The following is a 71,291-nucleotide window of genomic DNA, read 5'->3' on the forward strand; positions in this document are numbered from 1 at the left end:
GGCGCCGCAAGGCGGAGGATTAGCCTAGCAAGCCGCGACGCCGGGCATACTGTGATATCTTTTAAGAGGCCTATTGTAAACCTTGAGGAACATCGACATCCCGGGGCTGGTGGAGGAAGATGGTTCCGGAAAGAGACTGAGAAGAACACTGGGTGGGAGTGGAAGCAGGCAAAGGTCCAGGGGCGCTAACGAAGTGCAGGCCCCGACTCGGGGTGCTCTGGAGGAGGGGCAGCATCAGGACAGATGGACTAAGAAGGCATTCGTTCATAGAGGAGTGACCAAGAAAAATGTTGCCAGGTGAACTGCCCAGACAAGTCAGGATGACCTAAAAGAACAGTATTCTGGAAGGCCGAGTAGGAATTTGGTAGTAAGAGGAAAGGAGAAATCGGGTCAAGCGTGAGGGCAGGAACGGGCAGAGCTGGAGTCACAGCCCATGACGACATGTTTGCAGAATGAGAAACAGTCTCAGGGTACAGGTCCCCGGGGTCTCAGGTGAAGGGGTGCAAGGTCAGAGGTCACGATACGATTCGGAGCAGGAGCCTGGATTTGTCTTGCTAAAGGTAGGGAGGGGCTCAGAGCTTTGCTGGATCCTGCTTTAGAGCCATGTCTCCAGTGGCCGTGCAGGACACAGAACTGAGGAGAGAGAGACGCAGGCTAGCGATTCTACCAGCTTCAGATGTTAACACGGGGCTGCATGGAAGAGGTTTACCCGGAGCTGGGAATCCCAGCTTGTGTCTTGGGGCTGGTGTTGGGCATCGGGGTAGAAGGCTCTAGGGCAGACAGAAGAAGAAAGTTTGGAGGTGCACAGTGGTCTGACTCCTCAGTCAGGGTGACCCTGAATTGACCTTGATCCTGATCGTTGCCACCCATGGAGGCACCTGCCTAACAAAGACCAAACAGCGCTGGCAGGTGGCATCGGACAATGAGAAGCTGCAATCGGACAGTAACAGCCACAAGTTCCTCCTCCAGGAGCTTGGAGGAGAAAAAGGGATGGCCGAGCCCTCTTCTTCTTGACCCCTTAGCCTGGCGCAGAGCTGGCCCCATGGACCCACGGCTGCGGCAGCACCATGGCTGGCTCTCAGGGTCTGTGGTCGCAAGGACAACCGCCGGCTCGGGACCTTTGCACGGAGATTGGAGCTCATGTCCTCCTTGACCGAGCCGCCCTAAGACGCTGCCCGAGTGTCGTTGCGGGTCCACCTCATTCTGGCTGCCCAAGAGCTTTCTTTCTCTACATCATCACTTCCTCCGCTCACTGATCACGCTTGGAGCCAGGCATTGCCCCGCTCGGGCCACTGGCTCCCCGTGCTACCTCCTGCCTTCTGAGCTTGCGGAATCACAGTGGACCAAGAGAGAGAGGACCAAGAGAGAGACGGGACAGCCACGGAGTGAGGCGGGGGCACTGCTGATTGACGGTTCCTGCTCACGGGGGGCAGGTGAGCTCGCCGTTTAATTACTTCCTAGTTTCACCCGTGAATGAATGCCTGTCCTTTCAGAACCCCCTGTGAAAAGCGACTTGAATCCTATCACCGGGGATGGGACCCCCGTCTCTCCTCACTTCCCACCCCTCCGTATCTGTGAGCACCTGGTGACAGGCGGCACGTGACGCCCTTCGGTCAGTTCTCAAGGGGACGAGGCTGTGGCGGCCCTATTTTGCAAACAGGAAATCAGACGGGCAGCGCTGACGGTCACGCCTCAATCTCCCGCTCCATGGAAGTAAGCGTACCTCTCAGAGTCACTGTCCACACGTTTGTCTCCTCCCTGTGCCGTGACCAATTAGCACGGGCGGCCGGCATCTTCCCGCTGTACCCCCGATGCTTTGGCTCTGATGCTGGTGCACACGCGGCTGAGTGAGCGGCTTACCGTCTGACGGGCGTCTTGCTCGACCTGGGTGTCCGGTAATGATTGTAATCGCTTTGCCAATTCTCTCTTGCACCGTTGTTTCCCTGTAATAACCCTTCCCTGGGAAGAAGGTAGCAGAAACATCCCCGCTCTTGCAAGAGTAGAAACCTGAAAGCGAAGTCTCACAGCCTCACCTCGGTTCCCAGGCTGCTGAGTGCCAGTCAAGAGGCCGAGTCCTGGAGGAGGCGCCGGTGTGCAGAGACCCTTCAAAGCGGCCATGGGGGGGGGGGCTTAACAAGAAGCTGATTTTGGTGCAAAAAGTTTGAAATGCCTGCCTGTGCATCACACAGGTGGCACCATGAATCGAGCCCCCTCCGTACCTCCCGGAAGGTTCTGGACAGAGAGGAAAGCTCAGAAAATGAACAGGGGGATGTGCACACCCCCTTCTCTGTGGCTTGGGATGTGTCTTTGGGCTCCAGCCCATGAGCCGAAGCTTCTGAGTGGGAACAGCGCTCTCCTTGGGTCTGAGAACGGGCTACGTCATCGCTAGGTTGTGGCTGTTTCTCCGCTGGCCCATGGTTTCTAGCTTGTTTATCATCTCTTTCCAGCCCAGCAAGAAAAAAAAAAAAAAAAAGGCTGCCAATCCCAAGCGGGAGGGAATCTGGGAGACGGCGGTACAGCGTTCCGTCCTGGCCACACCACCCACCAGGGAGCGAGCGGGTGGGAATTCGATGGTGAAAAATGCCAGTGTGGGTCATTGCCTTAGAGCTTTCTGGAACACAGCAAATCTCGTTCCCGGCAAAACGTCATCAGAATTTGCCAGGTCCTCTGATGCGGGAGACAAAATGTCCTTCCTAGAAGTCCCCCGTGCTCTGGGGTCTCTGCAGAGAAAGACGACTCGATGATGCGACATGGGAGCCCGCGTCACTTTCACTTCCCTGCCACGTGCATGAGCGACTGTTCCTAAACAGACCCGGAGCTGCGAAGCCCGGGCGGCGTTTCCTTACATCTCTATGAGAACTCGGTTCTAGAGCCGCTCGCCCTGGTCCCTCCCTGCCAGTCCTCAGCCACGCATCCTTGGACACCTTATCTGAGGCTGCCAAGCTCTGACTTCATTGTACAATGAGGCGCAGGCGGGAGCTATGCACCCCATTTTGTCAGGAGCGTTGTAGAAGTCACCCCGAGCTAAGCACTTCACCTTGAGCCTGGCACAGTGGGCGCTAGGGGTGATCCTAGCCCTTTGGCCACTTGCTTCTTTAAGCAGCTGTGTTGCCTCTGAGCTGCTCTACGCGCATGACCCCTCCTCCCGCGTCTTCACTTCCTTCCTGAGCCGTTTGAATACCACAAGAGAAGGACTTTCTCCCGGCATGGTTTTGTGCACCCATACACCTAGCAATGGTGCGGAAGGCGTCTCCAGCGCTGGGGCAGCGTCTTTGGCCCTGAACTTGGTGGGGGAGAGGCTTGGTGTCTTGAACCATTAGGTGTTCAAGTGCACAGCGAGAGGACTGAATGCCTTTCTTGTGATAATTGAAATCCTTTCAATTCATTTCCTTCGTGGTTGGACAGAAACACGTTTTCAGTAGCGAGCAAATCTTGCGGGACGCTACTGACCTGAGCAGTCATACAATGCGTGAAGTTAATGGACAAAAAATGATATTCATCTTCAGTTTATAATAGCATTTTCTTCCGCGGCTCCTAAACGTAGGGGCGGCGAGGGATGTGCCTAGAGCAACAAGTGCACCGCGGGCAGATGCGTGACCTTTGTTGTGGCTAACAATTACTGCATCTATGGTGAAATAAAATAAAAACCAACAGGAGTTTTGACAGTAAGATAATAAATTATAAATTATGGAAGTCTACGCCACCGAGGATCTTGTAAACAACAGGCCTGTCTCTTAGCAACAGAGCAGGGAGCGAGCTGGCTGTTGAGAGCGAGGGAGCGGACAGGATTGTTCTGCAGCGATTGCTGACTGCCGAGGACCCGGGTCTGCCCTGGTACACCTGCCGGAGCCCCTTCTCCGCCCACCCCTGCTTTCCCCGGTGGCCCACCCAGACCCTGGGCCAAAAGGCGTCCAGAGATGTAAGCGCCTCTTCCACACCCACTCAGGCAGCCGGCCCCACAGAAAGCACGAGAATAATATGGATCAAAAGAGTCAAAAAGTGGAGTGTGGCTGCCACGAGTGCGAGTGAGGGAATTGGAAGGGGGGAGGGGAAATCAATCCTTTTTTAGATGACGTTGTCTGAAATTGTAACTCTGAGTGTGTGGGGGCGGGCCTTCTGTTCCCTGCCCTCAACTCCCTGTGGCTTTTAAAATCTTACGTGGGGTAGTCATCATGGAGGAATTCAGACAAGACTTTGACAACGTGCCAGCATGGTTTATTTTAAAATGTTGTTCCCCAAAGCAGCAGAATACTAAGTCAGAGCAGACGTGGCTTGGAAGAGTGTCGAGGCTGTGGTCACAGAGACATCGGAGGGCAGGGGATGGGGCAGAAGGTTTGCAGACTTTAATTAACAAAGGCAGGGGGACAGAGGATTCCGTCTCCTGGAAGCACGTGCGTGTGTGTGTGTCCGTGTGTGCACACATGTTCCCCAGCGCAGGGCTTGTTCAGCATTGGGGCGGAGGGGGAGCTCTCCTAATTAATGAGCTGTTTACCTCCAGCACCTCCCCTCAGCGGCTTAGACAGTCACCTGCCCGCATGTTAGAAATGAGATCCAGTGAAGTCTCCGGGAGTGGAAGCTTCCTAGCAAAATCCTCGGATTCTCACCAGGGCGCGGCCTCTCTCGGTGTGCTAGCAGCAGCACGCTCTGTGCGATCCAAACCGCAGAGCCAGGGCCACGCACACCAACTGCGCGTATCAGGAACGTATCGGCCCCTCGTTGCATAAGGGCTGCCTGGCCCGCGTCTCCCCGTGGTGCTGACTTCATGCGTTTTATTGTTGTGTGATGAAGGCGGCTGGCTACACTAGGACCGCTTGTGACTTATTTGGCGTGTCACTTTAAACTTTTCAGATGTATAAATTTGCCGTTTGAAAGGAAAGGGGAAATTCTCTGCCGTTCCCCAGGGCCTCATTGCATTTTTTTTTCTGGGCTCCTCTGATATCAGACACAGAGGCTTGTGGCTTCCAAAGTGATCAGCTCCCATCCAGAGGTTTCCAAATATGTTTGTGTTGAGCAGCAATGTGCCGGGATGAAGTGGGACCCAGCAGTGCCCTGGGCTCTAGGGGAGTGGCTCTGGATTTGGAAGACCCCCGTCAAGGCCGGCTGGGCACGAGCCCCTTCCCAAATGCACTCCCCGTGCCCCAGCTGCACTGCAGCCAAGGCACGGGGACCCCAATTCTGCACATGAGTCTGGGAACCCCAGCAAGATCAGCTGACGGACTGCCCCGGCTGGACAGCAGAGCTCAGATCCCACCCCAGGACAGAGCCTTGGCCCCGGAGAATCTCCCCACAGGGCTCCATCTTGCTTTCCCACTCATTCTTCTTCGTGCAAAAGAAACCCATCGTCACGTCATCATCACAAGCAATCGGCAACTCCGCAGGTAGACAGCGGAAATGCAATGTCCCCCCCCCATGCCCTACCCCAGCCCCACGGATTTTATTCCCCCCACCCCAGGCATTTTCAGAGTGTTTTTTTTTGGGGGGGGGGTGAATGCTCGCTTTCTGCAGGAATATTTCTGTATAGAAGGAATACAGCCCTTCCTTCCTCTGTAACTGGTTTGCAGTCAGCGCATTTTGAGGAAATAAAAAGGAACCCGTGCCGTTGGTGTGTCTCGCTTTCCCTTTCGTTGCCAACATACTGAGGAGAGCGCCGAGCCCTCTGCACTTTCTCTCTGACCATGGACGGCGCACAGGTGCTCCTCAGAGTCACCCCAGAACCCACAAAAGCCCAGCTCTGGAGCCCTGACTTCCGACATACGCAGTGCTAATAAGTTCTGACCTTGGCAAAACAATTTCTCTCCTTCACCGGTTGGATCAGAAACGTGTCTGTCCCCAAGATTCCCCACGTAACGCGTGTGCACAGGGCAGGAGAAGCCCTGTGCGAGTGAGCTCAGATTCTGCGGCGAGAAGACGTGCCCAGACTAGGGAGTAGGCGTGGGGTACATAGCAGAAATGACGCCCGTATCCCACGTGGGAGGGCCTGGGTTCCTGTCCCAGCCCCACTTGCCATCCAGCTTCCTGCTACTGCACAGCCAGCGAGGCAGCCAACAACGGCTTCAGTGCTCGGGTCCCTGCCACGCATGTGGGAGACTGATGGAGCTCCTGGCTCCTGGCCTTGGTCTGGTCCAGCCCAGGCTGTTGTGGATAACTGGGGGAGTGAACATGTGGTTGAGAGACCTCTCTCTCTCTCTCTCTCTTTTTAAATAAAATAAATAAATAAGCAAAACTTTAGAAAGAGAGAAAAGAAAAGCTTAGACTCACAGTGCGACTCTGGGAACTGAGTGGAAAGGCGGCCTGAGGCCCGGCTGCTAAAGGGGAACTGAGCACGGCCTCTCCTCCAGGGACAGCGCAGGGACAGTGCAGTGACAGCCAGCACCGTGGCGCCGCTTCCCCACCTGGCACCTCGAAGCCCAAAGTGCCCGCTGCCTTGGCGCAGGCCGGGTCCTACCTGCACCTGGTACAAGTTGGGGATGGGGCCCAGGAAGCAAGCGAAGCTGAGCCGGCTTCCTCTCCTGCTTCCTCTGGGGTGGCCCGGCCAGGTCCTGCCCACCGCCTCGCCCTGCCCACGGCGTTTGAATGCAGCCCTCCGGCTCTCATCCCACAATGCAGCACGCCGCTGGCGGCCGTTCAACTGAAGACTAAACAGTTGGCTCCGTTTCAACCCGGCTGCCAGGATTTGGCAACCAGAGAGTTTTGGGGAAGCAGCAGGCTGCTAAACCCTTTCACATTTTTAATTAGATCCACACACCCATGTCTTTGAGCTATCATAAATATACAGATGACAGAGAGAGCATTATTCGAGGTTAAGGGGGAAAAAAAAGGAAGCAAACTCGATGGTGGTGGAACTCCCCTATTAAAATAACTCATCTATCACTTCGTGCGGGGGCCGAGGAGGGAGCGGGGGTCACGATATGTACTGCAGTTGCAGGACCGGGCCCTGGGACACACGGGTCCCCGGCCGCCTGGCTGTCGGCCTGGGCTTGGGGACCGTGACCAGAAGGGGGCATTCTTGGTAGGTGCTCAGGCTCCTGCAGCCAGAACGCACGGGTGCAGTGGCAGAGGAGCTGTGCTTAAAGCCACTGCCGCCTCCCTTGCTGGGTGACGGCCTCGCGTGGCCTCGGCACCCCGGCGCTTGCCCTGTCCCCTGACAGCCGCAGCAACTTGGCCGTGCACCGTGGATTCGCTGCTTGCGCCACCTCATCGCTGCACGTCCTGCGGCTGCTGCTTTTCCTACTCCTTGCGCTCAGCGTGCTCATGCTTCCCTCCGGGATGGCCTTCGCTGGCCCCAGCTCCAGCGGGGAGAGAGTCCACACGCAGAGTGGACTTGTCCTAGGCGCCAGCGCTGGCTCTGCCCTGGGGCTTTCGCCCCTTTGGCTGAGAGATGCTGAAGCAGTTCTGACTGGCTCTGAGTTTGAATCCAGCTTCAGGGCCAGGCTGCTAATAGCCAGCACCAACACCCAACAGCAGCGTACTGAGTGAAGTGTAGGGAAAAGTTGAACTAATAGATAAGCTTTTTTTTAAAAAAAAAAATATTTGTCTATTTGAGAGAGTTACAGAGAGAGGGAGAGACAGAGAGAGGTCTTCCATCTACTGGTTCATTCCCTAGATGGCTGCAACAGCCAAGGCTGGATCGGGCTGGGCCAGGCTGGGCCAGGAGCCAGGAGCTTCCTCTGGGTCTCCCATGTGGGTCAGGGACCCAAGCACTTGGCCCGTCTTCCACTGCCTTCCCAGGCCATCAGCAGGGAGCTGGATTGGAGGTGGAGCGGCCAGGACACAAACTGGCACCCAGATGGGATGCCAGCATCACAGGCAGCAACTTTACCCACTACACCACAATTAGCTTATTTTAAAGCCAAACACACACACACACACACACACAAATTATTTACTCATGGGAACTCTTAAAAGACCACTCACATGCCTGGATTTCAAAACCATTTTTACCAAAATAAACTTATCTTTTAATTCCATGTTTCCATGAACTTTCTTAGGGTCCCTTGGGTTTATTATTATTGGGAACACACGCGAGGGCCCACATGCCTTTTAGAGCAACAGCCAGGGGAGGACACCCCACCACCACCCACAACCTCGGCGTTGCTGCTGCTTGGAATCCCTCCGCCTCGCCCCGGCTCTCCTCCCTTCCTGGCAGAGCCCACCCGTCCTGCTCAGACCCTAACTCTACTCTGGTATCTCGCCGCAGCAGAGGAGGAGCCTGCGTGCCGGTGGGCAGGCCCTTCATATCAAAGACACGTTGAGGAAATGAAACACTTAAACGCCGGGTTGTCCCATCTGAGAGCACAAAGCTTATAAACAGAACCATCCCCAGCACCAGGCACGGGCTGCACCACGGCATCCGATGCACACGCTAACACACACGTGTGCGCGTGTCACTTGCTGACGGTGAGCACTTTGTACACTGTCCAGCTCCCCTGGAGAAACCAGTGTCCACTGTGGACCCACGGCAGCGCGGGGTCTTCCTGCCCTGCCTTCATTGCGCACTTTCCCCACGGCCCCTAAGCGTAGCCGGCGTCTCACTGGGGCGACTTTTCCTGCAGCCAGCACAGCCAGACAGGCTGAGACGACCGACCGGGCCGGTGAGTGGGGCCGGGGATCACGCTAGGCCAGCAAGGGCTCTCAGCCCGACACCCGGTTAGTGGAGCCGAAGACCATGTTAGGCCAGCGAGGGCTCTCAGCCAGACATGCAGTTAGTGGGTTAGTGGAGCCAGAGATCACACTAGGCCAGTGAGGGCTCTCAGCCCGACACGAGTGGGGGGCCTTGGCCTCCTTCCTGTTCCCCTCCCACTCCCTACACTCCCCCCTCTCCTGCCACAGGACATCCTCTTGCATTGGAGGAGAAAAACTATGCAAACTGCTCACACAGATGCACACACAATACACACACATGAGCAACAGACATGCATGAACACACACAATACACACATGTGAGCACATAGCACAAAGTGAACACATACATGTAAACACACAATACACACATGTGAACAGGACACGCGTGAACATACACAATGCATACACGGGAGCTCACAATATGTACACCTGAACATGCATGTGCACATGTGAACACACAATACACACGTGAACACAATGCACACATGTGAACAACACCCACATGAACACACACAATGCATGCATATGAGCTCACACAATTCACACACGTGAAGACATGTGACATGTGTGCACATGTGACCATGCAATGCATGCACACGAGCAGTACGCACATGAACACAAAATGCACACGCATGAACACGCACAATACCTGCATGTGAGCTCACACAATACACACACGTGGACATGCACACAGACGACGTGACAGGACTGGAGTGAGGGCTATCACACCTGGAAATAGAGGGAGAGGACAGCTGCACAGAGGCAGAAGACAAGCTGAGCTGGGCCCGGTGCGTGGCCGGCGCCTGCGCGGTCCGAGTCGGGCTCGGCGCGGGTGTGCTGCTCACTGTCGCTACTGTGCAAGAGGCCGCGTCAGGCTGACCCGCCGCCGTGACACCAGCCTCCTGTGCTCACGTACAGCTGGAGTCCAGGCGCTCCACTGCTGACCCGGCTTCCTGCTAAGGCAGCCGGAGAGACGGCAGATGGCGGCCCAAGTGCCTGGGCCCCACCACCCTTGTGAGAGAGAGATCAGGATGGAGTTGCCGGCCCCCGCTTCAGCCTGGCCCAGCCTGGCCTTTACAGCCATTTGGGGGGTGAACCGCTGGATGGAGGAGCTCTTTCTTGGTCTCTCCCCACCTCTCTATCACTCTGCCTTTCAAATAAATAAATAAATAAATAAATATGAATTTTAAAAAAAGAAGTAGCATCTAATTTCGTGCATGTCAAACAATGTCTAATCCGAGTGGCGCCCTTCCTGGAGCCCAGGGTGTCGTGGGGCTGGGGAGGCACCGCTGGGGCTGCCTGTGGTCACTCCTGCTGACCCACTGAGGGCCACAGGTGCACCACGCCCTGCCTCTGCCCGTGCATCAGTGCAGGCAGGTGAAGCAGGGGACTGCTTTGGCTTCTGGTGAGGGCTCCCTTCCTGGTATAGACAGTCACAGGCCTGGTTTCTCTTACAGAGACACTCACCCTGTAGGGCCAGGGCCTTCATAGCCTCGATGATCCTCCCTGACTTCCTCAGGAACCCTGTCTCCAAACACAGCCACACTGCGGGCTTAGACCTTGGAAGAGGAGAAACTTGGCGTCCATACAGGGCAGTTGTGAATCACAGCATGGGAGGCATCTCTCACTCTGCCAGCTAAGAGCCTGGTGCAAGCTTTGGGCACAGCACGTGACCTCAGCGATCCCTGTTTTCTATATGTGAACCACGGGGATTAAACGCCTTCCCTGGAGCGCGGAGGTGGGGCACCGCCAAGTGCCCGGCCCAGCACCGTGCTCAGAATACAGCAGCAGCCATGGCGGTTGTTGGTGTCGTTATTTATGATTTGATATCATTATTTATTGACACCACCCAGACGTTTCAGCACAGGGCTTTGCATCACAGACCTTCTCCGTGCCGTGTCTCCGGCCTCCGCACCAATGTCGCCAAGAGACACCGAAGTTCCGGAAAGTGCTGGAGTCTTGGGTAGCGTTTTCCATGGGCTCCAGAAGAAATAAAGGCGCCCACTCCCAGAGGAGCAACTGCAGGCGTCCACACTCACTTCGCTTTCGGAGCATTTGGGGCTAGCTGTTGACAGTCTCAGGTCTGAGACCCTCCGGCAGTCTTGTTTGAACCTCTCGCTGAAGGCAAAGCAGGAAAACCAGCCTGCAGTCGGGAGCCTGTAGAATCCAGGCTGGGACACAGAGCTGTTCAGGTGCAGAGCCATCCAGGGACACCTGCCGTCCCTCCTTCCCCGTGATGGCCACGCGGCGTGTGTAACAGACCGCTCCGGCTCGCACGCCTGCGCCACCGAGTGCTCGGTCCCCGGCTCACTGCGTCTGTGCTGAGCTACACTGGCGCAGCTGCATGGCTCTGCTGCAGGCCGGGCGTGGCTTTAGGCTGCACTTGGACTCACGTCCGTCCACTCGATGGCTTTGCGCCCATCCAGAGGCTTAAGGAGTGGCAGCCACCCCAGGCCCATGACAGCGCTAATCCAGGGAAGAATAAGCACAGCTGAGCCTCTGAGTGAACCACACCCTCTGACATCCTAGCGGCTAAGACAACAGCGTGGCCAAGCCCAACAGCAGGGTGGAGAAGTGAACTCTGGGCCTGGGACTAGATTAACTAACAACCTGGACTACCCTGCAAGAGGCAGCGCGTGGCTTGCAGCGCTGTCTTCCCCGGCCTTCCTGCAGAAGGGCCATAGCCACCGTACCCCCGTAGCAGCAGGCCCTGCACCCCTGTGGAGTCAAGATCCACCCAGACTGCTCAAGTGACGCCCCTGCTTGGCCAGTGCCCAGGCCTTACTGGCTGTAAGATGTTTCGACTGTCACTGTGGATGATCGGCATGCAACATGGCACTGAAAATGCTAACCTCCCAGGGCCTGTGGCCGCCAGCATGGGGGAAGCCCCCAACTTTCACGGCAGGACCCGAGGATGTGGCTACGGGCTACAAGGGGAAGGAGACAGGGTGATAGCTCTCATTTCCAACACTTCCTAATGACGTAACCTCCCTGAACACACAGGTTTTCGGCTCCTCCCAGCCATCAGGACGGCCTGGTGGAGTCGTGTAGGGTGGTGAGGATGGAGGGGCCCGAGACAAAGGAGTTAACTGCAGACCTGTTGCTTCCCACCGTGGTAGAAACCGCTGGACGGGGGCATTGGTGTCCTGAAGGCTGGCGGCTCTGCAGGGCAGAGAGGCGCTGGGGAGTGGCGGGAGAGACATCTCTGTCCAGTGCGTGGGCTGAGTGACTCTGCGCCTTGGAACCAAGCAGGTGTGGGAGTTTTTAGTCTCAGCTCCTCCGTTTGGCATCCTGGGCAAGCCGTCCATCGCCCTGAGCCCCGCGCCTGTGAAAATGTTCTCCCAGGGACGCGGCGACCACACCGAGGTTGTCTGGGCGCTGAGACCTCCTAGCACGGAGCCTGCTCCTGGGATGCTCTCCATGACCTGTCCCTGCCCACGCGTTCCTGCAGGCCAGCCCTGAAGTTGGAAGGGAGAGGAGGGACTACCAAATGAGTGCAGAGCAACCGAACTCCAAGGCGCCTCACTCTACGCCTTAAAACCATACCAGAGGGACTTCCCCGGGAAGCCGGCCGGCACTCCCCCAGCAAGCCATTTTAATCCCCCCACTGGTGCCATAAGCAGTCAGAAAGTTCGCTGCAGCCCTTCTCCCCTGGGTACCATGAAAGGAGTACAAGTGAGATGTGAGCCTGGGGGTAGCTGGGCAGATCTCCATCAGAAAGACTGAGAGTGATGCGTGTGGGTACACCCAAATGCTCCCTTGTCTTTCCTCTTGGTAAGCAGAGGACCAAAAGCCCCCCACAAATCAACGTGAATAGATACGCTCTAACCCTGGCCGAAGTAGCAGGATTGTCACTGTAGTCACATCTAGCCAGGATACCGTGTTCAAGAGAGACTTAGGGATGTTCATTAGCCCTGTCCTAGGCACTCAACTGGGCACAATGTCCAACAGGGTGCAACAGGCGTGGCCTCTGTGCCGAGAGAGCTGTGTTGCGTGTGCCTAAAGAGGGGGGAGGGAAGAAGGAGCCCGGGGGTGGGTATTGTCTGCACCTGGGAAATGAGGACAAAGTAAGAGCAGGGTGGCAGGCCAGGAAAGCTGGGGCCCAGTGATACTGTGGCCACGGCATACGGCCAGATAGGAAGAAATTGCTAGCATTGCATCCATTGCTCAAGCTCTAGACATCCCAGGGAGTGGAAACCAAATATGAAGTCCTACCCCCACTCTCCAGAGCTCAGCATCTAGGCAAATGTCAGGATAACGCATGGACAGAAACCACAAAGGCGACCAGAAAATATTGTCTTGATTTTCAGTGCAGGCATAGCGGGATTTCCTTTGGGGAGAAGTTGTGAGGAACTTGCATGTAAAACATCTAAACAACAAATGGCCGGTAGAAACTAGCGTCATAGAGAGGAGGAGGGGCCGCTCACCACTGCACTTTTGTAATTACTCCACCCCAGTACCAGTTTGCCCCTCAGTTTCCTAGTAGCCAAGACAAAGGGAAAATATGTATGGCTGGTTGCAACCTTTTGTTTTTATTTTTGTTTTGTTTTTAAGAAGAGAGGGCACAAACCAGATCCTCCGGAGAGATCTAGTTAGCATCATGGACAATGTCCAAAACACTAGCTTTTAGAATCAATGCATAATTTCATATGACTGTTTTCCATAATGACTCTCAACAAAACTCAAAGATGTAACACAACACAACTCAACGGAGGTGATTTGGCAAGGGGCCGGAATAAATGGTCCAAGTCGAAAGCTTTCCAGGGATCTAACTCAATAAAAGACCCTAACTCAAAGTAGCGGCTCATATGAGGGAATACAAAACATGCGCTTTATCCATTCTTCTTCATCATTTCTCCAACTATGGGTTTGGTAAGAGATGGAAAGCAAACAATCTGAGATTAGGCTCTCTTGGGAGGGCCTACAGAAATGGCAAGCTGTGTTGCTAATTGATAGAAAATCTACACAATTTGGAAAGCAGGCAAGTGGATGATACATGCAAAATGTCTGTTATAAACCAATCGATCAGATCATCAGTAAGTAACAGACTCAGTAGCAAGTTATGAGCCACTATTTAATCACTCTGTGGTATTCAGCAGGTGCTCAATAAATGCTGTCTGTTGGCCGGCACCACGGCTCACTAGGCTAATCCTCCTCCTGCGGCGCTGGCACACTGGGTTCTAGTCCCGGTCGGGGCGCCGGATTCTGTCCCGGTTGCTCCTCTTCCAGGCCAGCTCTCTGCTGTGGCCCGGGAGTGCAGTGGAGGATGGCCCAGGTGCTTGGGCCCTGCACCCCATGGGAGACCAGGAGAAGCACCTGGCTCCTGGCTTCGGATTGGTGAAGTGTGCCAGCCGTAGTGACCATTTGGAGGGTGAACCAACGGAAGGAAGACCTTTCTCTCTATCTGTCTCTCTCACTGTCTAACTCTGTCCAAAAAACAAACCTAAAAATAAATGCTGTCTGCATTAAATTTCCAGAAAAAGAGAGCATTCATTGGCAAAATCTTGAGAGCTTTCTCTGCCTTTGGAGCTCTCTGGCTGCCGCTTCACCTCTGCAGGTCTGTGCCCTGCGACTGTACCCAGACCACGACATGACAGCTCTGTGCCCTGAGACTGTACCCAGACCACAACATGATGGCTCTGTGCCCTGTGACTGTACCCAGACCACGACACAACAGCTCTGTGGCCCTGCGACTGTACCCAGACCACGACACGACGGCTCTGTGCCCTGAGACTGTACCCACACCACGACACGACGGCTCTGTGCCCTGAGACTGTACCCAGACCACGACACGACGGCTCTGTGCCCTGTGACCTTACCCAGACCACGACACGATGGCTCTGTGCCCTGCGACTGTACCCAGACCACGACACGACGGCTCTGTGCCCTGTGACTGTACCCAGACCACGACACGACGGCTCTGTGCCCTGTGACTGTACCCAGACCACGACACGATGGCTCTGTGCCCTGAGACTGTACCAGACCACGACACGACGGCTCTGTGCCCTGAGACTGTACCCAGACCACGACTCGACGGCTCTGTGCCCTGTGACTGTACCCAGACCACGACACGACAGCTCTCTGCCCTGCGACTGTACCCAGACCACAACACGATAGCTCTGTGGCCCTGCGACTGTACCCAGACCACGACACAACAGCTTGGCAGAACTTGAGCTGGGAGCAAACCTTTGGCAAACCAGGAAAGTACAAGCTTAACAGGGAGGTGGACTGTTCTCAGTAAAGGGCCTGGTGATGGCAGGTAAAGTTATGGCAGGGCAGGTGGGGGGGAGGGGAGCCGTGCTGTGGTGTAGCTGTAAAGCTGCTACTGCAGGGCCGGCATCCCATATGGGCACCGGTTCGAGTCCCGGCAACTACACTTCCAATCCAGCTCTCTGCGATGGCCTGGGAGAGCAGTAGAAGATGGCCCAAGTGCTTGGGCCCCTGCACCCCGGTGGGAGACTCAGAAGAAGCTCCAGGCTCCTGGCTTTGAATGAGTGCAGCTCTGGCTGCTGTTATGGCCATTTGGGAAGAAAACCAGTGACTGGATTCTCTCTCTCTCTCTCTCTCTCTCTCTCTCTCTCTGACTCTGAATCTTTGTAACTCTACCTTTCAATTAAATGAATACACTTTTAAAAGATAAAATAGGATTAAATAAAGGAAGTAGCAGGGCTGCCGTAGCTCTACTGCTGGCAGAAGAAGGGAACCACGCTCTTTGGCAGTGTGCATCCTGCAGGGCTCTGTGTGTCCCCATGTCCCCACGTCCCCGCGCCCTCTCTGATGGTGGCTCCTCCCCCACTCTCCTCCGCTGCGCTGTCTCGGGCACTTTGACTTTTGTAGTCAGAGCGGACCAGGAGCTAGACCTCACTGGCTCCTGGGTGAGCTCCCTGCGTTCAGTCAAGAAACTGCAAGTGCCCTGTTCTCGGAGAGTTCTTGGCCTCTGGACACCCGGGTCTGGCGCTGTCCCTCCTGTTCACTGTGCTAACACACGCACTCTGCCAAGAGACACCTCACTCCCTGCCGTGCGCCCCCGGGGCTTGCCATCCACGGTTTCCCAAGGGCCACTCCCTGCTGAGCCCACCCTCGGGGTGGGGTGCGGCCCCTGAGGAGCAGCTCACGGCTGGCCTGGCGCCCCTCCTGGTTCAGAGCTTAGTGTGACCTCCCCAGGGCCACCGAAACATGCTCTCTGTGGGCCCCTGCCTCCGCATGGCTGTACCATTCAAACCAACCGCGTTCCTGCGCCAACCGACACCACCCAACAGCCAGACAGTCAGCCACAGGCCCAGGGGCCTCCGTTATCCATGCCCCCAACTGATCTCGGCTTCTCCTTTTAAGCCCCAGCACCTGTGATCTGCAGTGAACGGCCACCCGGGAGCTGGAATTGTCAGACAGAGGCCTTCTCCCTAACCGCGTGTCTAAACAGGGAACCACAGCCCCACCCGTCGTTTGCTTTATTTGCCTCCATAACTGCTGTCTTCAGCTGAAATTGTGCTCTGTCTTCCTTCTCTGCCGGTCGCCTTGACGGGTGTGAGCTCCCAGGGCCCAGACGATACACAGCTGGGACCAGGCCTGCCCTCTGCGCCTTCCAGCGAGGTGCTGCGAATGAAGGAGAGAACCGTCGCCCATGCCCTGCGTGGACTCCGCTGCGCTTCCTTCACCTTTGTTCTGCAGATGCAGGGAGTGAGCTCTGATTGCATCCCGGCCCACATGTCAGTAGAGTGTGGACAGAGCCGAGGCGCCCTCCGGACAGAGAAGAGGAGGGGGCAGAGCGAGCAGTGGGCAAACGAAACCCTATCTACTGGCATATTGTACAAATCACAACTAATGACAAAATCCACAATAGAAAAATACCAATTGTAATGTTGTAATTTTTTTGTTATTTGAAAGGGGGAGAGATAGGGACAGAGAGAGAGAGAGAGAGAGAGAGAGTCTTCCACCCACTGGGTCACTCCTCAAATCCCTGCAATAACCAGGGGTCTGAACAGAGCTCGATCCAGTTCACCCACATAGGTGGCAGGGCCCCCAAGTACCTGAGCTGTTTCCAGCGGCCTCCCAGGAAAATGGAACTGGGAACGGAGCGGCAGGAGCCAGGCACCTGCCACAGGACTCTGGCTTCCAAGTGTGCTTCAGTGCTGTGCCGAACGCCCACCTCTAAAACACCGGAATGCTAAAGTAAAACGGAAGTCTAATCCCATGCGCAAACAGCTCGCCTCCCTTGCTTTATCCTCAGCTGCCCTGTGTATCATGGATTGAATCATTCTGAAAGTTTGTTTATTCACAGGTTTATTGAATACTTTTCGACACATTAGATTGTCCGGGAAGGGCTTTGCAGAGCTTAGACACTCAGGGTGCACTTCTGCGGCCCAGCCTGCGGTCTCCAGCTACCACGGGGGGCGCTGGTGCCGGTCTGGCTGTCCTCCCATGGGACTTGCTCAGTGTCTTCTAGGGAAATACACTGAAGGGCTCTTCTCAGATTTAACACCAGGCCGGTCTTTTCCTCCAAATTATAAGGTGTTCGATTGCGATCATTTCTCTCATGAAGACACAGCACTTGCATCTGTCCGGCGCCTCAAAATAATTCACGCTGATCCCAAGTCAGCGCTAAGTGAGTGATTGCAAACCCCACAGTCAGCTCCAGTCCCCACTTGATGGTGCTGCACCCTGGCCAGCTGAGGTCACAACTGAGGGCAGACTGCAGGGATGTGAGTATTTCATCAACAGCAACGCTTATTATCTGTCTTATGGAACCGAGTTTTCCCTTAGGTATTCAAATATACGCTCAAAAAAGACACGGACCGCGCCGTTGCTCCCTGCCAACAAGCAGGTTCATTTAGTTGTCAGAGTGCCCCATGCAAGTGCCCCATACGAGAAATAAGTAGAGAAATTCCTGCAGACTCTCCATCATGACCTCGCCTTTAAAGTCATCACCCCTGAGTCCTTGAGGTCAGCCACACAGCCCTTTTCCCCTGCTGCAACTGATCCTTGGCTAAATGCCTCAGTCAGTGGTCCCTCGGCCTGAGCCAAAGAGGATGTCTGAGACAGCAAGCCGATTTTCTTACAGATCAATCAATGGTTCCCTTTGATGTCCATTGGCTGAAGAAGATGGATGAACGTATAATTAGTTGGTGTCTTAACGCGTGTGTTTTTTTCCACTCTTGCTACTTCTTTTTTTGTGCTAAGGTTTGAATAGTTCAGTGAAAAGAGCCTTTGGCTGGAGGAGTGATGATCTGTTTCAGAGGTTGGAAGCCTGACCTTTGTCTGCGAAAGTGCCGGAAGGTGAAATGGAGCCAAGTTCAAAGGCAAGTCTAATTGATTGCTCTTGGGCCAACTTCCTTGAGAACCAGCGCCCTGGGACTATCACACTGCTGCAGTGTCCGGGGTGGTCCTGCAGCGAGGGCTTGAGATTGGATGGCATCACCCTCTTGGGAAGGATGGCTTCAGCTCCCTCCCTAAGCCTGCCTCGATGATCCACTCCCAGGAGCGTCTACGGAGCAGCTCCGCTGTGTCAGGCATGGGTTGCGTCACGGATCTTCACTGATGGGACCAGCGCTGCCCGATGTTAGAAGCAGAAGACATGTGTTGTCCATGCCTCTTCAATGCCATCCAAAGGAGGCGACCTTCAAGAAACCATGGAGATTCTTCACAGAACTCAGCATCAAGGTCCCACTGGCCAATGGAAGGCCACCTTTATTATTCTCCCCTGAGCTTTCCTGAACCCCCCCCCCACCACCACACACACATGAAAGCACCCTTCCTTCCTTTATTCTTTCCCTCCCTTGCTTGTTTCTGTGCTGGACATCCCACCGCCTGCTCTCTTTAGAGGTCGGTCTCAGCCCTGAGTTCCACGGTGCAGGTGCTCAGGAGAGGGTGCAGGTACAGAGCGTTCTTCTTCCCCTGGGCAAGTCCTGAAAGCTCAACAGAGAAATCGCTAAGTGCCACGACTCACATTTCTCATTGCAGTCCCAACATTTATCTTACTTTACAGATGATCAAAGATCTGGACAACACAATTGTGATTAGGCTCCATCTACCTGGCCAATAAAGGGGGAAGAATTATGACTATGAGATAAGATAGACTTTGTGATTCCATAGGATCCAGGCCCCCAGCTCAGGCAAACAGGAAAACTCCCCTACCTGATGAGACGTTGGCTACTACGCCAGCTGTCATTGTTATTTGAAATAACTCTAAGAAATTAAACAATTGCCCGACGTGTGGGACCTGAGGGCATCCTGAGAAGGCACTTGCAAATTGTACTGAATACCTAATGCTACCTATGTCATATGATGCTTACATGACTGTGTGGTACCTAAATGGAGCATTTAGCTACTGGTGTGTGAAACTGTCGTTATCCTCTGTTCTTGGACTTCTGCACATCGACAAAATTCTCTCTCTCTCTCTCTCTCTCTCTCTCTCTTTGACAGACAGAGTTAGAGAGAGAGAGAGAGAGAAAGACAGAGAGAAAGGTCTTCTTTTTCTGTTGATTCACCCCCCCCAAGTGGCCGCTACGGCCCGTGCATTGCAGCTGACGTGTTGCACCAATCCGAAGCCAGGAGCCAGGTGCTTCCTCCTTGACTCCCATGCAGGTGCAGGGCCCAAGCACTTGGGCCATCCTCCACTGCCTTCCCGGGCTACAGCAGAGAGCTGGAATGGAAGAGGAGCAACCGGGACAGAATCTGGTGCCCCGACTGGGACTAGAACTCGGGGTGCTGGTGCCATAGGCAGAGGATTAGCCGAGTGAGCTGCGGCCCTGGCCTGAAATTCTCTCTTGAACCACACCAACCTCCCCACCTCCAACCTCTGATGCCATCAGTGACTTCTCACTGTGCATCAGATGAGAATCGTAGTGATGAGCACAGCGTGAAAGACCCTCCATCACCCGCCTGTGCAGATGGAGAACATGGGCCACAGGGAGGTGAATTCGGGCCAGGAGAATGGAGTTCAAGTTTCAGTTCTTCCATGTACTGGCTTCCTTGCTTGGGGTTCAGCCTCAGGTTCTTCACGTCTGTGCGAAATGGCCCCAGAACCTCACCTCCCGATGCTATTGCGAGGACTGATGAGCTGAGATGGACGATGCCTAACACACAGCAGGTACTCAGTACACACTGCCATCTGCAGTCAGCATGGCACTGTGCTCTGTTCTCTGCGAGCTCCTGTGTGAGTTCCTAGCTGGGTTCCCATCAACATCCACCCTGTTGCACTTGGAACAGTTCTCTCTCCATTCTCAGAGCACACTCTGCCTAATCCAGCACCCATGTATCAGTCCTGCTGTGCCTAAGCCCTGGCATCCCCCCAGCACCCACGTATCAGTCCTGCTGTGCCTAAGCCCTGGCATCCCCCCAGCACCCATGTATCAGCTCCTGCTGTGCCTAACCCCTGGCATCCCCCACAACCCTGCCCATCTTGTCAGTATCTGCCCTTTAAGGAATTAATTTTCTATTCATATTTTTTTTTCTTTCATCTGGACTTGATTTCCGGGATACTGCCTGATCATTTGAAGTGACGTGCATAGCCTTCAGCCGATCTTTAATCCTACATACCTGGAGCTTACCCCACCAACCTGCAGGTTCTTTCTTACCTCTGTATCTCCCCAAGGCACAGATAAATATGGATGCATCGTGATAAAGCAGTAGCATCAGATCTTGGACTTGGTCATGCTGAAATAACGAACAGTCCCCAATCTCAGACGCTTACTGCTACAAAGCTTCATTGTGGACTCACATTTATGTCACCTGTGGGTCAAGAGCCACTCCCCTCCCCGAGCCTTCTCTGTACCGAAATCCGGACAGAATGTGTAATCCCTGCCCGGCACTTGGCTTTCTCAAGACAGAGGGAAAGGGGTGAATGGCAGAGCCACACAGTGGTCACGGAAGCCTCCAGAGAGAATCTGCACACGTCACTCCCGCTCAGTCCAGGGACCACAGGACACCGCGTGTTCCCACTGCTCGAGGGTGCAGAGCACAGACTCCCGTGGGCGGGAGCGCTGCGCACCCCTGGCGCAGGCAGGAAACGTCAAAGCTCGTTATTCCAGGTCGCCACTCTGTGCCTCGGAAGGATTCCGTGATGCTAATGAAACGAAACGAATTTATAGCATCCGAAATAATCCACGGAAACCCACAGTGGCCAGGGGATGACAGAGACGGTGCCCATTTGTTGAGAAAGCGCACCCTTGCTGAGGAACTACAGGGTGCCTTCTCTTAGCTGTAAGTATCAGACTTCCACCTCCCCACCCCCTGCACGATTCTACCCTTTATTTCCCTGGCTACCAGGAAGCTCAAACCTCCCCATGGCTTCCCTTGGCGAATTTCGCAGAACTTTGTGGCACCCTTTTCCAGAATGCCTTCAGGCCTGGCTCCATCCTATTTTGCTCCCGTCCTTCTTTACAGAGATGTAACTTTATCATGCAGTATTTTTCATAAAACGCTTTCAAATATGGACTGTGAGCAAATGCGTTTCTCTTTTGTGCCCTCTGAGCTGTTGCAAGCGTGTCTGCCCACTGCCCCTCATTGTGCCCTGGCCCCACGCTTTCACGCTGCCTTGGAGGAATAAATGGAAACACATGTGGAAGACAAATCATTCCTTGTCCATCCCAATATGCCATGAACAGGCTGATCAAAGGGGAGGGGGAACAGACACTTCCAGACAGGGCCCCAGGGCTCCCTGAGCCAAACCAGTCTCTGCGGGGCCAGGAAGGACAATCCCCAAGCCTGCTCTGGTTCCCCGGGGCGCCCGCTGGACCGAGCACCTTTGCCCTCATCCTCAATGGGAGGAAACCGAGACAGAAAGCCTGGGGAGGCTGGGCGAGGCTGCAGGAGACAGCAGCACAGACAAGCCCTGCAGGAGCCTGCCTCAGGACACGAATACCCGGTTCAGGTGCATCCGGTAACCAGCCGGGTCCAAGCCCGTGGCCACACAGCGGCTCTGCTCTCTGCTCATGCGGGAAGAGCGATTGCATTCCTCACCGGGAGATGGATTCGCCATCCTGCACGGACCGTGCCCTGCGCCTCTGTGGGCGCCACGTGCCGCTCCTTGCTGTGCTCCGGGCTCAACCTGAGTCCCTCCGCGTGGCTCGTGAGGCCCAGGGGAGTGGGCTCAATCCTGCTCCTCACTCTGCATCTCTTAGTTTTTCGGTTCCATCCATTTTACATGCTCTTGCTCAACCCTGTGCCTTCACGGGTGCCTTAAAAGTGCTGCTGATGGCAACACTAACAGTGATGACAAGAGATCAAGGCCCAGCCAAGCAGCCCCCATTATTCCTACTCTGTTCAACGGGGCTCCTAGGAGCGTCCTCTTTCGTCCCTGGGTGCTGGGGTGACCCTCACCGGGGGTGAGCCCAGCCGGGGCCATGCACCGCTGCAACACTGGGTGCCCGAGTCTCTTCTCTTGCCTTCTCCGGCTGCTGGCTCAGTAGCTGGTGTTGGGGAGATGCGGGCGTGCGTTGGCCAAAGGAGTGAGCCCAGAAACGCTCTGGGCTCCAGTGCGTCACAAAGAATATAAGAGAACTGAGAGCGGCTGAGGGGCGGAGCCAGAAGAGGGAACCGCCCCTTGGACCAGGAGTGTTTGCCCCACTGCAGGTCCCAGGGGAGGGGGGAGTAGGGTCCAGGGAGCAGAGGGGGCTTGGCTCAAGAGTGGGGTCCTTTGTTCCCCTGAGTTCTGCTTGGGGATGCTGCCGGCTGACGCACAGCTCCTATCTCTAGGTGTCAAAGCAGCCTGGCACAGCAGGTGGATACAAGTGGTCTTAAGAAGTTCAAGCAAGGGACCAGCGCCGAGACGTAGCAGGTGAAGCTGCTGCCTGCATTGCCGGCCTCCCACATGGGCACTGGCTGGCATTCTGGCAGCTCCACTCCCAATCCAACTCCGTGCTAATGTGCCTGGGAAAGCAGTGGAGGATGGCCAAAGTCCTCAGATACCTGTACCCACGTGGGAGACCCAGAAGAAGCTCCTGGCTTCTGGCTTCGAATCAGCCCAGCGCTAGCAGCTGAGGCCATTTGGGGAGTGAACCAATGGGTGGGAGGTCTCTCTGTCATTCCCCCCCACCCCCACTCCTTCTCTGTAACTCTGTCTCTCAAATAAATAAACCTTAAAAATAGGTTCAGGTAAGATGCTTATTAATAAAAAATACAAGGATTTCAAAAAAATTTAGCAACCAAATTTTAATTCCATTTTCTCTCTGACTTTTCAAAGTCCTCTCAGTGGCAATGCAAGAAACTATATGGGTGCGTTTGGTAGAAGCAAGAACCCTGGAGGCTGTGGGGTTGCATCAGCCCTGGCCACTGTGAGACCCCAGGGCACAGCCTTGCTACAGGAAGCTGTGCAGGCGGGATGAAGCCCAGGGCCTGGTCCCCAGTGCTCAAGGGCGACGGTGGCGCTGGCAGCCCGGCGTGCAGCTACGTAGCACTGACTTTCCTGAGGCATCTTACTAAGCCCCATTCAGCAAAGCATTATCATTTCAATCCTGCAAAATGATGAATGAGATCTGTGCACCAGGTGGTCTCACGCCAGCGTGCGCCTTACAGGAGCAGCACAGCCATGCCCCCCAGCCTCCATCATCGCTGTGGCCCACGACTGTCACTTGGGAGGGGATAGGACTCAGGGCCACTGCGCCCCATCTTCTCTGTGTGTAATGGGCACCTGCCTTTGGGGAGGCGAGGACAAATGCCCTCTGTGACAAGTCACAGACCTCCAGGAGAGCTGCAAGTGACAGGGCTGAGACTCCCAGTGGTCCTAGAGCCGCTGCGTGATGTCACGTGAGCCCCTTTGCCCAGGGCGTGCATCAGCAGCCGAGGGATGAGGCCGATGGCCGAGGGTCTTTCAAGTGGCCCCGTGCAGCCCCTCCTTTAACCCTGCCAACCATTCCAACGTCAGAAGCACAAGTCTCGACGTGCAGACGGGAACCCGAGGCTCAGGTGCCTCAAAGTCGTGTTCCCAGCAAACCCCAGGGCTGAGACAGGCGCTCCAGCCTGCGTCCATTTCTCCGGCTATGACCGACAGTTCACGGAAGACGCCGCAACTCTGGGTGGTGTCTGCGTGCAGCCTGTTCCATTCCCGGAGTGTCTGGGCGCCCCCACTCAGTGCAGACAGCGCCTCTCCCACGCCGCCTCTTGCCCTCCCAGTGGAGGCCTTGCAGCCTGTGCTTTTGCTTTCTCGGGGGGACCTGAAGTGCAACTCAAACATGGCTTCTTCTCTGCTCTCCTCTCTGTTACCGGAGATGATTGGGCTCTCGGGGAGCCACAGATAGACTTCCTGGCTATTTTCTCCACATTTTCCTAAAAGAGGAAATGGGGAAAACCACACCAAGGCACCAGCCCCACGGTTGCTATGGCATCAGACATCTACTAGGGGTTTGTGAAGTCCTTGTCGTGGTCCAGGAAGCAGAGTGCGTGTCCCATGCCCGGCACACCTGCTGGCCCTCACGGGGCCTCCTCTCTGCTCCAGCCCCGCACAGTGCACAATGCCTGCTTGTCGCCTCCTTGGACTGCGACATCTAAAACGGCCACGTACCGGGACCCTGTCCCACGGCAGCACCAGCAGGTGGGAAACCTCGGCCCCGCCACCCTCTACTCCTTGGCTCTGGTCTTGGTTTCCATTGAGCGTGTGACTCTGAGGACATCTTTTATGTCTGTCTGCTTCTCGATTTTCCCCCATGAGAGGCATATTGGTGATAACCCTCGTCCCCAAGCCAGAGTGAGCATTGCAGGAGTCGGTGCCAGGAGGTGTGGCGCGGCCGTGGCACGTGGGGAGCGCTCACCAGAGCCACGTGGCTGGACCCACGATGGTCGGTGAGAGAAACGCAGCACAAGCGCATCCCCAGGCAGGTCTTGAAGTCGTAGGAAAGTGCTTATCGCCTCCTCCCCAGGGCTGACTTAGCAGACGCTGAAAAGGAGACGGAGACTTTACTGAAGATGTCACGGGAAGACACAGAGTGTTTCTCACTAAGGACTCGGTGGCCAAAAGCCACCAACCTGCCTGTGATGCTCCCATCTTCACCCACATTTCCACTCCGACCGACAACGTCTCTTCTCCACTCTCTGCTTCCCAGTGGCCTCTGTGAGCTCCCTGCCTGCTCCAGCCATCAGTGGTGTCCCCACTGAAGACACAGGAGGCTGCCCAGCGCACTGTACCACAGGGTGCTTCTGGACACCTTTCAAGGATATTCCGAGACCACACGGTGAGCAGCGCATCGAGGTTCTGAATACACGGCTTGTGACCTTGAGTGGGGAAGAGTCTGGAGGCGCAGACGCACAGGTGAAGAGGTGGGAGCCCAGGAGGGAGGAACGGGCTCTCACGAACAGCACGAGCCCAGGTAAGGTGCGGCCTCCCGAGGCTGAAGATGTCAAGGAGGGCTTGAGGGCGGGGATGATGGCCGAGCCCTCGACTGGGAGGTGTTGCAAAGGAATCCGGGGCCGGCACTGTGGCACAGTGGGTTAAGCTGCCATCTGCAGTGCTGGCATCCAATATGGAAGCTGGTTCGAGTCTTGGCTTCTCCTCATTCGATCCAACTCCCTGTTAATGCGCCCAGGAAAGCAGCAGAAGATGGCCCAAGTGCTTGGGCCCCTGCACCCGCATGGGAGACCTGGAAGAAGCTCCAGGCTCCTGGCTTTGGTCTGGTCCAGACCAGGCCATTGTAGCCATTTGGGGAGTGAACCAGTGGATGGAAGACCTCTCTCCATTTCTCCCTCTCTGTGAAACTCTGACTTCCATATAGATAAGTAAATCTTAAAGAGAGAGAGAGAAAAGAAGAAGAAGGAGAAGGAGAAGGAGAAGAAGAAAAGAAAAAAGAGGGTCAAAATGAAGCCCTAAGGTGCATAATGGATGTAAAAGGGGAAACGTAGACCTAACTTCTGGAGGAGGAAATGCAAGTTGTCCCACACTTGGTGATCACCGTTTCCTTCTCAGGATGTAAGAACCAGAGGCAGTGAAGATAAAAGATGAACCATACAGGAAGGCTTGGTTGGGCATGTTAACGAATTTGACCTCGATCCTGAAAGCGATGAGAAGCATCGAAAGGTCTTCAGAGTGAGAAGCGGCATCGTAGTCTCTGTTTAAAAAGGATAAGTCAGGGGCTGGCATGGTGGAACAGTGGGTCACGCCACTGCCTGTGACACCAGCATCCCATATGAGCATGGGTTTGAGTCCTGGCTGCTCCACTTCCCATCCAGCTCCTTGCTAATGTGCCTGGGAAAACAGTGGAATATGGCCCAAGTGCTTGGCCCCTGGCACCCAGGTGGGAGACCCCTATGGAGTATCAGGCTCCTGGCTTCAGCTATTATGGCCATTTAGGTAGTGAACCGGAGGATAAAGATCTCTCTGTCTCTGTCTCTCCCTCTCTCTCTGTAACTCCTACTTTCAAATAAATAAAAACAATTTTTTAAAAAATAAAAGATAAATCTGGCTATAGAGAGACACTGCTGTGGCATAGCAGGGAAAGCTGCCACCTGCTGTGCCAGCATCCCATATGGGCACTGGCCCGAGACCCGGCTACTCCACTTCCCATCCAGCTATGGCCTGGGAAAGCAGAAGATGCCCAAGTGCATGGGCCCCTGCACCTACGTGGGGGACCCAGAAGAAGCTCCTGGCTCCTGGCTTCAGATCAGCACAGCTCTAGCCATTGCAGCCATCTGGGGAGTGAACCAGCGGATGGAAGACCTTTCTCTCTCTGCCTCTGCCTCTCTGTACCTCTACCTTTCAAATAAATAAAAACATGCTGAAAAAAAATCTGGCATAGAAGAAGCAATGATGGGATGCGAGGATGACACGTGAGTCTGTAAGCTGCTGGGTGACGGGCGGGTAAGGGAACGATGGATGAGGCACTAAGGTACAGGAGCTCTGGGCTCGACCTGAAGCAGAGGCAAGAAGACTTGCACAAGGCTCCAGCCCAGCCGCCATAGCAGTGACACAGCCAGCAGGTGGCCAAGGGCTAAGATGAGCTACCACCCATCAGGCAAGGGTTTCTGTGACGGCCCCCAGTGGGCCTCCCTGGGGAATGACATCTGCCATTCCTTTGTCACTGGAGTCCTGATTTCTCTCGCGTCACCCTCATTCCCAGCGGTGGCCCGGGGTGCTCGGCACCTCCGTGACGCAGAGACTCAGGCTTCTCCGGGCTTCACTCCCTTTCTCCTGCTCTCCTTATCTCCCCGAAAGGGAGGGAGGCACGCCGAACTTGACTTCTTCCGTGATTAGCAGCACCGGGTCCAGATTTATTAATCTCAGGAGCAGAAGGCTAATGAGTTAAATGTCCTGATTTAATTAAGCCGCCTAATGGTTTCGGCTGACATAAATTCTCACCTGATCAGGCCGGCGTCTCCTCGTGCATTGCTGCTGGCTCTCTGCAGGAAGACCGCAGGTCAGAGCCCTGGAACAGGGAGCGCATCCGGCCCCCCAGCTCAGCTCCCACGCTCACAAGAGAACAAACTGTCCTCCCTCCCTGCCTGTATCTCTGATGCCCTCAGAGGTGACAGTCTCCCAGCCACACTCAAGGTCCCAGGAGCGTGCTGCCATCGTGGGGAGGTGCTGGTATGCCCCCATGAGCCCTTGCTCTGGGCTCTGCAAACCTGCCTTACTCCTGGGAAGTCCAGGACAGCGGATCAACGCACCACTTGGGTGTCGGAAACTCAGACTGAGCTGCTTCCTAGCTATGTGAGCTCAGCAAATATTTTACCTGACAGAGCTCAGGTGCTGTCACCTGCAAGACCAGTTTTGCAGCATCAATACCGTGACACTGGGGTGGGGGCTAACAAAGATAACAGACCTGCCATGCACAGCCCATCACCAGTACTCAAGACTCAGAGAGCGGAAGATGAGTCTGCCTTCCAAGGCTGATGGTACCCTGTGTTCAGGGGAGGAGGGATGCTGTGTCCAGTGTCCACCAGCATGGGCAGTCTGGCCACTGGAAATTCTGTGGCCATGTTTTCAATTATGCCAGAGGGTAGACTGTATGAATTTCTCAGCTGAAAGAGAAGACAGTGGGGGCGGCACTGTGGCTCAGTGGGATGAGCTGCCATACTGGCATCAGTTTGAATCCAGGCTGCTCCACTTCTGATCCAGCAGCAGGACATGGCCCAAGTGATTGGGCCTCTGCACTCAGGAGGGAGACCCAGAAGAAGCTCCTGGCTCCTGGTTTCTGCCTAGTCCAGCCCCGGATGTTGAAGCTATTTGGGAAATGAACCAGCGGATGGAAGACCTCTTTCTCTCTCTCTCTCTCTCTCTCTCTCTCTCTCTCTCTCCTTTTCTGTTACTCTGCCTTTTAAATAAATAAGTAAACCTTGAAAAAAAAAGATAAAAAGAAAGACAATGAAGGTGACAGAGAGCAGAGACTGGTCGTTTGCCCAGTCCCAGAACCAACAGAGTCTGAATCAGAATCCCAACCCTAATCCTTTTAGGATCTTTATTACACATCAGTCTTGCCTACTTGCTTGCTTGGTTTCTCACTCTCAAGTTCAGGAAGAAAAATCTCTTAGAAAACAGAGAAATAAGAAGGGCATTACCGGTAGACAAGCAGGCCAGGAGCAGTGGTCCTTAGGCCTGGTGAGAAGGTGGAGGAGCTTGGCACAGGGGTTAGGATCCCACTCGGGACAACCACGTTCCCACATGAGAGTGCCCGGTTCAAGTCCCACTTCTTCTTGCTGCAATCCAGCTTCCTGCTAACGTGCACCCTGGGAGGCAGCAGGTGAGGGCTCAAGCGCTTGGGTCCCTGCTACACATGGAGGAGACCCAAATGGAGTTTCTGGCTCCTGGCTTCAGCCTGGCCCAGCCCACCCAGCTGCTGTGGGCATGTGGAAAGTAAATCAGTAGGCTAATTTGCATCTACCTCTTTCTCACTCTCTCTCTTTCTCTCTCTCTCTTTCTCTCTGTTTTTCAAAAAGGTGAAACAAACATTTTAATAAAAAAAAGTGGAAAAGGCAGAAAACTGTGGAAGACAGATAATAAAAAAGATGCAGTCTGGCCGGTGCCGCGGCTCACTAGGCTAATCCTCCACCTTGCAGCGCCGGCACACCGGGTTCTAGTCCCGGTCTGGGCGCCGGATTCTGTCCCGGTTGCTCCTCTTCCAGGCCATCTCTCTGCTGTGGCCCAGGAGGGCAGGGGGAGGATGGCCCAAGTCCTTGGGCCCTGCACCCCACGGGAGACCAGGAGAAGCACCTGGCTCCTGGCTTCCGATCAGCGCGGTGCACCAGCTGCAGCGGCCATTGGAGGGTGAACCAATGGAAAAGGAAGACCTTTCTCTCTGTCTCTCTCTCACTGTCCACTCTGCCTGTCAAAAAAAAAAAAAAAAAGAGAGAGAGAGATGCAGTCTGGAGGCACTCAATACACAGGTCGAACAGAGACGTCCACTAGCTTCTCTTCGCACCGTCTTTCCCTGTGCCCATGGCTGTCCTTGAATCTTGGGTAATGGGAGACCATGATCAGGATCCTCCCATTTGGAAGCTGAGGCACAGAGGGGCCTGGCTCCTTCTAGACACGGACTGCCATTGTCTCTGTTTTCAACAAAAGTGATGACATAGGTGTTTGGAATTCAAAGGGAGTGAACTGTGGCCCAGCGCCAGGAGTGAACTGTGGCCCAGTACCTGGTGCATAGCACACCCCAAAGAGGCTGATGGCAGAATCCACGCAGGGTGCATCAGGAATGAGTGACGTCACAGTCTGAGCACCCCCGAGACCGGGCATCTGGGTAGCTGGTTAGCAGGCTGGATGCTCTACGCCCTGCGGAGATGGACAGACATGAGTTTGTTGACGTTGTAAGATCCAGGAGCAGGCTTTCCAGGCACGGTGGCCACAGGGAAGTGTGGTGGTCTGGATGGCTGCGTCCTCCCCAAGTGCACCTGTCAAAGTCTTAATCCCCACGGTGGTGGTGGGAGGCGGGCACTTGGGTCGTGATTAGATCCTGAGGTCAGAGCCTTCCAGAACAACACTGGTGCCCTTAGAAAAGAGGCCTCAGGGGGCTCCTTTGCCCCGTGCACCAAGTCCACAGCCGAAGGTGCTGTCTACCGGGAACGGGCTCTCAGGGAGCCCTTGATCCTGGACCAGAACTGTGAGCGATAGGTGTTGTTTCTAAGCCACTTCGTGATGGGATGCTTGCTACAGTAGCAGTAGTGGCCGGAGCGTGAGGACACACTCTCCCGGCATGCCACTCTCCCGGCATGGAGCATCTAGAACATTCTAGCAGGGATGCAGTGTTGAGAAGCATTCCGTCTGTGGAACAATTGCCTTCACAGGTCTCCCAGTACAGTTCTGAGCAGCATCAGTAAAAGATGGAGACCCTCGGCCCAAGCACAAACTCTCGGCAGACCTACTGTAGGAGGCGGAGCCATTCTAGAATTCAAGAGCAGAATCCGTACAGCCAGCATTCAACAGGAAGCATCCAACGTTCGTCACAAGCATGTACCCGACACAGTGCTGACACCCGGGGCACCGGAGGTCAGCGCACGCCGCCAAGATGCTGGGCGAGCTGTTGAGAGCCTGGGAAGTGAGCCAGCAACGGGCCCAGTGCCCCAGGGGGCAGGTCACTCCGCCCCTTTAAAACACGCAACAGCTCTGCAAGAGTGGTGACCATCCGCTCTTACAGAGAAGTACGCGAAGGCTAACACCCTTTCACGGCACTTCTCCGGGTCCCACGTGCCAGCACGTGACTGCTCGTAATGAGTAATGAAAAAGTCTCCTAATTGTAATCGCTGTTAGCACAGGGCCTTCGATCTCTTCTCTCTTTTAAAGACACGTCAAAAGCATTATGAACATTTACATTCACTTGCAGCGGTCCTGTGCCTGCTGCTAAGTACTGTACTGCACCTTCTCCCTGAAAACGTCGCTCTTCTATCAAATGACCTGCCACATACGGCCCTCAATGCAAGACCACTTCCCACCCGGACAGGCAGGGAGGGCTGAGAAATTACCATGAGGTCCAGCCACATTCTCTTGTCCAGGTTTGCAGACACCCCCCAGGCCAATTGGCTATCAAACGCTGATGCCTAAAACCCTGATAGATTGTCCCTCCACATGCGATCCGCTCATTAAAGTCAACATTACATCTTCCTGGCCTGCGGAGCCCCAGGCAATCCACAAGATCTGCTGGACTGGAGCAAACGCAGTCATGATTTTCAAGATCAAAGGAGTGTGCGTATCCCAGAAAGAAGGAAAGAAAGAAGGGAGAGAAGGCGGGGAGCGAGCAGGGGGGCGGAGGGAGGAGGGAGGGCAGAAGGCAGAGAGGGAGGAGGGAGGAATGGGGCTCTCCCCGCCGCACATTAACTGTGAATTCAGACAAAGCCTGATTGTGCAGAAACTCTACCTCCGGTTTGACTTCTCGCATCTGTGCATGTCGGGTAGGGTGTCCACATACATGCCAGGGAGGGTGGTCTCCACTGTGCAGTTGTATGCGCTGGGCATGACATCACTGAGGGCCCACATGCCTTCCCCTCTCTCTTTCCATCGTTCAGTGCAAGCGTCCACATGTAGCGCGTGGGCTGCCTTCAGCTCCCCCACGTGTTTGTCCCCAGCTGCTGTGTTTAGTTGGATAAGCGGCCGATGCGTCTGTGCCCTTTTGTAGGGCAGAACCGGAGCCCAGGGGTTCACAGGTAGGCACGTTCTTTTCGCGTCTGCTGAAGTCTGTGGGCCTCTCTCCCTCCCTTCCACACGTGGTGACACACAAACTCGCACCCCGCAACAGGAACAGGACTGGCTCTCCAGGCGATTTCTGGGGGGTTTTGTTTCTGGGGGGTCACCTTCCCCAGGCACTCAAGGTCGGAAATACACCTGCGTGACGACAGGGAGATGAGCTGACTTGGGTGTGCATCAGTCACTGTGGAGTCAAACTCTCACGGAAGGGCCATGGCTATTGTTTTTCGTGTTCAATGTCTGCTTTCCTGGAAGGAAACAAGAAGAAAAATTAAATAGCAACGTAAGAGAATGGCAGGAGTGGACTTCTTTAAAAATCTATTTGCCATTTCACTCACGGCAGAGCGTGCAGCGTGCAGGACATTGGTCCTAGCTCCCAGGCAGCCAGAGCAATGTGGTTCATCCACAGAAATCCGAGAGCTGACAGGGCTGGCTGGGGTATTCACGCATTTGTTCTGTTATTCAGGCTTGGGCTTGGTAGCACTTGGGAAAGAGACCCAGAACTCTCCATGACAGGAGGTAGAAATCCAACGGCCTGCAGGTGGGACCTGGAACAAAGCTGTGAATTCATCCCAGGCCCCAGAAGAGGTGTTGTAACCCTCTCCCAGCTCTACAATGCCACAGCTGCCACGACCGTGCTCTGTGGGCCACAGCCCCTTGGACGGGCCACCCAGGGACTTCTCGAGGTGGACGGTCACCGAGCCACGGCCACGGCCCAGGGCCCAGGTGAGGAGCGTGGAGAGTGGAGACATTTCCTTCTCATCTGCTTCATCTGTGCCGCTCTCTGCTGAGTTACTCGGTCTCACCGTTGACCAAGGGCATCTGGAATGTCACGCGGTGTTCCAGGAGACCCGCCCAAAGGCCGGAATGAAGGAGCCACACATCAGCCCAAGTTCTCACACATGAGCCCAAGTTCTGTAACGACTGACTCAGTCGCGTGTCGGTGTGCAATGGTCAGATACACACACACACGTGTCCCAATCCACCACCGCTCAAGGCCGTCCTCAGACAGCCTCGCCCGTGCCGCCTTCCTGGTGGCCCACACAGTGCCGATCTCTGGATTTGTTCTCAGCTCTGATTTCTTTTCTTTTCTTTTCTTTTTTTCTTTTTGACAGGCAGAGTGGACAGTGAGAAAGACAGAGAGAAAGGTCTTCCTTTTTCTGTTGGTTCACCCCAAAAATGGCCGCTACTGCCAGCACGCTGCGTGGATCCGAAGGCAGGAGCCAGGTGCTTCTCCTGGTTTCCCATGTGGGTGCAGGGCCCAAGCACTTGGGCCATCCTCCACTGTATGGCACCAGCCCTCAGCTCTGATTTCTAACTTGGTGGGTTGTTCACCGGGAGGGACTGTGGTACAATGCAGGGGGCTATTTGTTAAACAGTACAAAGCTTCGAGTTAGGATCAACACGTTCCAGAGACTGCCTGTGTAGAGGGGTTACTATGGCTGAGGATCACGTTAAAGAGAGTTTTTCCCACAAGAAAATGGTAAGTGTGTGAGGTGGCGGCTGGGTTCCCTGGCGTGGGATCCTCATTTCCCATGTGCGTGCGATCAAAGCCTCCTGTGCACACACCAGAACTACGTATCATATGGAATGAAAATAGTGTGTGCACTTACCAGAGTGCGGGGACCGCGCCGTGCTGAGTTGGTTTGCGTCACCATTTGGTCACTTCATGTGACCTCGGATGCATCGCGATCTTAACTCGGGGTTCTCGTATGGAAAATGGGCGTGGCAATTCCTGCCTTCCAGAGACGCTGCCGACAGGAAGCGGTTACCCTGCCTACCGTGCCGTGGACTTCAGCTACGGTTTCTACCCACAGCTACCAGTTCCACTGTCCCTACCAAGGTTGAAGCGATCTATGTCGATGTATTCCTTATCCCCGGGTGTTGTAGATGATGGGGCGACGGCTCTATAAATGTTTGTTGAATGAATGTGTGACCCCACTGCTGTTCCTTTCTAATTTTACGTTCCCTGCCTTTCAAATCTAATTGAATTGTCAAGGTTCTACTCGCCACTTTCGTGATGTGGGCAGTAAAATAAATCGAATGTAAAAATACGGGAAAATTAGGCAGAAAGCCGTATGTTACTTGGGAGTGAAATGAGTCATATCAAATTTTCAAGACCCCATCCATGCATTATCTGTGAATGTGGAAAGTAAAATAAATTGAATGTTAAATTATGGGAAAATTAGGAAGAGGGCCTGGTGTAACTTAGTAATAAAAATGGATTCTTTTGTACACGAGCGTGCAAATGACGGCGCACCTGAATAATTGACGTCGTGTGCTTTGCCCATTCAGTCTCTTCACCTCTCCCCGACCTCGTACTGGGTTCTGGAAGGCCTCCCTGTGTGCATCTACACTCTTTCCCAGCATCTGTTGATTTGGGGTTCACGCCGTGCATTGGGGATCTGAGAATTCGCCGGGAAATTTCAACGCTGATCTCCAGGCTGAATGACTCGGCGGGGAAGGCAGCGAGGCCTGCTCGTTAGGAGAGTGCTGATAACTGTCCTGAGTGCGGGGGAGCCAATCCCTCTGCAACTGCCTGGTCTTGCTATTTCCTTCCAAACCACACCGCCTGCTGTCGCCTCTCTCTAGGGACCCCACAGTCCAGCCGGGTCCAGGGCCTGGAAACAGACGAGACAGCTCTGCTAATGTCAAGGTTCCCTGCTTTCCTTGTGGCCGTGGGCCGCCTGCAGCAGTGGCTCAACCCATCCAACCCCCTCCAACCACCTGTCTGACCTTCTCCAAGACTCAGCTCACATCCCATCACGCTTGAGGCTGGAAACGGACACGCCCTTGTGACTCATGACCCCGAGTCCCTTCCCCAGTGCCCAGTGCCCCAGGGCACCCCACTCACCCTCACTGGCTCTGCTACGGACGCCGGCCCACTTTACACCTGATCTGTGCTTTTCCCCCTGATCAGAGACTTCCCAGTCTAGCCCTCTAGGCCTCTCCTCATCTTCATTACAAGTCCACTACTGATTTACAGCTGCCCCCAGCTCCCGTTGCACCTGGCCAAAAGCTCCCAACTTCCCAGAGCTCGTCAGCCCTGCCATCTCAATAGCACGGACCAAAGAGAAAGCAGGCGCTCCCTTTAAAGGATATTAATCACAATGAATGTACAATACCATGACTCCAATTCAAGAGCATCTCGGGGCGGATTTGCCATCCTTGATGTGTCAGCACTAAACATCTGGGACACTCGCGTCCCCCCGTACAGAAGCCCTGCCAGTTAGTCAGACACGGAGGAGAGAGCAACTGAGCAAACCCTCTGCCAGGCAGGGGCGTGGGCCTCGCAGGCGAACCTCAGCCTTGGCACTGAGCAACGCCCACGGCGCACCGCACGGAAACTTGGGACAATCGTGACGGCTGTAGGTGGTTAGGATGTTGTTTCTCTCCCCAACTAAGACACGAGGATTTTCACAGCTGAACCTCCTTAATAATATTTTCAAGCAAAAGCTGGAAAACGGATACCAAGGAAACCTCAGAGACTCCAAAGGCAGTGATTTTGGTGGGGGGATGTCTCAGAGGTGAAAGGGGACAGCCCTGGGCTACCAGGCGACTTAGGTGAGGGAAGAATCCCTTTGGATTGGGCTTCTGGGCCAAGTTCATTCTTTGGCACAACACAGGTGGCCAGTGGAGTTGTTGAATTATTGCGAAGCGCAGCCCACTTACATTCTCTGAGTTTGTACTGAAGTTCAGCCTAACAGCTAATGGACAAAAGACAGAAAAGCACACAAAGGGCGTCGCTTCCACTAGCAGAGGCCGGTCCCTGCTCCTTGGACCAGAGCCTCGCCATCCGTGGAGCAAAAGCGTGGGGCAGAGCTGTGTCCGTGCAGGTGCTGGGCAGAGCCGAGTGCCCCACGCCGACCAGGATGACTGCTCTCCACTAGCAGGAAGCCCTGCGGGAGCCCCAAACACAGGAGGATTTTTTTTCCTTTCCAGGAAGCAAACTTTTCCAAAGTCTTCTTCCCTGTGAACCTCTGGCAGGTGCTCAAACCTGGAGGAAAACTTTCTCCATTGAAATGCTAATGCGCGAGCTGCTGCATAATGAGAAGCTGGCCCCTTTGGGTCTACAAATAATTTACACATAAAATAAAGTGTACAAGGCCTTGTTTCCTAGCATATTTGTTTAATTATCTACCTTTTAGGATGCTTTTTTCTTCAATTAATTTTCAATATTTAAAAGAGGAATAAAAATGTCAGTTTATCTATACACCTGATAATTAAATATAGAGTGGGGAATAATTACATTATCTAATAGTGGAAATTTGTCTAGCTCTAATAACTAGCATTTAGCAAGGATTTTGCGGATTCTCTTCTCTCCTAAGGATGGCCTTTGAATGTCTCTCTCCCTTTCTCTCTAAGGGACAAGGATCAGGTGGAGTGAATGTCAAATGCCATCCCCTTTATTCCACAGACATGCCATAGCAACTTCTGTCGTGGGAAAATGCAGATTCCCAAATTCAACTTCAGCTCATATTTCTCTGTCCAAAACTAAGCTGTTGGCTCAAGTAAGAAACGTTGGGGAAAAAACCTGACTATCTGTCCTTCCATGGTTAAAACCCACTGTCCCTTCCAGGTGGAATATTCCGGCACAATTCACACCCAGGTCCCCTCTGAGTTAACAACAGCGATGGTAAGCATCAGTGACAACAGGCAGGCCCACACCCGTGAGTTCCTGAATTCCCTCCCTCTTCCCCCGACTGTGTCACGGAATCAGGCTACCGGCCCCCATCCTCAGGCTTTCACAGTAAAGACCCAAGGTTAAGCTGCATGCTTGTGTGTTTGTGTGTTGATCCAGGAAGGGAGGGAAAACAATCTTTGTGAATGAAAAGCCTGAAGAGAAAGTGTCACACTGAAAGAGGAAGAGGCGGCCAGCGTGGTAGCAATACAGCAGGTTAAGCCATGGCCTGAGACACCGGCATCCCACATGGGCGCTGGTTTGGGTCCTGGCTGCTCCACTTCCTCTCCAGCTCCCTGCTCATGGCCCGGGAAAAGCAGTGGAAGACGAGCCGAGTACCGGGGCTTCTGCCACTGCAGGGGAGACCTGGATGAAGGTCCTGGCTCCTGGCTTTGTCCTGGCCCAGCCCTGGTCATTGTGACCATCTGGGGAGTGAACCAGCAGACGAAAGCTCACTCGCCCTCTCTCTCTCTCGCTCTCTCTCTGACTTTCAAATAAATAAATAAATCTTGAACAAAGACAGAGAGGAGAGGAAGAGAAATACATGCTAAATTTCCTCCCTTACTTTTAGATCCTGAAGTTTTTAAATGTTGGCAGGTATGCTACGTGGCTGCTACCCTCAGCTGCGAGAGAATAGCAAGGAGGGGGAATCTGCCTTTTTTAGGTCTTTGTCAGGCGCATAGCTGGAAGATGACTGGATCTAGGGCAGGCATCCACCAGGACCTTCTTCAGTGTCTGACCAGGTTATCTCCTGTCTGGGTCCCCCGTGGAGAGCATTTGACCTCAGCCGGGCCAATCAGAGCTCTTCCTTGGAATTTTGATTGAACAACTCAGGGGAAGTCTCGTGCGGATGGACACAGTCTTATCCATGGCGCTATCTACACCCCCAGCACCACACTAGGCTCTGGCCCTCGCTGCCATGGCTGGAAGCCCGGTGACCCCATGGCCAACCACAGGAGTCAGCTCCACTCCCAACCTAATGGGATTCACTGGCCCTACTTCCCTGGAATAGTTTTAAAAGGACCTGTTCCTTACCACCTTGTCTAAATATGATCAGAGTCGGTGAACTCAAAAGGCTTCCATAGCCTTGGCAACTCATGACAAGAGCCTAGGGTGATTACTGATGCCATAAACAAGAGTGTCAAATTGTTAAGTCAACAACAGGAATCACTGTGCACTTACTCCTCATGTAGGATCTCTGTCCTTAACGTGTTGTCCAATGTGAAGTAATGCTATAACTAGTACTCAAACAGTATTTTTCACTTTGTGTTTCTATGTGGGTGCAAACTGTTGAAACCTTTACTTAATATACGCTAAACTGACCTTCTGTATATAAAGAGAATTGAAAATGAATCTTGATGTGAATGGAAGGGGAGAGGGAGCGGGAAAGGGGAGGGTTGCAGGTGGGAGGGAAGTTATGGGGGGGGGGAAGCCATTGTAATCCATAAACTGTACTCTGGAAATTTATATTCATTAAATAAAAGTTTTTAAAAAAAGGACCTGTTCCTGAACACGTGGCTTGCTCTGTCTCTCTCTCAGTCTCTCTCTCTCTCTCTCAATCTCTCTCTGTCTCTTGGTCCCTCTCTCGATCTCTCTTACACGCTCCTTCTCCCTCTTTCCCATCTTTGCCCCTTCCCTCGGGTCTGTCGTGTTTCCCCCAGTAGACCCTTTCCCTTACTCCGATGTTGGGTGTGTTTTGTGGCAGCCTTACAGGAGCTGCCAACATCCATGATTCCAGACACAGAAGCCAGTTTGATAGAACTGAAGCGGAAACCTGGAGAGACATGGCGTGAAAGGCGGGGGCAAGCTTCCCAGTGGACTCTGAGGTCCAGACTCCGGGGACCCCACTCTTCCCCGTTTGGTTGCACAAACCAAGGAATCCCCTTGTAGCTGGGTGATCCGGTGTAACCCTACGCTGGGTGTTGTTGGACCGCCCCCGTTCCAGCTGAACAGGAGAGGCGATGTGAGCTGCCCCATCTGTCCCCCTGGTCTGCAGCAGGTCTTGGGGCCAACGAGAGCTTTCTCCTGTAAGCCCCGTGCCTGACACTGTCCAGGGTCGGAAGGGACGTAATGGTAAGAGGTCGCGGTGCTGGGTAGACTGACTTCCTGCCACTGTCCCCTGGGTCCGCACAGATCAACCGCTCCCCGTTAGCGCTTCCTCTGTGAGATGGAGCTGAAGACACTGTACCTGCCTGAAACTGGAGAAGGAGAGATGGCGGCCAGGCCTGGGTGGGGGGAGGGAGACTCGGGGAAAAAATCGCTGTTTTGGTGCCTTCTGCTCATGATTCAACTTGACAACCCTCACAATAATTCACCCATCCCTTCTCCCAAGTTTGCTTTTCTTTTGGGCAACCAAGCTTCCCACCTATCGGTGTATTTACCCAGAGCAGTATTTATTCCCCAGCTCCCATAAATCAAGCTCCACGCTTTAGTGGAATAATTAAACTATGCACTTAGCATTTGGAATTTGGTTGCTTACCATGTCTGATAATAAATGCCTATTTTATTAAAAATCTCAATTTGACTGTAATAATAAGCTCTCTCTAGTCTCAGGTCTACAGGGGGATCACAGATTGTTCTTAGATGATACAGATCAACAACAAATCAATACTTGAGGATCATCTAACATGTGATGGGGTTTTCTTTTTTTAAAGATTTGTTTATTTATTTGAAAGTTACATAGGGAGAAGGAGGTGCAGAGAGGGGAGAGAGGGAGAGAGAGAGAGAGGTCGTCCATCTGCTGGTTCATTCCCCAATTGGCCGCAACAACTGGAGTTGCGCCGATCTGAAGCCAGGAGCCAGGAGCTTCTCCTGGGTCTCCCATGTGAGTGCAGGTGCCCAAGGACTTGGGCCATCTTCCACTGCTTTCCCAGGCCATAGTGGAGAACTGGATAGGAAGTGGAACAGCTGGGACTCGAACCGGTGCCCATATGGGAAGCTGAAACTGCAGGTGGTGGCTTTACCCGCTATGCCACAGCGCTGGCCCCATGGAGTTTTCTACAATTCATAAATTCCTCGTAACTCCTTGGCGATAAGCGTCATCTTCCTCACTTTAACGAGATGCAGCAATGTTAATGACTCAGACACAGAGTAGGTCCGTGGGCTTCTGGGGTCAGTAAGTGGGTGGCACAGTCCTGACAGTGATGAAGCTAAAGAGAGGGGAAGGGAACCGACGGTCCCTCACTTTGCCCTCCCTCCCTCCTGCCCTCCTTCCCTCTTTTTGTAAGTGTGCGGCAGGTATTGGTTTGGAGACAGGACCTACAACATTCATCAGTTCCGGAAACCTGGCCATCAAGGGTCGTTCCCCCCACTTTGCAGATGGAAACCTGAAGACCAGTCATCGCAGGTGAGTAGCAAAGGCCGGTTTTCCACCTTAGGGCCATCGGATCCCAAAGCCTGTTCTCTTTCCTACACAAAGATGCAGGAACCCACTCATCTCGACATCCAGCCGCCTTCCCGTGAACTCGCTTCTCTACGGGCTCTGAGCAGAGCCTGGGGATCCAGAGACGTCCAGGCATTTCCTCCTGGGGGGAGACTCTAGCCTGGTGTGACAGCTGCTGTGACAGCTGTCCATCCACTGAGCACCCAGAAGTCAGGAGGGACGGTGCTAGGTCCCTGGGGCCCAAGGTCAGCCTCACGCAGACGGTGAGTCCTCCCTCTGCAGAGCGGCTAGCTGCTCCCCTGTTGCACGGTGATCTTGGGTCAACCTCAACCTTGAGGAAGCATGGCTTTGAGAAAACGCTGAATCCCATTCAAGTTCATGTTCAAAGCCACCATATGGAACCAAGGACAGGGTCCTGCCACTGCCAACCCTCATGGCCTTCAAAGATTGGCAGCTTTGCCTTGAGCCACCTGCTTGCTTTCCGGCAGTAAGAAAGAGCCAAGGGATACCACAGGCCTGAGCAACCCAACGTTTTATCCTCAGTCATGCAGAAAAGGGGGCCGTGGAACACCTGGAAACACAGTCTGGGACTCCCTGCTTGACGTCGGACAGGGGCTCTGTGTAGGGGAGAGGCGTTCAGGATGACTCCAGAGAAACAACATGCGTGGCTGTAGGCTGTGTGTCAGTGTCTCTCTCCAATGAGTAGCTGCCCCACTGGACTGCCGCCAACACACGACAGAGCAGACCCTCAGATACCTGCTTCCGTTGACTTGGCCTTCACAGTGGATCAGGGAAGATGACATCTCATTTCTGAATTTTGTTAAGAATAAATGGTCACAAGTGTTTTACCTTGTCAAGCCCTGTTAAAAGCCCATCTAAAGAATCGGCCTTATTAGCTCGCGTGAAGATCAGTGTCTTCCGAAGGAGGGTTATCCTTGTACAGTTCTATGGTCTAGCATGGATACTCTCTCTCTCCCTTTTTTTTTATTTTGACAGGCAGAGTGGACAGTGAGAGAGAGAGACAGACAGAAAGGTCTTCCTTTGCCGTTGGTTCACCCTCCGATGGCCGCTGCAGCCGGCGCGCTGATCCGAAGCCAGGAGCCAGGTGCTTCCTCCTGGTCTCCCATGCGGGTGCAGGGCCCAAGCACTTGGGCCATCCTCCACTGCACTCCTGGGCCACAGCAGAGAGCTGGCCTGGAAGAGGAGCAACCGGGACAGAATCCGGCACCCCGACCGGGACTAGAACCCGGTGTGCCGGCGCCGCAGGCGGAGGATTCGCCTAGTGAGCCACGGCGCTGGCCCTAGCACAGATAGTCTCTCAACAGTTGCAGGGCTGCTACTGAGTACTGATCTGGTCACTGCAACTCCTTTTTCTTTCTTCTTTCTTTCTTTTTTTTTTTTTTTCTTGGCTAAGCCTCTTCTAGCATGGACTTCATTCATCCTGGACAACTCCTTACTTTATTCACACATTTATTTTCCCACTCATTCATTCTGCAGACATCTATTTAACCTACACCGTGTGGCCTGCCCCCAGGAGAGCACACACAAATGCTCCCTGTCTACCTGCAGCTCACGGCAGGGGACCGACACAGACGACACAGACGACACAGACAGGGCACACTGGCCATTGAGAAACAGTGGGATGAGTGACGTGGACGGGAGAACTCCGGCTGGGGCTCAGGAAATGCTTCCTGCAGGAACCTGAGCTGTGTGCTGGGTACGCAGAGCAGAGAGCCTGGTGAGCAGCCTCGGATATGCAGAGAGAAGTTTCCGATTGCTCTCCCGTATGTGCAGTTAGCCTCTTCAATGCTAGAGTACACAGCAGGTGTGGACGCCCAGCCCAACCCAAAGTCTGAAGAAAGGGTGCAGTGCCCTGTGGAACTGGCCCAAGGTGCCAACCCCGTGTGACGTCAGGGGGTGCAGTCACCCTTTCGGACCGCACACTCTGTGCTCAAACATCAGGACCCGCTGAACTGCACTGTCCCTCGAGCCCCTCCTCTAAGTGTCTTTGTCTCTGCACGCAGTGTTGACCATGTCGGCCCGGGCTGCAGAGGTTAAGCCGGATGAGAACGCAGCATCTGCCCCAGGGCCTCCCTGGACCACCCCGGACCCGAGACCGTGTTCGCCATGTCAAGCCCCCAGTGTGTGTGTCCTTAGGTGCTTGATGGGTAAAGTCTTGCTTCCTCCCCTCGCCTAGGCCAGCCCTTAGGTTATAAACATTCTCTATGCCTGATCCCGGGAGAGAGAAAGCAGGACAGAGGGCAGGTCTGGCCCAGAGGGTGGGCGTGAGCCCTGGGCTCCTGCAGGGGTGTGGTCAGTCATCCCGCAGCCCAGTCTCCCTGCTGAACTGTGCACCCATCGTATTCTGGGGCTTTCTGCAAGCCTACTGCTTGACTCATGCAAGTCGGTTACATTCACTGATGGAGCTAAGAAATTAATGCTTCTACTCTGGCCTCAGAATCAGCCCTTAAGGATTCGGATCCGGCTAAGAAGCCCATGAGAACATTTCAGGCATGGAGAGTCAAGACACTGTGGCAAAAAAAAAATGACCTAAATGAAAGACATCTGTGAGTGAGATCCCAGTGGAAATAAGGGGCCATCGAAGAAGGAGGTACCTTTCTCTGCAGGGAGGAGAGAACTTCCACTCTGACTATGGCCTTGTCTAAATAAGGTCAGAGTTAGTGAGCTCAAGAGGCTTCCATAGCCTTGGCAGCTCATGACAAGAGCCTCAGGTGATTACTGACGTCATAAATAAGAGTGTCAGTTGTTAAATCAACAACGGAAGTCACTGTGCAATTACTTCCCATGTAGCATCTCCGTCTTTAATGTGTTGTACTATGTGAACTATCGGCATAACTAGTACTCAAACAGTACTCTATATTTTGTGTATCTGTGTGGGTGCAAACTGTTGAAATGTTTACTTAGTATATACTAAATTGATCTTCTGTATATAAAGAGAATTGAAAATGAATCTTGATGTGAACGGGATGGGAGAGGGAGTAGGAGAGGGGATGGTTGTGGGTGGGAGGGAGGTTATGGGGGGAAAAAGCCGCAATAATCCAAAAGTTATACTTTGGAAATTCATATTTATTAAATAAAAGTTAAAAATCTTCCAGGCCAGCTCTCTGCTGTGGCCCGGGAGTGCAGTGGAGGATGGCCCAGGTGCTTGGGCCCTGCACCCCATGGGAGACCAGGAAAAGCACCTGGCTCCTGGCTCCTGCCATCGGATCAGCGCTGTGCGCCGGCCGCAGCGCGCCGGCCGCGGCGGCCATTGGAGGGTGAACCAACGGCAAAGGAAGACCTTTCTCTCTGTCTCTCTCTCTCTCACTGTCCACTCTGCCTGTCAAAAAAAATTAAAAAAAAAATATAAAAAAAAATAAAAAAAAATAAAAGTTAAAAAAAGAAAGAAATTGACGCTTCCTTAGATGAGACCTCAGCCTCAATTCTGGTTAGACCTAGCAAGCTGATGACTCGAGGTGCACATTGTCCTCCTATTTTCTTTTTGTGAAGCGAAGAATAATTGAATGGAGCTAAGGCAAGGAGCAAAGAAGAAAGAAAATTAATACAGTTAAATACTGGAGGGCCGGCACTGTGGCACAGTGGGTTAAAGCCCTGGCCTGAGGTGCTGGCATCCCATATGGACGCTGGTTCTAGTCCCGGCTGCTCCACTTCCAATCCAGCTCTCTGCTGTGGCCTGGGAAAGCAGTAGAAGATGGCCCAAGTCCTTGGGCCCCTGCACCCTCATGGGAGACCTGGAAGAAGCTCCTGGCTCCTGACTTTGGATCGGCACAGCTCTGGCCGTTGTGGCCATCTGGGGAGTGAACCAGTGGATGGAAGACCTCTCTCTCTGTCTCTACCTCTCTCTGTAACTCTGTCTTTCAAATAAATAAAATAAATCTAAGAAAAAAATTAAATACTGGAGAATAACGAGAAGTCAAAGAAGGTGGGAAGAGGGGAAATGGTGGTTGTAGAAAGAAAAGGCGGGAACTATGGGCAGTGCCATGGACAGGCAGAACGTCTCGAGGTTTTTACCAGCATTGTGGTCATTGGGAGTGGAAATGCCCACCGCAGCCCTCGGAGGGAAGACACGAGTGCACCGTGGAAGGAGGACTTGCAAGAAAGACCAGCAGTGACAGCTGAGTGCCAAAGGCTCTGCTAACGCACCTGTCTTAGTGCATTTTCCCTGTGCCAGAGAGTGGGCAACTCCAACCACTGGGCATCTCTCTGACCGATGGCTCTGGAGGCTGGGAAGTCGCAGCGGTAGCATCTGGCGAAGGGCCTCTTTTTTTTTTTTTTTTTTTTTTTTTTTTTAATTTGCCAGGCAGAGTGTTAGACAGTGAGAGAGAGAGACAGAGAGAAAGGTCTTCCTTCTGTTGGTTCACTCCACAAATGGCCGCTACAGCTGGCGCATTGCGCTGATCCAAAGCCAGGAGCCAGGTGCTTCCTCCTGGTCTCCCATGCGAGTGCAGGGCCCAAGCACTTGGGCCATCCTCCACTGTACTCCTGGGCCACAGCAGAGAGCTGGCCTGGAAGAGGAGCAACTGGGACAGAACCGACGCCCCAACCGGGACTAGAAGCCAGTACCTGCGCCGCAGGTGGAGGATTAGCCTAGTGAGCCACGGCGCTGGCCTGGCGAGGGGCCTCTTGCTGTGCCACAGGAGGCCGAGGGACAGGGGTGCACGCCTGCATCAGGGAGGGAGGCTGGGGGGGGCTCATCGTCCCACAGGTGCCACTCCCAAGGCAGCACGGCTGTCACCGCCTGCACCTCCCACCCCTTAGTGCTTATCAATGGCGATTGAAGTGCAGCACGAGTCTGGGAGGGGAGATGTGCTTTGGGATAAGGAGGAGAACAATTGCTAAACGATTGGCTATCTACTTTAACGTAAAGACAGACGTTGAATCTTACAGAAAAGACTGAGCCAGGAAGGCCTGTACAAAGATTTCACGTTAAAGTCATAGCTGCAGTTAGCATTAGATGAGCAATTACTATACGCCGGGCAGAAAGAAACCCCTTAAAATTAATTTGCCTTTAGGAAAAAAAATCCTTCATAGAGCTCTGAATATTTTGTTTAAGTCTGGGGAGAACCTCTCCATCAGAGACGGGGGCTGGTTTCTCAGACTTTCATTTGGGAATCAGCGAACCAGGGGAAACATTATATATTTGTGTTGAACTCCCTAAAATCTCGGAAGGCAAATTATGGCACTTATTCCTCATAATAATTCCCCTGCATCGTGTTCCTTTCTTTTCTAGACGAAGTAAACAGGACTTAGAGAGGTGCGGCATTGGAAAGTCTCTTACTGTTTGCGAATAGCAGAGCCACGACTCGAACTCCGGACTGGATTCCACCTCTCCTGCTCGTCCCAGTGCGCCACAAGGACAGCCGAGCCAGCCATGGTTGCACTGCGTTCTCCCAGGAAGCCCCAACAATGTGGCCAGCAGGCAGGCACACGCCTAGCTTTCCAGTGATTGGTCCAGACCGAAGCTAGGGAGAAGGGTCCTTAGCAAACTCGGTCGTGGCCGCTATGGGACTGAAGCTGGGAGGCCCCCCAGGCACTGGGAGGCCCGGGGCTGACAGAAGCTGAGGCAGCGTGTGGAGACGTCTCCCTCTCTCCCTCCTGTGGGTGCTCCACTGCCCACGCGGCCGGCCCTTCCCAGAGCAGGCAGGGATGCCCTCCGGGGCTGCAGAGGCCACAGTGCGAGTGGTCCACTCCCTCGGGGAACCGTCTCCTTCTAAGAGTGTCTGAGCAGGGCGGGGTCCGAGGCCACTGGCTTGCTCCTGCATGGTCAGTGCAGAGGGCCCCCCCCAGCCTCAGCAGTCACCTGTGAGTCAGCTGTGTCCTCCCCAGGCAGCTGTCAGCAAATTCTGGTCCCACCTCTCCTTCCTCTCTCCGCTGTGTGGGTCCGGGGGGTTGCTCTGGATAAACTCTGCCAGGGAGGCCCTGCCGCTCAGGCAGTTCCCTGGGGGTCCAGCGCCCGTTCCCGGTGTGCAAACCCCCTCAAGTTCATCCTCAGGTCATTTCCTCTGCGGAGCGTCCAGCCTGGTGGTCAGGATGCTGGTGAGGGCGCCCGAGCCTCACCAGGGTCTTGATGCCAGCTCGTAATGCAGATCCTGGGCCGCAGCAGGCGATGGGTCCAGGAACGGGGTCACTGCCACCCACGCAGGTCATCTGTACCGGGTTCCCAGCTCCTGGCTTCTGCTCAGCTCGGGCCTGGCCCTTGTGGGCACCTGGGGAGTGAACCAGCAGGCGCGAGATCTCTCTGTCTTTCTGTCTCTTTCTCTCTGTCTCTGCATCTGCAGACAGGTGCCTCGCCGGTGCACAGCCCGGTTCCATGGCCGGCCTATCTGAGCCAGGCGAGGGCGGGGAGCCCTGCTGACGGGTGTGTGACCAATTAGAACCTGAGGGCATTTCACAGCATCTGAAGCTGATTGAGGACATCGAGGTTCGTGACTGGGAAGTGAATTGAGTCACCTGAGCTCAGGGCCAAGGCCAGGACTAGAGCCAAGGCTGCCAGCTCCCAACCCTCTTCTCCCACCTGCCCAGACTCACCATGCACCTGCCAATCAGTGTCTCTCCTGTGTAGTGAAATCCCCCTCTCGGCTTCTCGTCTGTGCTCTGTCCTGTGCCCAAGGACAGTTGTTCGAGCTCTGTTGCAGGCAACACTCAATGTCCACCTAATCATGTCCTGGTCCTGGGATGCCAACAAGTCATTGTTTCACACCAAAGCCAGCCGAGCCCACCCAGGCACAGGGCCTGATGCTCTTTCCCAATTGAGTTGGGACGCACGTGGCAAAGCCGTGTGCACACAGCTGGCCCCACCTGGCTTCGTTCTGTACAGCAAAGAAGAAGAATGAAAAGAAAGCAGTGGAACATGAAACCCGTGGCGCAGCCGGATCCGGCCATAGATCACCAGACCTGCCTCTCAGCCAGGAAGCCAGGCCAGAGCGGGGGCTGCAGATTTATAGGCGGATGGGCAGCCTTGGACCTCGGCCATGTCTGGCTGACGCTAAGTGGGCTGGGAGCAGGCGGCGCACAGCTCGGAGAGCTGCATATCTCCTCTCTGCTCGAGAGCAGGCAGGGGCCTGGAGAGTACCCTGGGCTGTGATCTCCGCGTTTGCAAGCGCAGCACTGCCAGCTAGGTCTCAGCACCGGGGCACTGCTCCAAAGCCTTACGTACTTACAGGTCTTTCTTCTCCTCTTCATTTGCCTGGAGCCAGGCTTTCATCTCGACTTTTAGCCAAGAGGCACCTGCTGAAATATTCATCAGCAGAAATTGTGCCATGGGTGCTTTTTCCTGTTTGCCCAGTTCTATGTCATTAGAACAAGGGGGACGTGAGTGGAAATGGAGGTTGACACCAGAGCCCAGGATTCACTCAGAACTCCAGGTAAGCGGCAATTAACCCTTCTACGCGCAGGCGACTGAGCCGTGCAGGCGTGGTTCAGTTCTTCCCGCCACCCATTCATCCCTTCACCGCGCTCCATCGAGAGCCTATTGTGTGTGGAAGCAGTGCTGGACCCTGGGCAGGCCCGGGCAGGTGTGACTGAGTCCCCGCTCACCGACTCTCGCCATCCACTGAGACAAAGAGCAGAGTGGGATACAGGTGCCGGTGAAATACGGCAATGCCGCACGAAAGTCAGGGGCAAAGGAGCGTGGCGCACAGCTCCCGTGTAGGGGGAGAGAGGAGAGGAGCAGGGTTTCCTGGAGCAAGAACCCTCGCTGCTGTGTCAGGCGCTTCTGAAAGGGGGGGGGGGGGGGCGGTGCCAAGGGGAGGAACGGGCCTTGGTGCAGAGCCCCCAGCAGGGACACGGGCAGATGCGGCCAGGGACGACACCACCAGCCCTCCGTGCACGCACCTCTGGGGAGCCCTAGGAGGCTGCAGAGGAATGAGGGGTGTGTCCAGAGGAGAAGGGGCCGAGGCAGGGCAGGGGCCTCGTCCACTCGGTGTCAAGGAGCTTGCACGTGGTCCTTTATCGCTTGGGGGATGGGCACAGCTCGCGAGTGGTAAATAGAGCAGGAGCGTGGTGAGAATGCGCTGCCAGAGTCCACTGGGAAAATCGGCAGACTTGGGAAGCTGGGCAGGGAGCAGAGGACAACGAGGATGTGGGATGTGGTAGAGACCATGGGGGGCGGGGATGGAAGACAGAGATTCTAGAACGCTAGACAGGAAGCCGGGACGGCGGGGCAGCGGGCTAAGTGCTACCGACACCCACACCCCACAAGCGTGCAGGATTGAGCCCTGGCCTCCCTGCTCCCATCCAGCCTCGCTGATGTGCCTGGGAAGGAGCAGAAGGTGGCTCCAGGGCATCGCCACCTGCGTGGGTGACCCAGACGGAGTCCCTGGCTCCTAGCTTCCGCCTGGCCCAGCCCTTGCTGGGAAGTCTATCAGCTCAATAGAAGATCTCGTTCTCTCTGTCTCTCCTCTCCCTTCTCTCTCTGTCACTCTGCCTTTTAAATAAATACATCCTAAAAACACACACACACACATACAAACAACCCTAGGGAGCGTGTTTTGAATTCAGAGCGATGAGTGCTAACTGGGAAGCATCTGTCGGTCATCAGTGCAGGTGAGAATCGAGACGTCCCGAAGCGAGAGCGGCCGCTCGCTAGTCTGACTTCCAGACGGGGGTAGTGGTCCTGCCTGGTTCCGCTGGAGAATCAGGCTCTCGCCGGCCAAGCAAACAAACGCAGAGCTGTGTTCACTCACCCCAGGCAGGGGAGGCGGCACGAGATCCAGTCCTGTTAAGATCCAGAGAGAGGGCCTGGTGTTTCTAAAAGAAGACGGCGACACCCACCCGCAGACGCTGTTTCTGGCGTGGACTGGGCTGGGAAGGACCGCCCAGGCTTTGCAGTCCCCGGTGAGGAAGGTGTGAATGCGCCAACACAGACCGCAGCCCCGCAGGCCTTGGCAGACTGCGGGTCCTGCTGCACGGCCACAGCCAGGTGAGGAGCGTCGTGGGCAGCGTCACGGGCAGCGTCACGGGCAGCGTTTCCACAAAGCAAATCCCTGTGCAAGCCGCTCCACCATGGCGGTAGTTGTTTTGTTTTGTTTTGTTTTTGCCATTTTGTCTCCAAGGGAGAATGCTAGAAGGTCTTCCTGCCTGTGTGCCCCCACCCTGGGGCAGCCCCAGATTCTGTGCTTGTGCCCGCGTAGACCTAAAGGCACGTCTGAATTTCACTCCGAGTAAAGCACTGGGGCTGCTCCTGGCTGGGTATCGCAGTGTTGTGCAGGGAAAGCAGGAGTCTGAAAGCTGCTTCTGTGAAATCTAAGGCTGCCCAGGTGGAGGCAGCCGTGTGGGCGTGGCCTAGGCCAGTGCCTGGTGATGCCTGCACGCACTCGGGCCGTTGCAGGGAGTCCACCATCTGCCCTCTGAGGCCGGCCTGTGCCCCTGTCGCTGCATCCAGTCCGCCCCGTACACACCGCTGTGACCCAGTTTCCTCATCTATAAAATGAAGATAATTCTATTTATGAATAAAACACCAGGAGCTCTTTGGATGAAAGGGAATACATGATTGGGAAGAAACAATTTTAGGACAAATTTTGAAACACCGCATTCGCTGGGCACCCGGGCCCTTGCTCCTCCTGGCGCCTGGCTGTTTTGCTGGAGCTGTCGGATGAAAAACATCGGTGCTGCACTCTAAGCATCAAGCATTGCTGAGGCGAAGCCGACGCCTCTGTGCGAAGGGGCGGGCTTGAAGCTGTGTGGCCCGCTGGCTGCCGGTGCAGCGCCCACCTGTCTAACCCCTACCTGCCATCTCTGGCTAGGACAGGGCGGGACGGAAACTTGCTCCCGAACTGTGCGGCTTGGGGGAAGACCTTCTGTCTGGCAGCGAGTGGCAGAGTCCCAAAGAGACTGGGCTCCGACTCACCACTTCACCCCCAAGATCGAAGCTACACGTTTTCTCCCGAAGTCTCTGGGGCCGGCAGGAGCCCCTCCAGTCGTCTCTTCCGTACTCAGCTCCTCCCTGGTGTTGCTTCTCTGTTGCTGTGTAGCAGACTCCAGGATCTGGGTGCTCTACAGCGGTGCCTACCCGCTATCGCTCCATCGCTGTGGGTTGGGAGTCTGAACACAACGGCTCACTCAGCAGGTGCACACCAGAGCGTCAGCCAGGAGGACATTCTCCCGCTTTAGTCTCGTCTAACAGGACGCAGTGGAAGCAGTGGAGTCCCGTCGTGTTCACGTCCCGGGAGAAGACACGAAGTGTGCTCTCCAGGCTTAGGTGAATTGGGATTCTCCCCACCACGTCTGACGTCCCTGGGATCTGCTGTGCCTCTGCTGTGAGTCCTCTCTGTGGGCCTGATCTCATATGAACGCAGAAAAGACCTTGACCTGGGTTTTGGCGGATGAATAGGCGTTCAGGTTGCAAAGGGAAAGAGGCCACCTGGGCACAGCCGTTTGATTGGTCCACGTTTAGTGCTCATAACTCCTGCTGCTCCTGAGTCCGTGTCTTGCACTGGGGACACAGAACACGTTTGTGAGGTCCTTCTCATCCCACGTGTCCTGGGGGTGGAGCCAACTGCTCTCAACAAAGCCTTGATCTCACAATGCAGGTAGAAAGGGCCGGATCCTCTTTCTCCACTCCTGCGGCACAAGAAGAAACAAACACGAGTCAAGAGCTGCGTTTCCTGTCCTTAATATGTGTGCGAATTGCTTGATCTTCGTGATACAGTGCAGATTCCCGCGTCCCCCCCACCCCAGAGAAGCCTATCGAGGTGGACAGCTGTTGAGGGCAAGGAGCCTGCCTTGCAACAGGCTTCAGGGTGCTGCCCATGCAGACGGCCCACGGACAGTCTCTGGGACACGCGATCCCGTGGGACGTGGTGTCCACTGTGCAGATGGGTCAACCGAGGCTCAGAGCGACACTTGCCAAAGGCTCTAAATCAGTGCACGGTGAGAGCTGGTGACGAACTCAGCCAGTCCCTTTCAAAGCTCAGGGTCCCCTTGAGCACCTCTTATGGCCTAATTTATAGACATGGGTATTGATTGGATCCACTTCCAACCAGGGTTTGAGCTTTCCATTTTTTATTTTTGTTACTCCATCTCCTTAATATTTATGCAACCTGGACCAAAAGGTCTGTCTTTGCTTTGCTTCCTATAAAAAGCCCTGCAGAATTCACATTAGCACTTCCATAAAAGTCATAAAGCCTCGGCAAACTACTCAGAGCTTAAATATGGAAGTCGAAGCCCTAATCACAATTTAATATAACTAAATATGTACATACTTTATGGTCAATCATCCAGACCATTTACAGGGTCCCTTGACTTTGAAATCGCTCGCTCTCCAGTGGTGCCGCAGATGAGCCATACTTGACATGACATATATTGAAACAGGCTGAGGAGAAATCACTTAGAGATGAAAACCCCGCTCCAGTCTCAGTGAACCAAAGCTAAGAGGCAAATTATTCAATTACAGTAAATTTACAGTAGCTTAATATTTGATAAAAGTGGTCCTTCCATCATCAGAGCATCTTCCTGAAAACCCTTGAGTGGCAAAAGAGCGCTGGAAACTGTTAAATGTTTTAACCACTTATTAAGAAAATTCATCTAGCTTGATCTTTTCTGAGCAGTTTGGTTTGAGTACCTTTCTCTCTCTCTCTCTCTCTTTTTCAGTAATTGTCAGGTGCTTTGTGCACGCACCCTTGGCCTTGAAATTAACCCACTAATTGTTCTACCGACAGCAGAGACAGGCGTGGGTGGGACACACCGTGACATTCGCCGAGAGAGGGCCGCGTGGGGCTGAGAGCATGGCTTTAAGACACGGCTGCTTTGTCTGCACTGGGCTTGCAGTGAGGCCTTGGCCCCAGGACGCCTCCCCCTCGCCCTCCCAAGGGAAGCGCAGCTTTGTAAGCCAGCGACTTGCAGGGGCCGGGTCCCGGCTGTCTGCCCCAGGAAGCTCCGTTGCAGACCGCAAATGCTAAGGCAGAGAGGAACCCTCTGGGGCTTCGGCTAAAAGGCTGGATCTCCCTCAGCTCAGGAGTCTGTTTCTGAACAGCTCTGGGTAGGGGCCCCGTGGTTTGTCTGTGGAAGGTTCCGGAGTCTCAAGGAAAGAGAGGATGCGCCTGGTCCCCCCTGCACTGGACACCGTTACAGCGGAGGGCTCTCTGATGTGAGCCCCGCCGACTCCCAGGAGGGTGGCAGGCCCAGCCCTGCAGGGGCTCGAACCCGAGCCCTATTGGTTTGGAGCTGCGTCGTTTGGGGTGACCTGCATAACCCTTTGGAGAAACCCGTATCGCACTGGGTCCCCCCAGGAAGGACACGTGGAGGGACAACTCGGGAAGTCCCGCAGGCACTGGGGCTCCGCTCTGCACCCCCCACTTGCAAACACAGCGTCCCTCTGCCCAAACCCCTTCCCTGCCAGGCAGCGCCCGCTGGCAGTGTGGATGCCTCTAACTTCCAGAACCAGGGTGCGACTTCTTAATCTGGGTTTAGTTAAACTTCCCCTACTGCACAGGCGCTCCTGTCAAACATAAAGGAGGGAAGAGAGGGGGCGGAAATGCTAATTAGGCCCTGTCACAATTCCAGCGACTGTTGTGAGAATTCACAGTATGCAAATCAGGTTAAACCTACCCTTGGCTGCTGGGGGCTGCGAGGGCAGAGGAGGGGCCTGCTCTGACAATCCCGGGAGGTGGGGGAAGGTAACAGCGTCCCCCCACCCTGGACTCCAAGTGTGGTTCATCTGCCCTGCAGGCTGTCTGAGGCTCCCAGTGTGTGCGTGTGTGAGTGCGTGTGTGTGCGTGTGTCACATAAAACACACTCGGCTCCCCAGAGCTGCAGCTGTGTGCAGAGCAAAAGTGAGCTGATGGTTTTCAACACGCGCGCACGCACACATGCCCACACGTACACACACCACCACCATTCAGCTCGGTATAAATGTCACAGCTTCAAATACCAAATACCGAGAATTATTAACGGACGAGGCCTCCTATAATAAAGCTCATTATTAATAGGCCTATTAGCTCAGCATTCATTCGGACTGACAGCGACTTCTTCTGCAAGCAGCTGTTTGCTCTCTTTTTACTTCTCAGACCCCTTCTGACATCTCCTGTACAGTAAGAGGCAGGCACGGGGTGGGGAGATGGCGGGGAGGCGTGATGAAAGTAAGGCAGATTACTTTAAAAGGGAAGGAGAGACGAGGAGTGACTATTTATCAAGCATGCATTATAAAATAACAGTGAAAATTACTGCGCGTACAGCATATGCGGGCACCTTACATGTATTATTTCACTGGATCCCCAGAAAATACAGAATCCCAGCTACATTTACCTTTCAGAAAAAGTAAGGATTTTTTTAAAAAAGTATATTCCATATGTTGCATGGAGCATAATTTCACTAAGCACTGTTTACAATTTGCTTGAAAATTTGCATTTAGCTGGGTAGCCTGTCTTTGCTTTTATTTGTTTGTTTGCTAATTGCAGAGCAAAGCCTATTATTGTCCTGGGGCTTAGAGGGGTCAAGTGCAAGATCAGACTCCGGTTTGGTTTAGAATCTCTGACGCACTCTCTCATCCCTGGTCCCCTGAGACTTGTTCCCGTGCAGGTCATCGAGCACACAGCTCCACGGGAGCCTCATCTCCTCACTGCCCTAGGGCGTCCTGTGCTAGCGCGGATTGTCCTCACGTAGTAGACACAACTGAAGCTCTGAGCTGTCAAGTGACAGGAGGGAGTCACCGTGGTCAACTGTCCAGTGTTCACGGAACACCTATTCTATGCCAGGTACTCCATGGGACAGTAGGGACACTGTCCACATCACCCAGACACCATCTGCGTCCTCAAGCCTCATTAATATTGTCAGTGGAAGCAGGTGAACCTACCCGTCAGCTACGTGACAGGTGCAGAGACCAAGGCCACACTTCCCCCTCCAGACGGGAAGCTCGGGGGTTTCCTTTTGGAAAAGCTCTCACTCGGTGACGGCCTTGTAGGGAGCAGGTTGCATGGACTGATGAGCACAAATAATCTTAAAGAAGAGTCTGGATTTCTGCACGCAAAAGCAATGATCTATTTTCGGCTTGTATTATGGAAGTCCTGGGGGAATGAATTGTTGAGTGAAAAATGTGAGAAATTGAATCAATGGGAATGCAGAGAGATGGGTTCTGAACCATTAACATGACAAGACGGTCACCCTTAATTCATCCATCTCAGCTCATGGTCAGGTTACCGAAAAGGCATTATCCGCCCCTTGGTTGGGAACACACATTCAACACCTAATGTGGGCTAAGCACCAGCACAGAAAAGCATGCACCTGTTTCTAGGGAATTCGTGGCTGTTGATATGCCTTGTCCAGCTCTCATGTTCCTCATCTGGGAAATGGGACAATAATAATGTTTATATCATAAAGCAGTTGCGAACCGAAAATGAGTTAATAAACCCTTGACAACTCCTAATACACAGGGCCTGGCACACACCGATGGCTCTCATTGCTTGTTGGAGGTTGAGAGAATCTCGAAGGGACACAGCAGTGTCACGTACTGACGTGACGGATGGTAAGGGACCATCTGGGACAAACGTCCAAGGAAGAGGCACTGGTGACCACAACATCCCAGTAAGGCTCTAGGGACCTAAGCAAGGCTTCCTGGGCCACAGAGGGTCTTTCCCCAGACAGCAGGAGGAGCGGGCGCTCCACCTTGTGAGCTCCCATGGATTGATCGGCTCAGATGAAAAGCAGGCTGCGTATGGGCCACACGCTACGGGTCTGGCTCCTGATCCGTCTCTCTTGTCCAGAACGGCAGGTGACCCAGGGCAGCTGGTGTCCCGTGAGTTGGGGGTGGGGGAGGCTGCATGTGGGTAAGGAGAGGACTGAGCAGTCTCAGTGCTCCTGTGTACTGCTGACCTTGTTCTACGAGAGACGGAGGCCTCTGGTCAGTGGGCAGCAGTGGAACCAGAGAATGGTCCAGTGGGCTTGGGGTGTGAGCAGATGACTCCAGCAGAAAGGACAAAAATGATGGGGATGGAGACTGCGAGATTCAGACGCACGTGGGGATTGGGTCGAGAGCCAAGGAGCGAAGACATTGTTTTCAAGTTGAGGCTTCTTTATTCAGCTTTTTTTTTTGACAGGCAGAGTGGACAGTGAGAGAGAGAGACAGAGAGAAAGGTCTTCCTTTGCCGTTGGTTCACCCTCCAATGGCCGCCGCGGCCGGTGCGCTGCGGCCGACGCACCGCGCTGATCTGATGGCAGGAGCCAGGTACTTATCCTGGTCTCCCATGGGGTGCAGGGCCCAAGCACTTGGGCCATCCTCCACTGCACTCCCTGGCCACAGCAGAGAGCTGGCCTGGAAGAGGGGCAACCGGGACAGAATCCGGCGCCCCAACAGGGACTAGAACCCGGTGTGCCGGTGCCGCAAGGTGGAGGATTAGCCTAGTGAGCCACGGCACCGGCTACTTTATTCAGCTTTGAACTCCAATGTTTTGCCAAATATCCCTGCTCTACATTTGTTAATAAAATGCCTGTGGGCTTCTTGTTCAAAGGGAGACAAATTTCTAATTTCTCTATGTTCTAAAAGTAGTTGAATTCTTTAAATCAAATCTTATTTAATTGCTGAGATCCTCTATTTTCTACCACTAAATTATAGATGTAATAGATTTTTTTCTTCACCAATGAAATGCTATGAGAAGGTGACTCCTGCAGTAATAAATTAAAAGCCCTAGATCTACTCATTGATTGATTATTTATTTTATTACTCATCCATTAAATCAGCATCTCGTCCACTGATCTTTCCAACTTTCTGTCTGCTCAATCATTCAATCAACTTTTCTGTCTACTCATGTTTCCATTTATCCATCTACCTATCCACTGATTCATCCATCCATCCACCCATCATCCATCCATCCATGTATCCTACCATCCATCCATCCATCATTCACCCATCCACCTATCCACCCACACATCCCCCACCAACCCATACACCTATGCACTCATCCATCCATCCACCCATCATCCATCCATCCATGTATCCTACCATCCATCTCTTCATCTATCCATCCATCCACCTATCCACCCAGCCACCCATCATCCATCCACTCATCATCCATCCACTCATCCTCCATCCACCCATCACCCATCCACCCATCGTGTTTCATTTACTAAACACTTACTGAGCATCAGTGGTGCAGGACTAAGCACTATCTATTTCCTGCATGGCTTCCGTAGATTACTAAAGGAAATCAGCAAGTAGACCTTCATCTCTGAGTGTCTCCAGAACTTTCAAGCTTTTTGAGAGTCACGAAGGTGTTTTCAAAGTCCAGTAACAGAACAATGCAAGAAGCGACCAACTTGAGGCTATAGGGAGGACTTAGCCTTAAGAAGTGACTTCATTGCCCAACACTTAATTTATTAAGAGAGAAACAGGGGAGAGAGAGAGAGAGAGAGAGAGAGAGAACCTGCCATCCACTGACTCCCTTCCCAATTACCCACAATGACCAAGGATGGGCCAGGGTCAGGAGCTCATTATTCAAACCATGTCTTCCACATGGGTGGCAGGAGCCAATCGCTTGAGCTGTTAGCACTGTCTCCATGATCTGCAGTAGTCTGGAGTCCAGCGCCAGAATCCAGGTTTTCCAATGTGGCACGCCGGCATCTTCACGGACACGACCGCAAACCACATCAGCCCATTACAAATGGCAGAGGGAGCACTTGCTGCACTTGGCATGCCTCCCTACATTCCAGATCTCAGGTGTTTTGGGAGGGAAATGCCTCCCTTCACAAAACCTCTACTAAGAATCATCCACACAGCAGGCTCTCGGGAAAAGTGAGTCAGCTCGCCCACCACCATTGTTTTCGAGAAAATGCTTCGTTTTCCTTAGGGCCCTACTTAACAACGCTCTGCGTGTTCATCAGCCGTGTGCTTGAAGAGTGGTTGGCTGGAGACTTACCCGCATCGTGGAGGGGAGAAGCTTGGGCGAGGGGACAGGGAAGCTGGTGTTCTCTGAGCAGGGCTGCGTACGGACTTATCGCTCGGGTCAGCACATCACAACCGGAGCAGGGCGAGCGCTTCATTTAGCTTGTGGCCGAGACATGCCGGCCAAGGCTGCTCCCTGGAGACTTGGAGCTGCAGCCGAAATGCCTTGAAATTATTGCAGGTGGGGGCAGGAAAGACTTACCAAGTGTCTACAATTAATCCTTTTTCCACCCAGCTACTTTTCCTTTAATACATTTAATGATTTAACACTTGTGAGGTTGACTTTTGGAGGCAGCAGATGCCCCAGATCCTTGGAGCCCACAAATGACTACAGAAGGCATCAGGTCTCCCTCTCAGAGCTTGTCTCTTGCCGTGGTCTCAGGGAGCGTCTCAGGCTTCCTGGACCAATGAGAAGCAGCGTTTGTGCCTTGCGGGCATCTCTACACTGCATCTGGGTTTCAGAGATTCAACCTTATCTGGTGGAAGATGGATGTGGTGCAAGTGTTTGTGGTGTGGGTGTTTGCGCTTACCTGGGAGTCTGAGGGACTGGAGAGTCAGCCCTCCTGTGTGGGTACACGCACGCCACGCACAACCGTTCACCTCAAACACGAAGATGAAGGTAGAGAAGAATGGAGAGGAAGTGGACCGGTAGAACTTTCCATACCTTTCCCGCTTATACTGAAGGCCCCCTCACTTCTGCATGACCCCAAGCTATCGCCGGTCCATGCATGTTTGCTGTGTGCATAAAAACAAATACGGAGATGTGGTCCTTGTAGCACAGCAGGCTAAGCCTCCACTTAGGACGCCCACGTTCCGTTCAGAGTGTCTGCTTTGAGTCCCTGCTGCTTCACTTTCCAATCCCACTTCCTGTGGCTGCAGCTGGGAAGTAGAGGGTGGTGACTCAGGTACTTGAGTTTCCACAACTCACGTGGGGGACCCAGATGGAGCTCCTGGCTCCTGGCTTCAGCCTGGCCCAGCCCCAGCTGTTGTGGGCATGTGGGGAGTGAACCAATGAACCAGTGGACAGAGGATCTCTCTCTCTCTCTCTCTCTCTCTCTCTCTCTCATCCCAATAAAGATTCTTTAAAAAGAAAAATAAATAAAAGGATTTCAAGTGCCTGACAAAGATCAGCTGACATAGACAGAGATGAAGAACAGGCTGAAAGTGAACCTGTGTGATAGGCCAAGTTTTTTATAAAAGGAATCGCAATCTTACGTATCGCCGACTCAGAGCGCGCTTGGGTCAGCAGCTGCAGCGGCGGGTGGTGGCGGCAGCGTGGTCTTGGGAATTTGTCGAAGAAACAAGTTCACAGTGCCTGTGCCAGCTCCGCGGAATGAGGGTCCATGGCGAGGGGGCTTCCCTTTTCCCATCTCTGAGGACCTTCCCAGCTGCAGTCACAGGAAGTGGGATCGGAAAGTGAAGCAGGGACTCAAACCAGACACCCTGACACGGATTGTGGGCGTCCGGAAAGTGGTCCAGTGAAATACATTGTCTTTTATTTTACTTGACAGGTAGAGTTATAGACAGGGAGAGAGACAGAGAGAAAGGTCTTCCTTCCGTTGGTTCACTCCCCAAATGATTGCTACAGCCAGTGCTGCACTGATCCAAAGCCAGGAGCCAGGTGCTTCCTCCTGGTCTCCCATGGGGTGCAGGGCCCAAGCACCTGGGCCATCCTCCACTGCACTGCCGGGCCACAGCAGAGAGCTGGCCTGGAAGAGGAGCAACCGGGACTAGAACTGGCACCCATATGGGATGCCAGTGCCACAGGTGGAGGATTGACCAAGTGAACCACGATGCCGGCCCCTATACATTGTCTTTCATAAACAGGATCAGCTAAGGGATTCCGCCTGGGGGCAGACTCCAAAATACACTGAGCATGCCCTTTCTCCTGGTCTTCCAGAATGGATGCTGTTTGGTTATTCTGATGAGCTGTTGATGGATTCATTAGGAGGAAGGAAAAGAAAGGAGAGGAGGGGAGGGGAGAGCAGGGGAGAGGGGAGGGGAGAGAGGGGGAGAGGAGAGGAGAGGAGAGGAGGGGAGAGGAGAGGAGAGGAGAGGAGAGGAGGTGGAGAGGTAGGGGAGGGGAGAGGAGAGAGGGGGAGAGGAAGGGGAGGGGAGAAGAGAGGAGAGAAAGGAAAGGAAAAAGGGGAGGAAGGAGGTGAGAAGGAGGGAGGGAGAGGAGGGGAGAGGAGAGGAGAGGAGGGGAGAGTAGGGGAGAGAGGAGGGGAGGGAGGGGAGAGGGGAGGGTAGAGCAGGGGAAAGGGGAGGGGAGAGAGGGGGAGAGGAAGGGGAGGGGAGAGTAGGGGAGAGGGGAGGAGAGAGTAGGGGAGAGAAAGGAAAGGAAAAAGGGGAGGAAGGAGGTGAGAGGGAGGGAGGGAGAGGAGGGGAGAGGAGAGGAGAGGCGGGGAGAGGAGAGGAGGTGAGAGGGAGGGAGGGAGAGGAATAGGTTAGAACTGGAGGAAGGCGTCTCGTGCGAGTCAAGCGGCTTTTGCTGCGATGGTCCCTTTCACAGTGGGAGCTGAGGCTGACCCGGAAGCGCCTCTCTCTGGACTCCACAGGCATCAGATCCCCTAGGGGACTCTAAGGGGCTTGCACCGGCTCCTGAGGACGGCGTGTTCAGGACCAGCTTGGCTCTGAAGGCCCAGCTGGGACCCAGAGCAGGACGAGCGGCCTCTCCTAGCGCTCCAGGCTGGTCACCGCGCGGCGGCACGGTGCCTGACGCCTCCGCAGACTGGCTGTGGCGGAGGTGAGCGCGGTAGCATTTCTGATGCCGCTTCCTCAGCTCAAAATGGAGTCAGAGCCTCCCGAGAGAGAAAGCTGTCAGGGCCGAGTGAACCAACTCGTAGGAAGGCCCCCAGGATCCCGCCGGGTGACTCCGCAGAAGCGTACTGATGGTGGGACACGGCTGACTGGGGACTAGACGCGCATACCTAGGGCAGCCATCGGGGGAGTCAACACCAGGTGTCACAACAGACCGAACTGTGTCAGGGGCCTAACACAGCACGGGTTTCCATCCCCGCTCCCTGGAAGAGCAGGGATGGAGGAGGCCGCTCCACACAGTCACTCAGGTATCCAGGCTGGCAAATTCATCTCTGCACAGCTGATGGTTGTGTGGTTACCACGGTAACGGAGGAGAGGCGGTGCTGCATGCCAGCCTTCATCCGACTGTGCGTCACTTCCTCGCCTGGCCGATGGGTAGATATCAACGCTTGATCCTCGATGTTGGGGCCTGCTCATACGCCCTGGATGTCGGTCTTGACGTTCTCGGTGCAGCCTGCTGTGCCACCCTCTGCTCTGCCTGGGGACCAACTCCCCAGCTCTTCCCATGGGCAGGGTAGACAGGGAATGTCCGGGAGTGCAGAGGCCTGAAGGAATACTTGTCCAGTCATGGATTAGTGGGCAAACACCCCTGCACGCTCTCCCCTCCGTTGGAATTATCCTAAGGCTCCCTAGACTGATTCCCAGAGTCCAATAGAGGTGGCTTGATACCACACCATTTGTTGTCTTCACCCCTGTCCCTCCACTACTGGTCACCAGGGGTTCCTGCTGTAGGGTACCACCAGCTTATTCATCCTTGGCTTGGGGTGTGCCATTGGGAGACCCACACCCCAACACCGTCCAACTACAGCCGGATGCGTAGGGGCAGTCTAGGGTATCACGCGAGCTATTTGGAGCCCAGTGTCTCTGCCGTAGCCAGTCTGTCCCATATGTGCCCACACCCACTGTCCTGGCACGGTAGAGCTGTCTGCCTGGGGACTGCTGTTCCCAGTCTGTTTCTAAGTTCCCGGAGTCGGCAGAGGTTGGAACGCTAGTCATCCCAGATCAGTCCTCTGACCTGTCCATGAGATGCAGCTTTGCAATCGTCTCTGCCCTCTCCCGTCGTGTGGAGGGGAGAGATGATTCGGAATGGGTCATGCCTGTCAGCTGCATGTAGTTGGCGTGACCCTTGACATACAATTCTGAAGCCCCTCGATTCCAAGACCGGCTGCTATGTTTACCCTTCATCTCGTCTCCTCGCTTTACAGTGAAGTCTGGTTACTCACCCTGGTGTTAGATCGTCACTCCTGCCTACGCATCCGACAGCAGGAGGAGAAGCGCTGGTCAGGGATTGGAGCGCTTACTCAGCCTTGACTCTTCTCAACTCCTAACTGAAAGTCTTGCAGACTCTTTTAAGAGTGAAAGACATTTCTCATTCCAAAATGAAGACCCTCGCCCTCCATTCCCACCTGAAGGGAGTAATGCGAAGTGTTACTCAAGTGTAGGGCCAGAATCACCAAGCAAGCACCCAGCCACCCACTGAGTTATTGGCCACACATTTGCCGGGGATCCACCACGCACCAGACCCTGGCACGGCTAATGAAGGCGCTCTTATCTACAGGAACAGTGCAGCCTCGTGATACAAGGTGCCCACGTATAACTGATGCCAACTAACAACTTCTAAATTACCCAAGAGTGGGTACACTTCCGAGTCCACAGGAAGGAAAGATCCCAGCTCATTCCACAGGCGAATGTGTGTGGAATCGGCAAACATTTATCTACTCCCTCATTTAAAGGCTTCTATGTGTGGGAGGAAGGTGCCACCCCCAGGGACAAGGGAAGGACAGAAGGGCCCGGCCCTCGTGTGACGCCTGTGGCTTCCTGGAATGGAAGGCGGATGCCACTTGACTCTGGCAAAACAGATCTGATGGTTGTGGAGCGGGGAGATGAGGACTCTCCAGGAAAGGGGGTCACGGGACCACCGAGCCGTAGCGAGGACGTTAGCAGACGGCGACAAGAAGACAGTGCCCTGAGTGGGGAGAAAGATCCCGGGCCGTGTGGGAGAGAACATCAGGCAGAAATCAGGCCCGTGGGAGGAAGTGGGGGCTGCCAGTCCTAAGAGCCTCTGGAATTGGTTCCGCCAAAAGAAAAAAAAATAGAGTGATTTCAGGTTGATCCAGGAGGAAAGAGAAAGGCAAGTGCCAAGAAAGGCATAAGGCAGTAGCTTCAGGACCAGGCGTGCAGAGGGCAGACCTGGGCCAGGCCCGTGGCAGAGTACTGGGTGATAGGAGAGCCATGGCGAGGTGGGACAGAGAGCGCGTCTATCCGGAGCTGGGGCCACCTGGGTCACAGAGAATGGAGGGGCAGGGACGTGAGGGTGCTCTCATCCTGGGCCCGGGGCAGCGACCCCTTTTCTGGCATCCCCTAGAGGTCAGGGCGAGCACGGGGCTGAGTTCCGGCCAATAGAATGTCAGTGGAGCTGTCCATCCGAAGCCAGGAGCCAGGTGCTTCTCCTGGTCTCCCAAGCGGGTGCAGGGCCCAAGCACTTGGGGCCATCCTCCACTGCCTTCCCAGGCCACAGCAGAGAGCTGGCCTGGAAGAGGAGCAACTGGGACAGAATCTGGCGCCCCGACCAGGACTAGAACCCGGGGTGCCAGTGCCGAAGGCGGAGGATTAGCCTAGTGAGCCGCTTAAGCCGCGGTTTTGTTTGTTGGAGGAGCTCATTCTGACCTACTCGAGAAGAGACCAAAAAAAAAAAAAATCCACCTAACCATTCCGGTTCCCCATTGAAAGATGCAGGAAGCCATGGGACGTGGCATGGGAAATGCTGTCGTGGGTTTGTTGCAATCCCTGATGCAGGAAGGGCCCAACATGTCTACAAAGTTCTCAGACCAGAGCCTGGGACTCACAGGAGCCGGTATCTCCCTGCTGAGAACTGGGGTGGGTGATGGCGAAGGACCCTTTCATGACACGGTGTGGTAATTAGGGTTTAGACACATCGTTTACTGGTGGAAAACTGCTGTCTGCTTCCAGAATTCAGAAGAAAGAAGGCAGAAACGGAGCCTTGGGTTGGCGCCAGGCGGAGGAGCGCTGAAGATGCCTGTCAGCCCTCAGGTAACAATATCATAATTTAAACATTTTCCTAACAATGGGGGAGTAATTAATGATGCAGCCTTCCCTTCGCCTGTTTCCACTGCAGCCAAGTGCGCGTGCGTGTGCATGTGTGTGCGTGTGTGTGTTGTGAACACAGCCAGGTGCACACCCCGAGCCGGGGGGCGGGGCAGGCAGGAACCTGCAGCAGGGTGCTGTAAGACATGTGAGTATTTACTTGAGAGCTGTCCTTACACAGAGGCTGTGTATTTGCCTCTGTCACAACTTGTAGATTCCTCGAGGTGTTTCCACGGGTCTGTGGGCTCCGAGCCAACCTGACCAATGGCCACAAGTATCCTGTTACCTTCTCGAGTTCCACACCTTGGTGATGGAATGGGTCATGTCTCCCAAGTGCCCCAGAGCAAAAGCCTTGGGTGTATGGTCACCCAGGTCCTGTATAGCTCACGCCTGGGGGCATTTATATGATGGATCTACGATGACTGAAGAATCGCACTCAGGAATATTCGTGAGCGTGGGAAGAGCGTGGGGCCAGCTCTCGGCTTCCTGGACCAGAGTGCAGCTCTGTAGCTAACACCTGAGGAACCACAGCCACGCTCCTGCCATTGCCAAGTCGTCGATTTCTGCTAATAGATTTAGGTGTCAAGGTTTAGGTCAGATATGTGTTTTCCAGAGGTGCTGGAAAAGATGTCCACAGTACGCCATGGGAAAATGCATTTTATTGATGAACTCAGTTATGAGTTGCATATCAGGACTATTGAAATGGCAATAGGTTAAAAAAGATAGAAAATTCTTTTTTTAATTAATTAATTTATTTATTTGAAAGAATTACATGGAGAGAGAGAGAGAGAGGCAGAGGGAGAGATAGAGGTAAATGGCCAAATGGCCGCAACAGCCAGAGCTGCACCAATCCAAGAGACAGGTCTTCCATCCCCTGGTTCACTCCCCAGATGGCTGCAATGGCCAGAGCTGCGCTGATCTGAAGCCAGGAGCCAGGAGCTTCTCCCGAGTCTCCCACGTGGGTGCAGGAGCCCAAGGACTTGGGCCATCTTCTACTGCTTTCCCAGGCCACAGCAGAGAGCTGGATCGGAAGTGGAGCAGCTGGGACTTGAACCAGTGCCCATATGTAATACTAGCACTGCAGGCAGTGGCTTTATCTGCTATGCCACAGTGCCAGCCCCCAGAAGATTCTTTCAAGTACAAAGAATTACAGAGGCAAGTGGTCCCAGGCTGGTATGTTGAGAGGCCCAGATCCTTCCGTCTTTGGTCTCCACCATCTTGAGTAATGACTTCTAGCTTCAAGATAACTTTGTAGTTCAGGACGGCTGCTAGAGTGCCAACCGTCACATCTACATTCCAAAAAGCAAGAATGAAAAAACAAGAAGTCGAGTGGATGGAGTGGAGCTTCTCCTAGACGGAGCAGCTCATGTCCGCCCTCGTGACCGTTCTGGTTTTATCTCGTGGGCCAGGGTGTGGTCGCAGGATCATCTCCAGCTGCTGCACGTGCTGAGGAATGTAATGGCTTCGGCGTGTTCGCACGTGAATGCAATCAGAGATCTGATATGCAGAAGATCCAGGAGAATTTTTCTTCCCTGGCAACACACGATCCCTGCCACAGGATGGGTTTAACGTACGGGGCTTCTCCCTGGTAGACGCCCTTCTTGTACTTGGCAGAGGTTTTTCTGTGCAAATGCACGTTGTGACATTTCCAGTCTGGGCTGTGTCCCGTGATTATCTGATTGCAGAGCTCTTTCATGTCAGAGTGTCATGTGACATTCATAATCTAAGAAGCCCTTTGGGGACGACTGCACAAGATGGTCTCAAGGGTCCTTGCTATTGACAAGGTGTCTCATGACGCTGATCAGCTCCCCTCCTCCTTGCCCTTCCCCCTCCCCCCGTCCTCCCTGCCCCCACAGCCCCGGGACACGCCTGGTCATCCTGGTCGGTGGGCAGTGCCCTCCCAGCACGTGGGGCCCTCTCTGTCACTGCCGTGCTCAGTCACACCCAGCTGGGGTTTATGGAGATGAGATCACAGGGTGTCAGGCAGCAGAGTCTTGATTTGATTCGCATCGAGTTGGGCTGGAATCAGAACCAAGTGTCCCACTTAGGACAAGCCCTGTGAGCGGCAGCACGTGGTGACAGCACAGCCATGATTTACGGGGGCAGCTGGAGTCAAGAAACAAACAAAAAAGTGCCAAAAATCAGGACGCGGCTCCGCCACGTGTGCCCGCCACGTGACGCTCCGCTCACGACGTAACGCCCCACGACGCCGTCAGCATCCAAGCCCAGGCTTCCGGCTCTGCGAGGACATCCTGCCCCACTCCCACCAGTTCACGGAGCCCTTACCTCGTCCTTTAGACTTCTGTCGTCGAATAAAAGAGGGCGCCACGAGGGAGCCAGCGAGGGATTGTGGAGGTCTTCATGGAGCTGCACGCGGCCCAGGGAGCATCGGCAGGCTGGGGAGGAGCTGCGAGTCTAGAACACAGCGCTGGAGTTCCCACGGCTCCAACACCAGGCAGCCGCTTGCCCTGTGGGTGCCGCCGCTCTGCGTCTGTACGTGGAACAGAGAGAGCTTCCATCGCCTGGGGCAGCGTCGGCCGCTCAGCCGCACATCAGCATCTCACCTGGCCTGAGAGCGGTCAGCAGTGGCCCTGCGGCTGTGGTCACTGTGGCTTGCTAGTCTGATTATCTTCACAGCGGGGCAGCAATGGGGCTACTCGAAGGACACAAGGACAATTCTCCATTCCGTGGAGGAACCACGTGCTGTGGGAGCAACTTTGAGGTGCAGGACAAAGAGTGTTCTAGAAGAGGAAGCCATCCCAGTGGTCTTCCAGACCAACCTAGCAAGCAAAACATCAGACATGATTTGTGGTCTGGTCCATGGTGGTTTGCATGCAGCTGGTTCCAGCAAGTTCCAACTGGCGGACCTGTTGCTTTTCCGGCAGGGGCTGTGTCTTTGACTCTGAATGTGTCTATGTGTCTCTCCCACCTCAGCACCTACACTCTCTGGGGATGGGGCTGGTTCCTGCACTTTCATGCCCAAGCACCCTGCAGGGGAAGAAAGAGGGCGTGGCTAGACCCTATGGAAGGTGTGGCCTTGACCGGAAGATCACAGGGAGGCCAGGATCCGGAAGTGGGGGATGGGAATGGCTGTGGGCAGGGTGTGTGGACCTGGCTTCTGGCTGCACTGAGCTGCTCCAAGCTGGTCACCCCAGTCCTTCACCAATGGGTGACCTTGGACCCGGGGCTTCCTCCTGCAGCCACCTCCCGTGTCCTCATTGTTAAGTGAACACGTGGGCTGATGACGTCGCTCCAATGGCTTCCGGAGTCCTGGCTCCAATTCCTGCAGAGGCAGGAGAGCAGGGTTCTGTCAGGAGGACGAGTGTGTCCTCATGCATAGATCCACATGTGCTAGCCAGAGGCGTATGGAGTGCTTGGAATTTCTTGCACAAAGTCCCACTCCCCAAAGGACAATCCCCAGCACCACACATAGGCAGTTACATCATTGCTCTAGACAGTGCCACCCACAGCCCTCGCCACAGATGGCTTGTTTGCAAAAAAGAAGGCTTGGGATGCCGAGGTCGCCCCAGTCCTGCATTTACATCGGAGCCCGCAGCTCCCCACCGTCTGCTGCAGGAGCTGAGTGCCAGGCCGGACGAGGCTCAGCGTTCAAGGGGGCCGTGGAGGGCTCCACACACCCGACTGCATGGCGTGTTCACTGACGCATGGTCGCTCCACGGCTCTCCTGGCATAAATTGTGCAAGAGAAAGACTGATCTGAAGCTTTTGTGCTGACCATGCATACACAGGGCGGGGTGCGGGGGAGCATTTTTAAGGCTTCCTGAAGATATTTCTTTGTCCTGGGTCCTGCGCCTCGCTTCCCACCTCTGCGGCGTGAGCGTGAATAGCAGCAGTTCCCCGGAGGCCTGGGAACCACTGCGTGGAAGCGAACACCCCAACACGCAGAGCTGTGAAGTCCCCACTTGCTGCAAGCCACGGGAGACTCACGGCTCCACGCTGGACCTGACTTCTTTTTGAAGCATTTTTCATGTTTGTTTGAGAGACAGAGAGAGGAAGAAGCACAGGCGAGCCTGGTCCACTGCTTCACTCTCCAAACACCTGGCGCCAGAGGGAGGGGCTCAGGGCCTCGGCCACTTGAGCCGCTGCTGCCTCCCAGGGCGCAACGTAGCAGGAAGCTGGAGTCAAAGCCGCACTCCATCCTTTCAATGCAATCTACGCCCAGACCTCGAGAGCAAACGTCACCGTGTTGTCCCTTCACGTCGTGGCTGGGAGTGGTTTCTTGCCATTGACTAAACTCCCAGGGCGGCTCTCTGCAGCCATAGGATGTAGCCAGTCCGTGCAAAAGTCTAGGTTTGCAATTTGGAGATTCTCATTTTTAGGGGATTTCTATAGGGAAAGAGCATACGCCTGCCATATAGTGAGAACTCAGAAAAGGGTTGACGCCTTCCTTTTTATCCAGTAGTAGGATGCTCATTCATTAAATTACTTTTCCACAATGTAGTTAATTTGCTTGGAGCCTTGAGAAGCTCCTAGCAGTGGATGGACTGATTACTTTTTAATTAACCCGTGTATATTGAATGTCCATTAACTCTATAAAACTGGCCTATCACCACGGGGAACACAAGTCGCTCCCTTAGTCTGCAGGCGCAAGTGAGGATGACAAAGCAGAAACTCATGCATACCCAAGGGACTGGGGTCTGAGGGGATCTTAGGAGGGGCGGTCACCGGGGAATTATGGACACGTGTGGGAGCTCCTTGGGGCCTCCGCTTCATCTCTGCACCCTTCTGTGCTCATAGCCTATGACACTCAGTGGGTCTGCACCCCCAGAGATTGGTCTATGGCACACAGTAGGATGTCTGGGAACAGCTTAGGTGGAGGAATGAATGAGTGAATGAATGATTGGTGGGCTTTTGAAAATCCTGGCCAGCATTAGACTCACAGATCCTGTGGGTCAACACCACGAACAAGGCCAAGTGGGGATGGTTGTCTGTACTTCACGAGGGGTGGTCCCCCATGGGGCCTTTGGGCATGTGCCACTTAACAGTGTGCATAAGCTGTCAAAGGTGAGAATTTGGGGGCCTCTCTGTGTGGCCTAGGTTTCCTTGCAGAGAGGGAGAGAGAGGCGAGCATGGCATCCCATTTCCTCCCTGGAGGCAGAGGTCATGCAGTGTCGTGTCTACTCCCTGTCGCTGGCCAAGGCAAGAACCCAGAGAGTTTGGCTGGGCTCAGGACAGGGGTTCAAGGACTGCCCCTCTCGGGGGAAAGTGCAAGACTGCCCAGGACGAGGGGCGTCGTGAACATCTGTGATACCTCCACACCAACGGTGAGTCTGAACGAATGCTTCTGAGGTCGGACCCACGCGTGTTGTGTGCAGGGGTGGGGTGATGCGAATGCAGGTTTCAGGACAGCTAGGGCAGGGAGGCTGGAGAACACAATTTGATGAGAATCTGGAAAAAATTAGCAGAATTTCCAAACCAGGGGTGCAGGGTGCGCTGGCTATCTGAGCCATAACGAGACGATTCGAAGGAGCACGTGCCCAGGCGCCTCTGTCGGTGTGACTGGAGAGCCGCAGTCGTGCAGGAGGATTGCAGGAGAAAGTGAGGCTGCAGGACGCCTTGCAGCCGCCGGCCGTGGGCCTTGGATCCCTGCCCAGGACAGGACCTCGCGTTTCTCATCTCCGGGCCTGGCAGACACGGGGGAGACCTGTGCGCCCTGTTTCCAGTGTGTGTCGGGGGGAGGGGTGTTGAGTCAGCAGGGTGCCCTTGAGCAGGTGGCCGGGGGCGGGGGCGGCATCTCGGAGACAGTGGCTCAAAGGCCTTCAAGTACAGGCACCTGCTCCGTGCCCGTCCCAAAGGCACAAATGCAAGGTGAATGCATCCATTTTCCCTGCCACCAGCAGCCAACACGGAGTCGGGGAGCAAGGTGAGGTCATTGCCTTTGCCCAAGCTCGGGGAGCTGCAGACACGGCTGGGACAGGGCTGGGACGTCCGGTTTCTCCCTCCGACACTGCTCAGGAGTGCAGACAAGGAAGTCTCCCATGACAGCGGTGCAGTGACACGCCCGGCACCTGCATCTCTCTGGGCTCCCGCCCACCGCCCTCTGCCCCACAAGGACAACTTACTCTCGCCCACAAAGCCGTCTTCAGTTACTGCTTCTTGGGTCTCTTTTCACATCTCCTGGTGGATCCAATTTGGTCTCTACTGGCTAGAAAATCAGCCATGTGAACTCTGATTCCTCCCCTCGCCTGTTGTGTCTTTCCACGTCTCTCTCTTCTCATCAGATGAGTGAGAAAATTCAGCACTGACTCCATTTTGAGCTCTTCCCTCCACACAGCCTGGCTAACACATGCAAGGGGCTAAGAGGAAACCTTAATTTAACTCTGTCTCTCACCCAAACGCCACCAGACTCCTGGCCCAGTTTGACTTTCAATCACTCCCAGAAATGTCTGGAGGAGTGGAGCTCCCCGCTGCCCCAGTCTCTTGCGTGACCCTCGTCGCCTGGTCAAATGCCTTGTGGTGCAATCCAAGATGGCTTTAGGGAGGAGAGGGAGGGTGAGAAGAGATGAATATTTATTGAGTCCCTGGCATATGCCAGCCATTTAAAATGCATTACCCCCTCGGGTGGAACAGCCTCCAGGGATAAATCCGTGCTCTCTAGTCTTTTCAGAGAGAGAAACTGAGGCTGGCGGAGGGGGACTTGCTGGTGTATGCTCACCCCAACAGCACAGGAGAGTCATGATTTCCTACCTCCGATCACCAGTGCATCTGAGTCTAGCCACTGGAATGCTCAGTGCCCAACGCACACCCAGCAGCCAGGACGCCTCGAGGCTACAGCGCCGGTAGGTGTGTCCAGGTAGGACATCCCAGCTAAGAGGTTCGGTCACTTCCAGGCCCTCCACTTGTCCAGGTAGTAGAGGAGCTGAGACCACAGCTCGGCTCTGCTGTAGCTCCAGGCTCATGCTGTTCCAACAGGAATTGTAACCTGGAGCCTTCGCACCGGAGTTAACCCGCCCACCAGCACGTCACACTCTCTCCGTCTCATCTTAGGCCTCCTGCAGGACCTGGGATTTTTCTATTCAAAAATCAGATGATTGGAGACAGGAGGGCCCCAAATGTCTTTATACAAAGCAGCGTGACAGATCAGAAAGAGCCAGTCGCACTTCCGGTTTGGGTTGTGACAACCTGGGAATACGCTGGTGCTCGCTCCCCCAGGGTCAGGCACTGCAGATGGGACAGGAGCCCAGAGCAGATCTACCACCGACCGGATCAGAGATCCAGGCCTGGGCAGGGAAGATGTGAGACCCAAAGAGGTGCGGGAGGAGGCAGGCAGCGGCCAGACGGGAGGCTGCTGTCCAGCACTGATGAACTTTAGAAACTCCAAGGCTACACCAGGGATGGAGCTTGGGGCTTTCAAAAATCCAGGGGAGAAGACTCAAATTCCATGCAGCAAGGCCAGCAGCAGGCCAACAGATACACCCCAAGTTCTCTGAACGGAATGTGCTTGTCAGTGTCACGCGTCCCTGTTAGCCAGGTGTCTGTATGCATTTGTGTGGGTGCGTTAAACGTCTTCCACACAGGAATCCGCAGAAGCACGTGTACCTCTCCCCGACAAAGGACTATTATGTGGCCATTATAAAATGTTAAAAAGCCGTGGCTGGCGCTGTGGCATAGTAGGTTGAACTTCTGCCTGCAGTGCCAGCATCCCATGTGGGCTCTGGTTCGAGTCCCAGCTGCTCCACTTCTCATCCAGTTCTCTGGGAAAGCAGTGGAAGATGACCCAAGTGCTTGGGCCCCTGCACCTGCATGGGAGACCTGGAAAAAGCTCCTGGCTCCTGGCCTCAGAATGGCCCAGCTCCAGCTGTTGTGGCCATTTGGGGAGTGAACCAGCGATTGGAAGACCTCTCTCAATCCCTCCCTCTCTCTGTAACTCTATCTTTCAAATAAATAAAATCTTTAGAAAATGTTAAAAAGCCCTGGTGAGAAATGGAACAGACTGGCAGTCCCATTCTCCTCTTCTCAATAAACAAGAGGATGCAAAATTGTTCTCGCTCTGAATAAATTCACCTACATGACAATACAGAGCAGGAACCAGGAGGAAATGATGCAGAGTCATTGCATGTGCCTGTAGACACTAACTTTCAGGGGTTTTTCTCTATTTTTTTTCATTTTTCCCTTTTTTAAAAAGTAGAGTCTATTCGGAGATGAGAGAGACCTGGGCCAAGAGTGTGGGGCAGAGTAGGCTGTGAGTGAGGGTCAAGGGTCCCAACCACCGACCAGGTGCCAGGGCTGGACGTGGGTACAGAGACACTGTCCAGGCATGAGAGGCAGCCGAGAGACAGGAGGGGCAGGCACCGAGTGGCTGCTGTGCAGCCCAGGCCTATAACACGTGCTGTCTTGCCCAAGTTCTCAGAGTCCTTCCCCGTGGACATGTGATGATCCCTCCCCTGCAGTCACGTGCTTGGACGCTAATGACAATCGACAGTGTGTCGAGGCTGGGGCAGTTCAGATCTGATGACAGGCGTGTTTATGGGACACGCATGAGCTGCATCAAATGCCAAGAACTTCCCACGCATGCATCGGATCAGACCTTGCCACGCGCTCTCGAAGGCATTGTGCTTTATTTGATTCTCTGAGTGGGGAATGGGAGCTACAGGGGACCCAGCGCCCCCACAGGCGGCCGTGGCGGTCAGCGGACTTCAGCGTGCACCTGGGGCGATTTCGGAGCTCGGCCGGTGTGGCCTGCAGCCCGCGGGATCCAAATGCAGACTGGCAGGTCTCCGGGGATCGCACGACAGGGTTCCTCGGGCTCAAGAAGCGTCGGAGAGGAGCCCCAGCACAGCTCGGCGAGCGGGCCTCTCGCTTCCATCGTTCACACGGTGTGGGAGCCCGGTGAGTCCTGCCTGGGGTGCTGTTTCATTTTCTGAGCCGTGCTTTGGAAGCCGCGGAAGCCCCCTCCCAGCCGACCTTTCTGGGGGCCACGTGGGTGCTCTGCAATCCTGGCTGGCTCCCCGTTCCGGCAGGCTGCAGGGCCCCGTGTATGCACGCGAGGGGCCTTCACCAAGCTCGTGGGAGAGATGCAATTACAATCGCGGTTTATTTTGGTGCAAAATGCGAAACCCATGTGCGTGAGGCGGTCTTCAAAAAAAATCACGGCGGTGCAGAATACGCGAAAAGCAAGGCATCTTTGAATTTCATTGGTCCCTAAACCTTTTAAAGTCCCCTCACTTTGTGAC

The sequence above is a fragment of the Oryctolagus cuniculus genome, chromosome 20 (assembly GCF_964237555.1).
Source record: "Oryctolagus cuniculus chromosome 20, mOryCun1.1, whole genome shotgun sequence".
Classification (NCBI taxonomy): domain Eukaryota; kingdom Metazoa; phylum Chordata; class Mammalia; order Lagomorpha; family Leporidae; genus Oryctolagus; species Oryctolagus cuniculus.